The 70,997-nt window shown below is 39.1% G+C and overlaps 6 protein-coding genes across 8 annotated transcripts in view; 4 read left to right on the plus strand and 2 right to left on the minus strand.

The window, feature by feature from the left end:
* The first annotated feature begins 7,048 nt into the window (after positions 1-7,048).
* LOC131365860 (uncharacterized) lies at positions 7,049-37,806 on the plus strand. Its single transcript, XM_058409749.1, has 30 exons — positions 7,049-7,125; positions 7,823-7,963; positions 15,092-15,210; positions 15,324-15,515; positions 15,607-15,843; positions 15,925-16,043; positions 17,045-17,152; positions 17,408-17,585; positions 17,848-17,986; positions 18,473-18,665; positions 19,318-19,471; positions 19,574-19,858; positions 19,984-20,144; positions 20,464-20,600; positions 20,792-20,934; positions 26,739-26,829; positions 28,265-28,303; positions 28,717-28,967; positions 29,066-29,257; positions 30,808-31,059; positions 31,166-31,284; positions 32,265-32,372; positions 33,230-33,407; positions 33,554-33,692; positions 34,159-34,351; positions 34,680-34,833; positions 35,000-35,284; positions 35,402-35,562; positions 36,353-36,489; positions 36,645-37,806. Exons 1-30 carry the CDS (start codon positions 7,049-7,051, stop codon positions 36,787-36,789), a joined length of 4,827 nt encoding a protein of 1,608 aa, XP_058265732.1. The 3' UTR covers positions 36,790-37,806.
* Positions 37,807-37,986: 180 nt separating this feature from the next.
* LOC131365841 ((Lyso)-N-acylphosphatidylethanolamine lipase-like) lies at positions 37,987-41,722 on the minus strand. Of its 2 annotated transcripts, XM_058409725.1 has the most exons (8): positions 41,510-41,720; positions 41,280-41,362; positions 40,652-40,756; positions 40,011-40,299; positions 38,945-39,099; positions 38,743-38,854; positions 38,382-38,568; positions 37,991-38,187 (listed from the first exon to the last, which is right to left on the minus strand). In XM_058409725.1, exons 1-8 carry the CDS (start codon positions 41,536-41,538, stop codon positions 38,098-38,100), a joined length of 1,050 nt encoding a protein of 349 aa, XP_058265708.1. In that variant the 5' UTR covers positions 41,539-41,720; the 3' UTR covers positions 37,991-38,097. The 2 variants fall into 2 exon arrangements, with proteins under 2 accessions (XP_058265709.1, XP_058265708.1); XM_058409726.1 differs by lacking the exon at positions 41,280-41,362 and having other exon boundaries at positions 37,987-38,187; positions 41,510-41,722.
* A 443-nt stretch (positions 41,723-42,165) lies between these two features.
* On the plus strand, positions 42,166-44,572 carry LOC131365842 (dolichyl-diphosphooligosaccharide--protein glycosyltransferase subunit DAD1-like). The gene is made up of 3 exons (XM_058409727.1): positions 42,166-42,466; positions 43,810-43,970; positions 44,275-44,572. The coding sequence occupies exons 1-2, from the start codon at positions 42,256-42,258 to the stop codon at positions 43,938-43,940; spliced, it is 342 nt and encodes a 113-aa protein (XP_058265710.1). The 5' UTR covers positions 42,166-42,255; the 3' UTR covers positions 43,941-43,970; positions 44,275-44,572.
* Positions 44,573-45,254: 682 nt separating this feature from the next.
* On the plus strand, positions 45,255-52,816 carry gmeb2 (glucocorticoid modulatory element binding protein 2). Its single transcript, XM_058410904.1, has 10 exons — positions 45,255-45,346; positions 45,868-46,067; positions 46,373-46,446; positions 47,591-47,715; positions 49,015-49,118; positions 50,127-50,281; positions 50,562-50,633; positions 51,115-51,252; positions 51,505-51,627; positions 51,841-52,816. The coding sequence occupies exons 2-10, from the start codon at positions 45,934-45,936 to the stop codon at positions 52,422-52,424; spliced, it is 1,509 nt and encodes a 502-aa protein (XP_058266887.1). The 5' UTR covers positions 45,255-45,346; positions 45,868-45,933; the 3' UTR covers positions 52,425-52,816.
* Positions 52,817-55,630: 2,814 nt separating this feature from the next.
* pdyn (prodynorphin) lies at positions 55,631-59,318 on the minus strand. 2 transcript variants are annotated; one of them, XM_058409351.1, is made up of 4 exons: positions 59,166-59,318; positions 58,812-58,857; positions 57,831-57,966; positions 55,631-56,468 (listed from the first exon to the last, which is right to left on the minus strand). In XM_058409351.1, the coding sequence occupies exons 3-4, from the start codon at positions 57,945-57,947 to the stop codon at positions 55,887-55,889; spliced, it is 699 nt and encodes a 232-aa protein (XP_058265334.1). In that variant the 5' UTR covers positions 57,948-57,966; positions 58,812-58,857; positions 59,166-59,318; the 3' UTR covers positions 55,631-55,886. The 2 variants fall into 2 exon arrangements, with proteins under 2 accessions (XP_058265334.1, XP_058265333.1); XM_058409350.1 differs by lacking the exon at positions 59,166-59,318 and having other exon boundaries at positions 58,812-58,968.
* An 11,256-nt stretch (positions 59,319-70,574) lies between these two features.
* stk35 (serine/threonine kinase 35) overlaps positions 70,575-70,997 on the plus strand; it is an 8,453-nt gene continuing 8,030 nt past the window's right edge. The window contains exon 1 of the mRNA XM_058410140.1: positions 70,575-70,997. This exon is cut by the window's right edge and continues 265 nt beyond it. Coding sequence (XP_058266123.1) covers positions 70,752-70,997 — 246 coding nt within the window. The 5' untranslated portion in view covers positions 70,575-70,751.

Raw genomic sequence — 70,997 nt, forward strand, 5'->3', positions numbered from 1 at the left:
AGCTATGGATGAACAGTGCCCCAAAGAGAGTGTGACACAAATGTATAAGAACTTCTTGACAACAACATTCCTGATGTATTATGGTTCTGTTGCAACCAGCACATTCACTGACCACCTAACAGAACATTTTCCAGTAAATCATTCCAAGGAAGCCCCCTTCAGTCAGTAATTATTGAGGTTTGTGGAGAGTGTACTGAGAGTCACCGGGAATAGAAATATCGATTTGGATTAGTGCACAAGAACTCCACTGGAGCAAATTAAAGCTTTAACCCTTAATGGGGTATCCAGTTTTTCCAACAAAAGCATGATTGTTAATTATTACCTATTCAAGTTAAATCTGGGATGTAATGTTTAAAACTGCTATTTGTAAACATTTTCATTTTCTTTGTATCAGAAGTGAAATACTGTGAAATTCCTCGGTCCTATACTGGAACCCTCCTCCTTCTTTTACTTGTGTATCCTCACAGCATGCAAGACAAAAACAATAAAACTTGTTACAGCAAAGCTTTGCTAAAACCCCACCAAAGTATGTGCACCCAAGTTGTCTGCTGACATGTACAAAATAGTCCCCGTTAACTAATTAGCTAATTTCTTCACATACAGCCCATCTTGTTCAAGATGTTCAATATATGAAAGCAATGGATCAAGAATCTTACCATATTTATGTCTTTACATCACTGCTGTAACACAAACAGGCTAGATTCATTGATGTTAAAGATGATCAATATCTTAAAGCAAGTTTGCTACAAACTGTGTTATTTGTGAGATGTGCCTGTTGGATTGCACAACTCAAAATCATCAATGTACAGTTGAAGAGCCAGGCAAAGATCAGAGGAAACAAGCTTGTTTTGCCTAAAATAGAATCAGTCTCTGTATGTTTTAATCAGGACCAATTGTCTTCTAGTTTCAGTCAATCTGTCTCTAGTACCTTTTCTAATATACTATTCAATATATACAAAATTTTTCTTGCAAGATGTGTCAAGAATATACTCCACAGGTTCAGTTGCAGATAAATTCTGCCTATAAAAACTAATTCTTCTGTGGTTAGTAGCAAGTCTATCATGCTCCCATATGGATGAAAGAGGATTTGTCTTCTTTACAATATCTTATTTCATGGAAATGAAAGAATCATCCAAAGTGCAGCTGTGTTGCAAGAGAACCTCCTTGATACATATCCTAATGTATCCTAGTCATCTTGGAAACATGTAAAACAGAGTGCATCTGAAGGAAGAGGGATGCAAGTTTGTGCTGCAGTAAATATTACCAGGCTCCTCAACTCCCAGAACTGAACTTTACCGAACACACACACACAAACACACACACACACACACACACACACAATCATCTTCAGTCGTGCCTCCCCCTCTTCACCACCAGAGGGAAAACTCACCCGAATATTGACACTTCTGGGTCACTGAAGCCAGTTCCTGTGTTTTAGCCATTTAAGCCATGCTTAGGCTAAGCTAGGTGCGAAGTATCATCAGTTCTCCTGTGTTAACAAGCCTTGATTCATTGTTCGTGTTTGCTTTTCATGTTATGACCTAGTTTTCTGTTTTCCAGTTTTGCATGTTTGGATTTCTGTAATCTATCTAATCTATTTAATCTCTCTTCCTTTCATTTTCTTCCTCTCTCGGTCTCAGTGTGATCACATGGACCCTAAAAGGAAGCACCAGGTTTAGTCCCAAGCCTGAAAATGATATCTACCTGCTGTTTAACCCCTGGTGTAAAGGTAAGCCTGGGCAGAAATATAATAGGATCATGAGATTCCACATTTCTGATGTAACAACCCTGTCTGTTATCTTCAGATCACTCTGTGTTCATAGATAAAGAGAATGAGAGGAACGAGTATGTTCTGAATGATGTGGGAATGATTTACTATGGAAATGACAGTCAGATTGGAGTCAGGAACTGGAACTTTGGACAGGTATTACATCTTTCATCATCCCAGTGAATAACTTCTTATTCTCAACTCACCTTCAGAGTTATGTATTTATGGACAGGAAATTGTGCTGTGATGTCATCCCATTATCAAATTTAATACTAAGGTATGTTTTTTTTGACTGTGTCATGACTGTGTGCCATGGTATGTGCATGCAGTTTGCTGATGGGATTCTCGCAGCATGTCTGTCAGGGGTGGCAGGTGAGGACCCAAATGCAGAACACAGTCCGAGTTCAAAACTTAGAGTCTTTATTAAGAACGGCACAAAAATGGCAGAGTTCTCAAAAGAAACTGAAAAAACCAGGATACAGCAGGCTGGTAGAATCAGTAAAGGAAACAACCACCTACAGTCCAATAATCCAGAGAACAGGTTAAACGTAGGACAGGCAGAGTCATTAACAGCATACAGTCCACTAATCCAAATCCAGAGAACCAGCGAACAGGCTCGGACAGGCTTGAGTCTGGAGACATGGAACGTAGGGTGGATGCGAAGGGCCCGGGGAAGCTTGAGTCGGACGGATACTGGATTGAGCACTTTAGAGATTGGGAACGGACCAACAAAGCGAGGAGCGAGCTTCCGACAGGCGACTTTCAGGGGCAGATCCCGAGTGGACAGCCAAACCCGTTGGCCAACATGGTAAGGGGGTGCCGGGTGGCGCTTACGATTGGCCCATTGAGCATAGCTTTTGGATGAGCGGAGAAGCACTAAGCGGGTCCTCCTCCAGACCCGTCGACACCGTTTAACCAGAGCGAGGGCAGAGGGAACCGAGGCCTCTAATTCTTGGGAAGAGAACAGAGGTGGTTGATAGCCGTAAGCGGCCTGGAAAGGGGAGAGGCCTGTGGCTGCCGAGGGAAGAGAGTTGTGGGCATATTCGACCCAAATGAGGTTGGATGACCAGGATGTAGGGTCTTCAGAACAGAGGATTCTGAGCCCAGTCTCCAACTCTTGGTTTAAACGCTCCGTCTGGCCGTTGGTCTGCGGGTGGAAGCCAGATGAAAGGCTAATGGAGGTACCCAGGAGGTGACAGAACTCCTTCCAGAATCTCGAGGTGAACTGTGGCCCCCGGTCAGACACAATATTGCGAGGCAACCCATGTAAGCGGAAGACATGTAATAGTAGCATCTGGGCAGTCTCCTTGGTGGAGGGAAGCTTGGCCAAGGGCACGAAATGGACCATTTTCGAGAATCGGTCCACCACTGTAAGGATGGTAGTGTGGCTGGCAGAAGGCGGTAGTCCGTTGACAAAGTCCAGGGAGATATGGGACCAAGGTCGTCTGGGGGTCGGAAGGGGGCACAGGAGCCCGGCTTGTGGGGTCCTGGACGATTTCTGCTGAGCACAGGTGGGGCAGGCTGCCACAAATCTCTGGATATTGTGCTTGAGTGATGGCCACCAGAAACGCTGTTGGAGAGAAGATAAGGTACGGGAAACCCCGGGATGACAAAAGAGGTGGCTGCTGTGGCACCACTGGATGACCTGAGACCTAAGGTGATCAGGGACAAAGAGTCTGTTCCTGGGGCAGTTGCCTGGAATCTGTATCCCTGCGATGGCCTGCTGCACTCTCCTTTCGATCCCCAGATGAAGAGCACGGATGGTTACCGACGAAGGGAGGATGTGTTCGGGAGCTGGGTCATCCTCATCGGGGGTGAATAGTCGTGAAAGGGTGTCCGGTTTACCATTCTTAGAACCAGGGCGGAATGAGAGGGTGAAGTTAAAACGCCCAAAGAACAGCCCCCAACGAGCCTGTCGAGGATTGAGTCGTTTGGCTGTCTGAAGGTATTCAAGATTTCTGTGGTCAGTCCATACAATGAAAGGCTGCTCAGTGCCCTCCAACCAGTGGCGCCACTCCTCCAGGGCCAGTTTCACGGCCAGAAGCTCCCGTTCACCGATGGCATACTTCTGTTCAGCTGGGGAAAGGCGGTGAGAGAAAAAGGCACAGGGGTGGAGACGATTGTCCTTAGAAGCCCTTTGAGACAGGACGGCCCCCACCCCATAGTCAGATGCATCCACCTCCACCACAAATTGGCCGGATGGGTCCGGAAGAATCAGGACAGGAGCAGTAGTGAAGAGCTTCTTAAGTTGGGCAAAGGCTAGCTCAGCCTCTGGAGTCCATGAAAAGGGGTGTAGCGAGGAAGTGAGTCAGTGCAGGGGTGCCGCAACAGCACTGTAACCTCTGATGAACTTCCGGTAGAAATTAGCGAACCCCAGGAAACGCTGGAGCTGCTTACGGCTTTCAGGGCACTGCCAGTCCCTCACAGCCTCCACCCGCCTGGGATCCATCTGTATGCTACCGGCTGAGAGTACAAAACCCAAAAACGTGGTGCTGGAGGTGTGGAATTCACACTTCTCGGCTTTCACATACAGACGGTTCTGAAGCAGGCGAAGGAGCACCGACCGGACATGGTGAACATGCTCCTCTAGGGAGTGGGAGAAGATGAGGATGTCATCCAAGTACACAAAGACATCTGGTTTAGGAAGTCCCGGAGGATGTCGTTGACCAGGGCTTGAAATACAGCAGGGGCATTAGTGAGCCCGAACGGCATTACCAGATATTCATAATGGCCTGTTGGGGTGTTAAATGCAGTCTTCCATTCATCACCTTCTCGAATACGCACCAGATGATAGGCGTTGCGGAGATCGAGTTTGGTGAAGACAGTGGCTCCCTGGAGGAGTTCGAAAGCGGTAGACATGAGGGGTAATGGATAACGGTTCTTGGTAGTAATGGCATTAAGCCCACGGTAGTCGATGCATGGACGCAAGGACCCATCCTTCTTCCCTACAAAGAAGAACCCAGCCCCAGCAGGTGAGGAAGATGGACGAATGATCCCGGCCGCAAGGGAATCTTGAATATATTGGGTCATAGCCTCTCTTTCGGGTCCCGAAAGCTGGTAGAGCCGACCCCGAGGAGGGGTAGTGCCAGGCAGGAGGTCAATAGCACAGTCATATGGGCGATGAGGGGGTAAAGAGGAGGCTCTGACCTTGCTGAATGCCATCCCCAGGTCATGATAATCGGAGGGTACTGAGCTGAGGTCAGGGGGTGGTTCGTCCATGTCAGACACCTTGGTAGGAGGTACAGATCCTAGGCAATGGGCTAGGCAGTAGGTCCCCCAATCCAGAATACGGCCGCTGGTCCAGTCCATGTGAGGATTGTGCTTCCGGAGCCATGGAAAGCCCAACATAACAGGGGCAAATGGTGAAGGGATCAGAAGAAAAGACAACCACTCTTGGTGATGTTCAGAGATGGTGACAAGCAAGGGTTTAGTGCGTTGGGAGGCATGATGGAGGACGTGGCCGTCCAAGGCCCGAACTTGGAGGGGCGAGAACAGAGGCACCGTCTCAAGGCCTAGTTGTTTAGCCAGGTCTTGATCCATAAATTCGGCTCCGGAGTCCACAAAGGCAGATAGGTCGTAGCCCCGCTGGTCAACTGAGATGTGGATCTTGAGCAGTGGCTTGGAAGGGACTGATGGTCGTAGACTCGCCGCTGGCCCCTCTTTCAGCGACGAGCCCGGCCTTTTACTGGACAGGAAGCGGCAAAATGTCCAGCCTCTCCACAGTACAGGCATAGTCCTGAGGCCCGACGCCTGTCCTTCTCAGCAGAGGATAAGTGACGACGACCGATCTCCATGGCATGGGAGAGAGGAAGGCTCCTGGATGCAGAGACAGGGAGGGTAGGAGAAGGCGGGGGGCGAGAGACAGTGGGTCGGTAGTTGGGTTGTCCAAGACGTCGGGCTGACCTTTCAGTTTGGTGTTCCCGAATGCGTTGATCGATGCGTGTAGCCAGGGCGATCAGGTCATCGAAGTTGGCTGGTAGCTCCCGGGCAGCGAGCTCATCCTTAATCTCAGAAGCCAGCCCGCGATAGAAGGCATCGTAGAGTGCGGTGGCATTCCACCCGCTGTCGATGGCAAATGTGCGGAAATCCACCGCATATTCCACCACGGTTAGGCTCACTTGTGAGGCTTCAAAGAGGGAGCGTGCCGCATCCTGCTGAGGAGCTGAGGTGTCAAAGACCTTGCGGAGTTCATTGGAAAAAGACTCAAAGGAGGAGCAGAGTACAGACTGACGTTCCCACTTGGCGGTTGCCCAGAGCTTGGCCTTGCCTGACAACAGGGAGATGACATAGGCTACCTTGGAGCGGTCTGATGGGAAGGAAGAGGGTTGAAGTTCAAAGATCACTGAGCATTGCATCAGAAATGCACGGCATAGTCCTGGTTCACCGGAGAAGCGCTCGAGGTAAGGCAGGTGTGGCTCCCGAAGATGACCTGGTGAGCTCGTGGGTGTCGTTGTCGCCGAGGGAGCTGAAGAGGGTGGAGTGACTGAAAGCTGATTCATGCGACGGATCAGTTCGTGTGTAGCCGAGGCGAGATCCTGGAGATGACGTTCGTGAGAGGTGGAGGTCTCAGATAAGGAGCTTAGAAGGGCTTGCATGTTCTGTGGCTCTGCTGGGTCCATGTTGGCCAGATGGTACCGTCAGGGGTGGCAGGTGAGGACCCAAATGCAGAACACAGTCCGAGTTCAAAACTTAGAGTCTTTATTAAGAACGGCACAAAAATGGCAGAGTTCTCAAAAGAAACTGAAAAAACCAGGATACAGCAGGCTGGTAGAATCAGTAAAGGAAACAACCACCTACAGTCCAATAATCCACAATCCAGAGAACAGGTTAAACGTAGGACAGGCAGAGTCATTAACAGCATACAGTCCACTAATCCAAATCCAGATAACAGGTTAAAACGTAGGACAGGCAGAGTCATTAACAGCATACAGTCCACTAATCCAAATCCAGAGAACAGGTTAAAACGTAGGACAGGCAGAGTCATTAACAGCATACAGTCCACTAATCCAAATCCAGAGAACAGGTTAAAACGTAGGACAGGCAGAGTCATTAACAGCATACAATCCAATAATCCAAATTCCAGAAAGCAGGTTAAACGTAGGATAGGCAGAGTCATTGATTGAAGGAAGGCAGAGACAAACCAGGCAGACAGGAACTGAAGAAAAGGGCAGGATGCCGTCTCAGAAGCTCAAGGCTGACTGAAGAGACCATCTGGCATGGAGCATGGACTGCTCGCTAGCTTATATAGGACAGAGGAGCATAAAATGGTGGAAACCGGAAATGGGATCGCAAAACCGGAAGTTGCGTCCCGGAACCGGAAGTAGCAACATGGAACCCGGAAATGCATGCCTGACAATGTCTGTTCATTCTGGAGAAGAGTCAAGCACTCACTTCAGGTTTGGAAGACCGAGTTTGAAACAGAGTTGTTTCAACCATGGTGAGTGTCTTTACAGTCATAATTAAGAAAAAAAAACCTGGAGCCTATATTAGTGGACATTGGAGACTCCTTCCACAAACATTTTCTTACAGAAAACATCACCATATCAACAGTTGCAATTGTTAGATGATATTAGTACAAAATGAATTGAGTGCTTTCATATCTAACCAAATCTACTGTTTATACTTATGTTAAAGAAAATCAGTCAAGACCTCAAGAATTCACTAGAGCAGTGTTATATGCTGGAAATAGTTTCCTTATAATAATAACTTATAATAATGTTACACTAAACCTGGTCAAAAGGACAAAGCCTAATGCTTTACTAGCATTTTTGCTTTCCAGACTGTAGGAGATGCTGTAGTGGGGAAAGAAATTGTGGCTAAAATGACTTTTACCGCGCGTCTTGAAGAGCGTCAAGATCTGCATTGAGGGCTTGGGCTTGCTGAAAGCAAAAAACATTGTCTTTGGTAAACCAAGCTGAGCATTAACTTCATCTAGAACTCATATCCAGTTACAGTAATTTCAGTAGGCTCTAAATTTTGTTTTATTTGAAAAAAAAACAACAAAACCAAACAGATTTGCCTTTGACCTTGTGACTATCTTTCTTTCTCACTCAGTGATGTGGCCAGTCTGGTGACTATCACACACACGGTGAAGTTCACTCCCACTTTATCTTGTCAGAGGAAGCTTCGAGCCTCTCTGGACTGTCAGCAGCTCACACAGGTTCACGGTGCTGCCGACATTGTCATCAAGGAGAAGTGAAATGTCACAGGAGAGCATCAGCTCGATCCCAAACACACTGCTTGCTGTCTGATATATGGGTCTAGAATATGCAGATGACATGGTGCAAGTGATTATTTTACTTTCTTAAAGCTTTGAAACATTTAGAATAGTTTTTGACCCCGAGTTCCAATTTGACACATCATCCTGTAAACATCTGAGTGTTTTCTCTCTGTTGCTTCAGTAACATAACTGGCTGATGACACTCTTATTAGTGACTGTAGAACTCACTGAAGAACATTAATGCCATTTAAACATTTAGTCATTTTTCATTGTGTTTATTAGAGTATTGTGGTTAAATAGTATTATGCTTGTATGCTCTGCTCTGGTTTTCTTTCTCCGCACTGCTATTTGCACTAAATCTGTTTGGTAATACCAACCAAACCAGCTTAAGAAAAGGAATGCCTAATGTTTGTCCTAATTTTATGAACATGTGTTTAATGCTAACTGTGTGATATCTGGGCTAGTTTCCAAACAAAGCACTTCAGTAATTGCTCACATTAAAAAAAAACTGTCACTTAAAAATGGTCTTTCACTTTAATCTATGATCTTTATGCTTAGAAAAGGTGTGTCCGGTTCTTATTGGGGAATTAAAGTTCATAGGTCTGATTTGACCTTCTGTTAATTCTACATTCATCATGTTTAAGATGCATGACTGGAAGGTCAAAAGTGAGTTTATATATATGTATATATATATATATATATATATATATATATATATATATATATATATATATATATATATATATATATATATATACACTATATTGCCAAAAGTATTCACTCACCCATCCAAATAATCAGAATCAGGTGTTCCAATCACTTCCATGGCCACAGGTGTATAAAATCAAGCACCTAGGCATGCAGACTGTTTTTACAAACATTTGTGAAAGAACGGGTCGCTCTCAGGAGCTCAATGAATTCCAGCGTGGAACTGTGATAGGATGCCACCTGTGCAACAAATCCAGTCGTGAAATTTCCTCGCTCCTAAATATTCCACAGTCAACTGTCAGCTGTATTATAAGAACGTGGAAGTGTTTGGGAACGACAGCAACTCAGCCACGAAGTGGTAGGCCACGTAAACTGACGGAGTGGGGTCAGCGGATGCTGAGGCGCATAGTGCGAAGAGGTCGCCAACTTTCTGCAGAGTCAATCGCTACAGACCTCCAAACTTCATGTGGCCTTCAGATTAGCTCAAGAACAGTGCGTAGAGAGCTTCATGGAATGGGTTTCCATGGCCGAGCAGCTGCATCCAAGCCATACATCACCAAGTGCAATGCAAAGCGTCGGATGCAGTGGTGTAAAGCACGCTGCCACTGGACTCTAGAGCAGTGGAGACGCGTTCTCTGGAGTGACGAATCGCGCTTCTCCATCTGGCAATCTGATGGACGAGTCTGGATTTGGTGGTTGCCAGGTGAATGGTACTTGTCTGACTGCATTGTGCCAAGTGTAAAGTTTGGTGGAGGGGGGATTATGGTGTGGGGTTGTTTTTCAGGAGCTGGGCTTGACCCCTTAGTTCCAGTGAAAGGAACTCTGAATGCTTCAGCATACCAAGACATTTTGGACAATTCCATGCTCCCAACTTTGTGGGAACAGTTTGGAGCTGGCCCCTTCCTCTTCCAACATGACTGTGCACCAGTGCACAAAGCAAGGTCCATAAAGACATGGATGACAGAGTCTGGTGTGGATGAACTTGACTGGCCTGCACAGAGTCCTGACCTCAACCCGATAGAACACCTTTGGGATGAATTAGAGCGGAGACTGAGGGCCAGGCCTTCTCATCCAACATCAGTGTGTGACCTCACAAATGCGCTTCTGGAAGAATGGTCAAAAATTCCCATAAACACACTCCTAAACCTTGTGGACAGACTTCCCAGAAGAGTTGAAGCTGTTATAGCTGCAAAGGGTGGACCGACGTCATATTGAACCCTATGGATTAGGAATGGGATGTCACTTAAGTTCATATGCGAGTCAAGGCAGGTGAGCGAATACTTTTGGCAGTATAGTGTATATATATATATATATATATATATATATATATATATATATATATATATACACACTACCAGTAAAAAGTTTGGACACACCTTTAAATTCAATGTTTTTTGTTTTTTGTTTACATTCTAGAACAATACTGGAGATTTCAAAACTATGAAATAACACACATGAACTTAAGTAATCCATATGTAATGACAACAAAAAACAGTCAGTTGTTATTTTAAAACACGAAGGTCAGGTGTTCTGGAATAGTTCTTGTAAGAACAGTATTGTCAAGTGATGAAACTGGCTCACATGAAGACCATCCCAGTAAAGCAAGACCAAAACTTACCTCTGTCCTTTGAAAATCATACAAAAAATAAAAACAGCCTTTTTCCACCTTAGAAATATTGCCAAGCTTAGAAACATTTTATCTGTATCTGATGCAGAAAAGCTAGTTCATGCATTCATGACCTCCAGACTGAACTATTGTAATGCATTATTAGGTGGTTGTCCTGCATCCTCAATAAACAAGCTACAGTTAGTCAGTATGCAGCAGCCAGAGTTCTTACCAGGTCAAAAAATATGATCATATAACCCCAATATTATCATCTCTGCACTGGCTACCTGTTAAGTTTAGAATTGATTACAAACTAGCACTGCTTACATACAAGGCTCTAAATGGTTTAGCTTCCATGTATCTAGCCAGTCTTCTAACATGCTACAATCCACAGTCTCAAAACTCCAGACTTCTGGTAGTTCCCAGAATATCAAAGTCTACAAAAGGGGGTAGAGCATTTTGGTATTTAGCTCCTACACTTTGGAATAGCCTTCCTGACAGTGGACCAGCTCCAGCTGGATTCTGCTTCGTGAGGATTTGGGTATTCGAAGCAACAATGCCAACCATGTGTGGACTTTGAGGATGACAACAACCTCCTAATTAATACACACACAAACATTCTTCATATGCTGTATCTGCATCACACAACTGACTATAAATACCTGCAGAAAGGACATTGTTCATATCACACTCTCCAGTGTTTAGAATAATTTATAATCTCACTCTCCGGTGTCACCCAAATGAGGATGAGGTTCCCTTTTGAGTCTCGTTCCTCTCAAGGTTTCTTCCTCATACCATCTAAGAGAGCTTTTCCTTGCCACAGTCGCTTCAGGCTTGCTCACTAGGAATGATTTTGTCTAACACCTAGGGCTTTTTGTTTTTTTGTTTCTTATGTTCTGTAAAGCTGCTTTGAGACAATGTTCATTGTTAAAAGTGCTATATAAATAAAACTGAATTGAATTGAATTCTTTTAAACTGCTACTATATTAAATAAAAAGTTGTTCTATCAGCATTTGCATCCTCCTCCGTGTTTAAACCCCAGCGTGGTACCACGATGCTGCATAATAGTTATTATTGGAGTATACATAGCACACATAGTGATTTACTGATATTTTATTTAAAATGATCAAGTCAGTAATTATATAGCAGATGCAGTACACAGTGAAATGAAACACAGAGCTACATATTTTTATTCTGTTTAATTCTTTTTATGCTATTTTAAATTATTCTTTTTTTTTTGTCATTTGACTTTTATGACACCAACAAGCGAAAAGCATTTCAACACATATCATACTGTGTTTGTGTTATGTGACAAATAAAATTAAAAAAACAATCAGCACTGAGAGTTTCTGTGGAAATGATTTCACACTTAAATGGTTCCCTGGTTTTAATGATTTGCACAAGCCCTGTTGTGTCATGGGTTTTACTGTAAGTCTCACATAAATCATCTGGTATTGCTTTACACAATTAGACAAGGTAAGATAAGATTTCTATCAGATACTCCTTTCTATCAGAACCACTGCTAACTTCTTTAGCAATTTGAGCAACAGTAGCTTTTGGATCGGATCACACAGGCCAGCCTTCGTTCCCCATGTACTTCAATGAGCCTTGGCCACCCATGACCCTGTCACTGAGTTACCACTGTTGTACCACTGGCAGCACTCATTGTGAAAAGCATTTAGAGATTTGTTAGAAATTACACGTTAAAACGTTACTCAATAAAACGGATGATGAACTAAACTACTAGGCAGTGAGTAGCTTTAGGATGTGTCAGATTAATTTTTTGGTGTTGTGATGCATTTTCTAATTTATTATGTGCAAATGGCAGCGCTCATTGTGAAATGCATTTACAGATTTGTTAGAAATGTCTCACATGTACAATTACATAATAGTTCACCTGCACAATACAATACATATTATACAGTAGTGTGTGTGTGTGTGACCAGTGATAACACTCGCACACTTACACTATTTTCTAGACTGAAGACTCACAAGGCTCTTCATATTTATTATCTACTGCCAGTTTGCACATGTGTACTGTACTGTACTGTAAATACTGATGTAAATATGGTTTCAAATCTGCACTGCTACCTTTAATTTAACTTATTGTTTTCTATATTTAAGGTTTTTCTTCTTTTTCTACTTAGTGAAAAATAACATTAGGCATAACATTATGACCATCTGCCTAATATCGTGTTGGTCCCCCTTTTGCTGCCAAAACAACCCTGACCTGTCATGCACTGAGTATTCTGACACCTTTCTATTAGAACCAGCATTAACTTCTTCAGCAATTTGAGTAGTAGCTCGTCTGTTGGATCGGATCACACAGGCCAGCCTTCATTCCCATGTGCATCAATGAGCTTTGGCTGCCCATGACCCTGTCGCTGGTTCACCACTGTTCCTTTCTTGGACCACTTTTGATAGATACTGACCACTGCAGACTGGGAACACCCCACAAGAGCTGCAGTTTTGGAGATGCCTCACCACTGTTATGTTTTTACATGATCGTGAATCTTCTCAGCAAGAAGTGTTTTCATTTTTTAAACTCATTACCTAATTCTTTTTCATTCAAAGCTAAATAAGGGCACAGCCCTGATTTGGGTGCAGCTGATATTGGCACATCTGTTGACACAATTTGCTCTGAGGCTTTACATCAGCATGAGACACAGCCAAGTCTTTGTTTGTTTTTTGGGTTTTTTGTTTTTTTTTTAAGTGAAATGCAATTCTGGAGAAACTGTGATTATTTCTCACGAAATCCAACTGTACATAATAAACAGGATGACAATCATTTATTTTGACATGTCTTTGGATGACATCGCTGTGCTAGGTGTTTCATAAGTGCCATTATTCAGCTCTTATAATAAGCATGAAATTAAATTCATTAAGTGATAACAGTTTTACACCTCAATGTGTTCCCGGCTACAACTGTCTGAATACCTGAGTGACTTTGAAGTTTGGGTTTACATGATACCTGATCAACAGATCACAGGCGAGATTTCAACCATTTTTTTGATGAATTCTGATTTCTAATCAGTCTGAATATGTAATCTGCAAACAGATATTATACAAGGGGGTATGATTTAAACAGTAATATAAAAACTGGTATTTTATTTATTATTTTTTGTACATTTTTCCCCTATTAATTTCACCCTAACTAATATCACATTAATCTGAATTATTTAAAAAAAATAACTTTATTTATTGAGAATTAAATTTATTTTATTGAGAAATGACTCTATGATTATTTGAGAAGACGTCGTGAACAAGTTAAAATGAAATAAGTCCTATATAATTCAGAAGTAGACATTTTTCTTGCATCTTGTATGGAAAAAATGACAAAGATCCATTTTATATGCCAGAAAGTCAGATTGATAGTCTGTCCTCAAAGTTGATGCGTTAGAAGCACGAAAAATGAACAAGCGTAAGGTTTTGAGCTTTGAGTTTGACGAAGGACCAAATTGTCATGGCTAGACAACTGGATCAGAGCATCTCCAAAACTGCAGCTCTTGTGGGGTGTTCCCGGTCTGCAGTGGTCAGTATCTATCAAAAGTGGTCCAAGAAAGGAACAGTGGTGAACCAGCGACAGGGTCATGACATTTGTCATGACAGGGTCAGCGACAGGGACATTAGACATTTCGGTAAATTTAATAGAGTTATATTTTAGAAATTTCATTAAATTCATAGAGACTTATTTTAGACATTTCTTTAAATTTAATAGAGTTTTTATTTTAGACATTTCATTACATATAGTAACGGCTAGCACAGAAAAGATTAAACTTTTATTTTTGTTATTGAGAAGTTATTTTTAGCTGCATTACATGTGAAACAATATTGAACACATGTTTTAAACGTTAAATCATGAAACAGGAAAAAAAAAGAAGAGAAAAACCCACAATCATATGAGACGTGTCTGGGTGATGATCACCAACCACGGGATGCTGTTTTGACCGAAATGTTCTCTCAGAGCAGCATGCTAAAAAAAAGCCATATTAATTAAATGTCATATTAATACATGCAGAATTAATGCCATTCAAATTAATTCATTTTTTATGGGTTTGGAAAAATATTTCCTTAATGAAAAAATATAAACATTAAGAAATAAGCAATGCAGATAATTCCATGATTTTAATCATTATATAAGACAATGTTTTGTTCTTATTAAATAAATAAATAAATAAATAAATAAATAAATTCCCAGTAGTTTGAGACATGTAAACTAGGAGGGACAAAACAAATAAGGATTTAAGGGGCGTGTCTATAAACATAAGTGTATATATATGCAGGTATCATCAGCAGTGAAAGGTATCTTCTACTCTACTGCAGTATTTTCTGCAAAAAAAACGAGCCGATATCCAGTCAGACTACAAACCCCAAGACTACAATCAGGTAAGATTGTCTCTTTACTCAAGCAACATGATTTGTGATCATTTTTAAGTTTTAAGTTTTTAAGTTTAAGTTAAAGGTAAGTACATGATGAGAAAAAAAAAACTTGAGAAATCTCTATTTCTCACTTTCCTTAGGGATTTTTTTATCTTTTATCTCTGAATCGCACATCATGGATCAATTTAAAACATTTAAAGTGTCTGTACAATATATAAATATATATATATAATATACAAATACAAATGAAGTGAATTAATGATGGACTGTTATACTCTTCTGCTTCATTAGTAGTTCTGAATGTGTTTCTGTCAAATTAATAAATGTAAATCATTTAATAATTAGATCAAACAAATGTTTTTGGTGCCTACAAAGTGCACCTATGAATTCTTTTCTTATTTTTTTCTAGCATGTGCAGCATTTATTCAAGACGTTATGATTCCTCGGCTGGCCGCTTCCCAGTAAGGCCCATCGACATGGGAGAGATAATCTGTCACAGGCCAGCGGCAGTGTTTCTGGGGGCAGACGGTAAGGCAGAAATAACTGCTGTGAATGCAGGGCATGATGGGAGAACACTTGTTAAACTTATGCTTATATTCTAAGTAAGCTTTCTCTTCATTATCTCTTTCACTGTGTCTTAGATGGTCAGTTATTAGTGCGCTCCATTGACCTCTTTAATTCCAAAACGGGACAAAATCGCCTGGAGCATCACACAGACCGTTATCAAAGTGATAACCTGATCGTCCGTCGAGGGCAGAGCTTCCAGATGTGGATAGAGCTCTCACGAGATTTTAAACCCGGAAGTGACCAACTGAACCTCGTCCTCAAACTAGGTCAGTTTTATTAGAGGCTCAGTTTTTATGACTTGAGCTCATTATGTGTATTAGAGTATACAGTCATATTGTGTGTGTGTGTGTGTTACAGGCTCGTTGCACCTGGCAAAAAGCCCCTTAGTGACTGTTCCTCTAGTTAAGGAGTTCCAGGGCAACCAATGGGAGGCTAAGATTATCGAACAGAGGAGCAATAAGATAAAACTCTCCGTCTTCTCTCCTCCAAACGCTCCTGTTGGTCGTTATGAGCTCAGTGTGGTAACAAGAGACACCACTTTCATTCCCAGACCTGAAAACGACATCTACCTGCTGTTTAACCCTTGGTGTAAAGGTAAAGAAATCTGAGCAGAAATATGACAATGTGAGAATTTAGCAGCAGTCACATCAATTTCTCCCTGATTGTTACTTTTAGATGATACAGTGTTTATGGATAACGAGAACGAGAGGAATGAATACGTTCTGAATGATGTGGGAAAGTTGTATTACGGTACTGCGTCTCAGATTGGAGGAAGGACCTGGAACTTTGGGCAGGTAATTATCCATTTTTCTTCACATGCTATAATGCTTTCTGCGTCCTTATTAACGTTAAACACGTCTTTTGGATGTCCTTACCTCCTAAATTGCACACCACAGTTTCTTTGGTATGTTGTTTTGACATTTATACCACAGCAGGAGGGCAAAGCAAACGTGAACACTAACACAATGTGCAGCTCCAATATCTATTCCCTCAGCCTCGGTTTCTCTCTTGACAAAATCAACAATTAATTAATTCTCTCTTCAGTTATGGAAACTTGAAACACAGCCTGTTGTGAAGACTGTCAGAAAACTTACGTATAATTTACTTTACATGTGGCTGCAAAATAACGTCTGTTTAGACTAAAATGCATGAATTCGAAAAACAATATTATTCTGTAAAACCGTGATTTGCCTTGGAGCCAGAACTAGTTTGAGCTCCAACAGTAATTGAATCAGCATCAGGACTGATTTCAGCAGAATTCAACATTAATAAAAGTGGGATAAAATATTACATTATTTTCACCACTGTTATATGGTATTTATATGCAGTTTAACAAATATGAAATAATGGCATGAAAAAGTCCTTATTGTCTGCTAACTTAAAGGACGTTTTTCCTTTAATGCCAGCAATTTCCTAACTAGATAGATAGATAGATAGATAGATAGATAGATAGATAGATAGATAGATAGATAGATAGATAGATAGATAGATATATGAGGGTACAATATATATATATATATATATATATATTGTACCCTTAAATTATAGAATATATGTATATATACATATATGTGTAAAAACAAGAATTTAAAGGTACAAGAGATAATAAGGTGATGTGCAAAAACCAGGTATATGCAAAAACTGTGTGTTTACAAGAAGTCTGTCTGGATATACTATACACTACAGCTATATACTATCATACATTTTCTCCCGTATTTTTGTACGTGCCTGTTTCAGAGTGTAACTAATTATAACTAATATATTACTACATATTCTGTAATTATCCTGTGTTCAGTTTGCTGAAGGGATTCTGGCAGCGTGTCTGTTCATACTGGAGAAGAGTAAAGTCCCTGCTTCAGGTTGGGGAGACCCCATTACTATCTCCAGAGTTGTGTCAGCTATGGTGAGAGCCTTTCACTGTTTTTTTTTTTATTAGATAAACTTTAATATTAATTTACAATAATGCATAACAAGCTTCTTTTCTGTGACCCAGTGATGATAAAAACTGTGTACCGAGAAATCTCTTTATTATTGTCTGCTGATTCTTGGTCTGAAGCCAAAAACAGAGTTCTGGATCAGTCCTGAAGTGTATGTGATGGAACAGACAGCAATGATGCTTAATTCCTCATTGCTAATTTCTCTGACTTCTCACTGCCAGGTCAACTCTCCTGACGATGAAGGTGTGCTAGTGGGAAACTGGTCAGACAAATACGTGGGCGGGACTCCCCCTACAGCATGGAGCGGCAGCGTGGACATCCTGAAGCAGTACCACAAAAGCAGAGGCATGCCTGTAAAATATGGCCAGTGCTGGGTCTTCTCAGGGGTCACCACTACAGGTAAGGCTTCACTTTAATGTTTTCAGTATTGAAAATTGTAAAGTTACATGTAAGAACTGACATGACACTCGATAAGATCTCAAATCTACCGTAGATTTTTGTGATTCTGAACCATAAAATATAAATCATTTCTCAAACCGTTTTTTTGTAGGTTGTATCATGCAGAGTCTTTTTTTCAGTGTAATGGCATTTGTCTCTCCTCCATCACTGTCTCACTCTTTCTCTCTCACTGTCTGTCTCTCTGTACACTTCCTCGGCCCAGTTCTCCGGTGTTTGGGCATTCCCACTCGCAGTGTGACAAACTTCAGCTCCGCCCATGACACGGACGTTTCCTTAACCACTGATGTGTATGTCGATGAGAGGATGAGGCCGATTGAGAGTCTTAACAGGGATTCTATCTGGTATAAACATTTAAACACACACCTTTCCAACATCTCCAACATTTCAGAGCATGTAGAAGAGTTTGTTCATGTTTTTTTTCTTCTGTAGAAGACAGCTGAGTGACCGATGGAGAGATTCTCTCTCTCTCTCTCTCTCTCTCTCACATACACACACACACATACACCCTTCTCTCTCTCTCTCTCTCTCTCTCTCACACACACACACACACCTCTCTCTCACTCTCTCTGTCTCTCACACACACACCTCTCTCTCTCTCTCTCTCTCTCTCTCTCTCTCTCACACACACATACACACACACACACACCCTTCTCTCTCTCTGTCTCTCTCACACACGCACACACACCTCTCTCTCTCTCTCTCTCTCTCTCTCTCACCTCTCTCTCACACACACACACACACACACACCCATCTCTCTCTCCCTCTCACACACACACACACACATCTCTCTCTCACACTCACTCATCTATCTGTCTTTCTTTCTGCAGGAATTTTCATGTGTGGAATGACTGCTGGATGGCTCGTCCTGATCTCCCAGACGGCCTGGGCGGCTGGCAGGCCGTGGATGCCACGCCTCAAGAGACGAGTCAGGGCTTGTACTGCTGTGGCCCTGCCCCCGTGGCAGCCATCCGTGATGGACTGGTCTATTTCAAATACGATGCAGCCTTTGTCTTTGCTGAGGTGAGGACATGTCATTTAATTGTATGTTTAGATTTTTCTTGAAACGTTCTATTGCTGTAGAATCCAGTGCTGGGTCTTCTCAGGGGTCACCACTACAGGTAAGGCTTCACTCTAATGTTTTCGGTATTGAAAATTGTAAAGTTACATGTAAGAACTGACATTACACTCGATAAGATCTCAAATCTACAGTAGATTTTTGTGAAATAAAATGTTGTCAGATCCCCATCAGGTTTCCAAGTGGAACTCTTTCTCAAATATCAAAAAAATCATTAAAAGTACTCCTTTTTTCTAATTAATTGGGTTAAAAATCTTAAAGTTATTGGTAAATACTGGTGTAACAAATATAAAGACAGCGACATGTTAGCTTGCTGGAATGTTGGTGATAAGATAAAAAATAATTACAATCATTTTGAGTTTGTACCACATACACACATCCTTTATAGTCATGTACACGTCTAGGATTTTCTATATTATTATATCCATCTATATTTAATGAAGCATCTTAGCTTCCAAAAAGAGTTCTCTCTATACAGTAAAACATTCTTGATGAATGTTTCCTCCCTACAATCCTAGTTCCTCTAAGCCCTTAAGTCTTCTAAATTTTCTGAAAACAGCTTTAACAGTTGAATGTATTTGTGTGTTTGTACTGTAGGTTAACAGCGACAGGATCTACTGGCAGAGACAAGCTAACGGCTCCTTCACTCCGATCTCCTGCGAGAAGTCCGTGGTTGGTCAATGCATCAGCACCAAGGCGGTCGGCTCTGACCGCAGAGAGGACATAACACACCTCTACAAACACCCGGAAGGTGAAAAAAACTCAACACACACCATCTCCTGATGCTTTTATTTATTAATTTTTATTTTCTTTCCAAAAGTACAAATCTTTTCTTATTGTATTTCATCATTAGGATCTGAAGAGGAGCGACTCGCAGTGGAATGTGCTTGCCGCTATGGCTCCAAACCTAACACCTATAGCTCTGCTCTGGCCAATGATGTCACTGTAAAGGTAGCCCTGAAAGGGGAGGAGCCTCAAATAGGCCAGGATGCTCATCTGTCCATCACTGTGAAGAACAGCAGCTCTGAGGTGCGCAGTATTGACCTCTACCTCCAGGTGGCGGTCATATACTACACTGGAGTGCTAAAAGACACAATCAAGAGTGATGACATATCGGTGAATCTCAAATCACAGGAAGGTATCAATACTTTTCTTACATGCGTCACCTTTTTTAAAGGAAAAAACTATTTAATGTGCTTTATTATGAACAGCTTGACTGTGCCTTAGCTTAATTGACCTTTTTCTTAAACTCACCTGTTATAGTCAAGACACTAGATTGGACACTGCCTTATAAGCTGTATAAGGACCAGCTAGTGGAACAAGCAGCACTGATGCTCACCTTGGCTGGAAAAGTCAGTGAGACCAAGCAGATTCTGGCAACCAGGTTCAACTTCCGCCTGCACATGCCCAACATCACCATCACCGTAAGTCCTCAAGTGACTCCCATGACTCCCAATTCCTAAGCATGACTTCACAATGACTATGATGAAATTCTTGTGAAACACAGACTTCTGACCAAAATTAAGAATTTAAATAATAATATCATACAAAAATGGAAGTTACTCCAGGACACTGGTCCTAGCAGTGCTCCTCACATCAATCCTTCTTCACATTCTGGTTTACATACAGGATTGTAATGTGAACGTGTAGTGTGAACTCTTTGCTCTTGCTTTGCTTTTTCAAAAGCAATTATCAGCCCCACACGTTGATGAACACTTTTGTGTATGCAATTCTGTTTTCCAGCCTGTAGGAGATGCTGTGGTGGGGAGAGAAATGGCAGCTAAAATCGTATTTGAGAATCCTTTAGAGTGCACCCTGAAAAGAGCCACTTTGCGCATCGAGGGCTTGGGCTTGCAGGCGACAAAAGTGCTCTCCTTCGGGTAAACCCTGCACATGTTCAGCATTTTCATTTCAGTGAACCAACCTCTTCCCTGATCCACACGGTTCAGAGCTTAACATCTTTAGAGCTAAGCTTAAAAAAACGGTCTTTTTTGATGTCATTATATCAATTTCACCATTTTATTTCTCATTTTTGCTTCTGGTGTTGATGCAATCTTTCCTTCACCCTCAGGGACATTGATGGTCTGGCACCGGTCACCATGACAGTGAAGTTCACCCCCACTTTATCTGGTCAGAGGAAACTTCTTGCCTCTCTGGACAGTCAGCAGCTCACGCAGGTTTATGGCGTTGCCGACATCCTCGTCAAGGAGAAGTGAAAACACACGGGAGCTTAAATTCAAAGACGCTGTGCATTCGTATAGCTGGTGCTGTGCTTAAGTGAGAAAGGATTATTATAATAATTATGGTATTTGGGTTCTGATTAATAATCACTGCTTATTGCTTATTTTTTCAACAAATCTTAAAGAAAGTACAAAGGAAAAGAACAATTAATTTTTTTCTTTATGATTTGGTTGTTTTTATGGGAATGGATAGGATAAACACACACACACACACACACTGTATTCTCATGGTAATGGGACGGGATGGGAAATCTGCTTGATTCCAATTTTTTTTTTTAATTGTTTTAAATTGTTTACCTTTGAGACTTTTGTGGATTTTGTTTTCTATATAGTGTGTCTATATACATATACAGTATATTTACACTGATCAGACATAACATTGTGAGCAGTGAGAGGTGAAGTGAATAACACTGATGATCTCCTCATCATGGAACCTGTTAGTGGGTGGGATACTAGGCAGCAAGTGAACATTTGATCCTCAAAGTTGATGTGTTAGAAGCAGGAAAAATGGGCAAGATTCGAGCTTTGAGTTTGTGGGGTGTTCCCGGTCTGCAGTGGTCAGTATCTATCAAAAGTGGTCAAAGGAAGAAACAGTGGTGAACCGGCAACAGGGTCATGGGCAGCCAAGGCTCATTGATGGGCGTGGGGAGCGAAGGCTGGACCATGTGATCCAATCCAACAGATGAGCTACTGTTGTTCAAATTGCTGAAGAAGTTAATGCTGGTTCTGATATAAAGGATAGAAATACTTCTAAAACACTACAATTTCTTAAAGTCCTGAGTGTCTACTTTCATATGAGCTTCATATTAACCTCCACTGTGGTGTGGAACATGACAGACACTCAATTATCTACATGGACACAATAAAAACAAGAGGAAACTTCATTTTCTGGCCCTATAAATGAATGAAATAGACTCCTAGTAGTAACCTCCTTATTCTTTCCATCTATCTGTTTTTCCTCTAGTAATGTACTTTCCACACCCACCACCACCACCCATCATCTACTCTCTAGTAATAATACAGTCTTTAGTGGGTGTGGCACATAGCAGAACCCACCCAGGCCTCCAGGGCATGTTCTCAGTCCCATAATCATTCATACCCCTTCAAATAATGTTGTTTACTTGGACTACATGCTGGTACTCGCACATTTTAAGATACTTTATTCAGTGTTACTTTACCATTATCTCTCCTCTGCATAAGCTTTGATAAGCTTTTTACATTCTTTAAAAACAAAACCTCTTTAAATTCTACTCTATTTGATCTTATGAGATTTTATCCAGTTTGTAATATTTTTTGGTTGAAAAACTGTGTGGTGAAGTCATTCCTGCTGTAATTGTTTCATAATAGTTAATAGTTTCATAGAAGACAAAACTCACACTAGCTTGTTCCTTCTCAGACGTTATGACATGCTTCTTGCGTGTCTCTGCAACATTCATCTCTTCATTTTTTCCGTCATCACTGCTGAAGTCAGTAAAATGGTAAATAATCACATTGTGATTATCATTCAAGCTTTGTTTCTATGACAACCGGCTGTTAGGCTTATTACAACACTGTCTAAGAACATTTCATTCATGACTTTGTTCGCTTGGCACTGGCATTTCATTCCAACTGCACCCACACCTTTTATTCCTATTACACTTTTTATTACACCTAGTAAATACATTATACATACGTATATACATATATATATATATATATATATATATATATATATATAGTAGCTATACACTGATCAACCATAACTTTATGACCGTCTGTCTAATTTTGTGTTGGTGCCTCTTTTGTGAATGTATCCATGATATACACGGTAATTAAAAAAGACACGTTTAATTTACCCTTACACTTCACTTAATAGATCTTTTCAGAACTTATATCTTTATAGAACTGTGTGCTAATTAGTGTTAAAAGTCCTGGAAAGCAAACCTGGAAGTGCGTAAATCCCTTAGACGCTACATACGGTGTCCAATTTATTCATTTTGATTTCTATAACTTTGTGAAAAGTGATTGATTAAACAAAGCTTCTCCACCGACGCTGTTTGCTGAAGAATATTTAAGTGACACGTGAACAAGTCTGCGCAGTGTATCAGCTCTTTACTTCAGTTTATTTTGTCATTCAGCTCTTTATTTTGCTTTATCCCTCGGTTTGAGTAATCTGTTTGGAAGTAATGCATCATCACCGAGTTTTGCTCCACCGTACCTGTACCTGTATCCGAGTGTCGTCATTCGCTTACGACAGCAAGTGCTTTCACAATTTTCACGATTTCTTCCATGAGATCAGAGTCTCTGAGTCATGATGAGGTTTTACTGAGGATTGACCACATTTTGGCTTCTGATTTATTCACAAAAATCTGAATGTGAGCTATGTGTCCAAAGGGTAAATAAATAAATAAATAACTAGAGCTTTAATACTGCAAATGCCATACCATGTTTACTTTCTAGTGCGATTATCAGTGTATTCGACTCTGAGTCGGATCTTTGAGTTGACTCTTTGACGTGTATTTGAAAAAAAATCCTTTGAGATGTGGAAGAAATAAAGAAATCTAGAAAGTTTGAAATTTGTTTATAGGTTGTTGAATCTGCTGAAGTTTAAACACAACTGCATCACCGGTTCTGACAAAATAAAGTATTCTTGTTTTTAAGAACGATTTCTTATGAAGCAACACCTGAAAACTTTACAAGGATGACCAAATACACATACAAGTGACTTGTATATAAAGTCTATTTTTAAAGCCCCCCCACACCCCTCGCATCATTATCTTTATATTTAGCAGCGTCCATGCCATCCTCCCTCTAGAAATGACAATTTTGTTGTTGTTTTTTATAAGCTTTAATTAGACTCACTGCTTTCAAATAACTAGTGCAGTGTTCCTTAATTAACCTCGCAGGGTGAACCTTCATTACACATAAAGTCTTACTAGAGTTTTGCTGAAACATGCAAGCGGAGATTCGGTGTATTTATTTATTTATTTATTTATTTATTTATTTACTTACTTACTTACTTACTTACTTACTTACTTACTTATTCTTACTATTTATTTAAGGAGGTTCGAAAAGCAGAATAGGATCATATAACTATGATATGATTATATGACGTAGTCATAAACAAAAAAGAAACATGCAATTATGACCCAAAATGGAACAGTAATCAAGAACAGGAAGCTGTGACCAAATATGGAAAGCAAAGATAAGAATGAAGAGCAAAAATAAGCGCAAATGGAAAGACCAACGGACAGACGTGTTTATTTATTTTTCTACATTTGACGTGTTGTTCTATCCAGTGGTGGTGCCAGTATTCCATTATTTGCATGTTTAAATAAATATTATGAATGTTCATGAATCAATAAAACTCTATAACATCTGTAGAAATCAAGATATTAGATCTGATGTCCTTCCTAAAGATGCTAAACTGCTGAACAAGGCAATAAACACCCAAATGAGGATGAGGTTCCCTTCTGAGCCTGGTTCCTCTCAAGGTTTCTTCCTCTTCCTCATTTCTTTATCATCACAATGAGTTTTTCCTCACCACCTTTGTCTCAGGCTTGCTCATTAGGGATAAAATATGGATAAAATAGATATATATATATATATATAACTTTTTTTTCCTTTTCTCTATGTTTCTGTACTTCTGTTAAACTTCTTTGAGACAATGTCCATTGTTAAAGGCGCTATACAAATAAATCAACTGAATTGAATTGAATTGAATTATCGATGAATGCTGTAGTCCTTCCAGCCTCAGGATTCCAGAGCAGTGTGAAGTGACTCCTTGCTTGATATGTAAAGGAGAAATTAAACTAATACAATACCCAGGGACTCAAAATGACCATAAAATGTCCAATTAAATAATGTAGTAAAGATATCTTCATCTGTTGTTCACATGATGTCTAAATTTTACACACCCTTTATTCAACAAGTTGTTGTTGAGTTGGTTCAGAATGTAGAAGAGAGAGTTGTTGTGGTTATGCACAATAATAATAATAATAATAATAATAATAATAATAATAATAATAATGCACTAAGAGAAAATATGAGTAGAGATATGAGCATAGGAAGATTTAAAAAGTAAATACAAAAACAAATAAAAATAAGATGTATATTTAAAAATCAAATCAAATCAAACCTTCTAGCAAATAAATGGCAAAAGAGAGAAAGCACAGGTAAATAAAAAAGTAAATAAATAAATAGTTTGTATTATTGTAATATTGCTAAATCAATGAATTTAAAATGAAATATTTTATTAATAAATAATATTAAATTTATTTATGTTTCTGTGTTACTGCTGTCACAGGTTCGCCAACTTCAACTGCACCCCCGCGCTCCCTAACCCTAACCCTAGACTTTTAATCATCACCACCTGCATCCTCGGTGGAGATCGTCAAGAGCACCAAATTCCTTGGTGTCCATCTGGCGGAGAACTTCACCTAGTCACTCAACACCAGCTCCATCACCAAGAAAGCCCAGCAGCGCCTCTACTTCCTGAGGAGGCTGAGGAAAGCCCATCTCCCTCCCCTCATTCTGATTGTGTTCTACAGAGGGACCATCGAGAGCATCCTGAGCAGCTGCATCACTGCCTGGTTTGGGAACTGCACCGTCTCAGATCACAAGACCCTTCAGCGGATAGTGAGGACAGCTGAAAAGATCATCAGAGTCTCTCTCCCCTGTATCACGGACATTTACACCGCACGCTGCATCCGCAAAGCCAACAGCATTGTGGACGACCCCACACACCCCTCACACACACTCTTCACCCTTCTGCCATCTGGAAAGAGGTACCGGAGCATTTGGGCCCTCACAACCAGACTGTGTAACAGTTTCTTTCCTCAAGCCATCAGGCTCCTCAACATCCTGGACTGAACTGTTCTACACTCTCTCACACACACACACACACACACACACTCTCACTCAGGACTGAACTGTATATCAACTCTCTGTCTCTCTCACACACAGATACACACACACTCTCTCTTGACTGTGTAGACACGCACACACACACGCACACACATAATTTATATTGTTCATTACTTATTGCACTACCTCTACCTGTCATCTGCTGCTATAGTCATATTTATGTTTATTTCTCTTTGCACTACCTCAACCGCTGCTGTGTATTTTTGCACAATTTTTTGCACAATTACTTTTTTTTTTACATCATTTCACTTTATCTTATCTTATTTCACTTACATTCCAGTACACATGTTCTTTTCTTTCTTTTCGGCACTAAGTGTCCTGTGTTCTTTTGTGTTGCCTTTCTTGTATTTATTGTCTTTTGCCCTGTCTTGTCTATGCTCTGTTTGCACCTAGCTGCACACTGTGCACTTTACGTGGCTAAGACAATCTTCTGTCCTAGCTCTGTGGTGTTGTTTTTGTGTTGAACTCTTTGTTGTTGTATGTTTATGTAGCACCAGGTCCTGGAGAAACGTTGTTTCATTTCACTATGTACTGCGCCAGCTATATGTGGTTGGAATGACAATAAAGCTTCTTGAATCTTGAATCTTGAATCATTCAGTCTAAAGCGCTCACTCGCCGAGGACAGTGGCGAGTATTAAGACTGTTTATGTGTATGTGCCGTAAGTGCATGTTCTGTTTATCAGCTTGCCTGCCTTTCCTGAGTTTATTAAAGTACGTTTGGATTCTCTCTCTGCCTCCTGAGTTTCCCAGTTACAACTGCTTTTTTTTCTTTCTTTCTTTTCTTTTTTTAAAGAAAAGATCACACCCATTATGAAATGACTGTGAATGGGCGTGTGTGTGTGTGCGTGAGTGAGTGAATATAAATATTTCCAGGTGTGTTAGTGACAGCACAAGAAAAGCCTGCAGCGAGGGTGAGAAAGACACCAAATACAATCAGACTTCAAGAGTGCAGATTGACACACAGGTAAGAGCTCGCATTTCCTTCTGCTTTAGGATCCCAGCATCAACTTCTGTTAAAAAGAACTGGAGTGAAGTGTGTGTGTGTGTGTGTGTGTCTCTCTACAATAAATGTGAAAATCTGTATGCAGGCATGCCAGCAAAAATCAAGCCGATCCTATGAGCTATGTAAAAACAATCTTGTTAAATAGGATCGTGACTAAATAAAGTTCTTTTTTTTGCTACTAATAATAAATCACTGCTAAGAAAAACTGTACAGTTTGTTTGTCTAGATTATTCGATTATCTTTCAGATCTAGAGCACATGCACATGCAGTCTCGGTGCTTTAGGATTAGATTAGATTAGAAGCACACATATATATTATATTATAGAGTATTATAAGAATAACACACTCCATGGCATGCGCTTATAGAAAAATAATAACTGGTAGGGTGATGGGATAAGTTACAGTCGATTTTCCTTTAACAGCACATCAGAAAGTGTTTTCTTATGTTACCTCATGTTAACTAATGCCCAGAAAACAAGTTAGATCTCTCAATAGTATCTCATTTCTCCTTTAAGTTAACAAAACTCCTCTGTCCTCAATTTAAGAATTTACATATTTAAGTGGCAGCAATGAGTAAATCCTGGGAATACTGCACAAGAGACAGGAATACGCCATTCCATCACTATGTATACATCTGTAAAATAAATACAGAGATAAAGCCATGATTTGCAGCAATGAGATCGGGATCATGAGAGTAAATCCCGGTAATACTGCACAAGAGACTGGAATACAACATTCCATCATTATGTATATATCTGTAGAATAAATCTAGAGATAAAGCCGTGATTTGCAGCAATGAGATCGGGATCATGGGAGTAAACCCATGCACAGAATACTGCACAGGACATGGGAATACACCATTCCATCACTGTGTATACACTACACATTAGTGAAAATAATTTTAGTAAATTATATAATACATTGTAAGCTTAGAAATCTCTGAGACTCATATAAGCCAAAACTTTTTTTTTTCTTTTCCAGACCTGCCTCAGCTCTCATGTACATAATCCAAGGATTAGCTACTAAAGACGCTAGCTACAGTAACTGTGACATTCTTTCGGTTGTTCTGCAATATAAAAAGGTGTAGCTATTTTGAATACTTTAGAAATGACTCTGAGCTCATTGACACAAAGCCTGAATTCATCACAAAATGTTCCAGCAAATTATATACAAAGGTAGTAGGCGTGAAGAACAGTGAAATCATTTCAAAACGAATGTGCTGGATCCTGCTGCTTAAAAAAAGTAATAAAATAAAATGTAAGCAGTAATAAAATGTTTGGCATTTCAAAGATATGTTATTGAGAATAATGAGCTCCTGTGTTTGAGTACTTGAGTATCTCTAAAAAGATAAGAAATCTAGTTTAACATTGCTGAACTTTCGTCTTCTTGCCTTCAGGCTCTTCACAGTCACAAAGATCAGCATTCCGGAGACCAAGTATGAACATGTGACAAATCCTGAATACAATTTTTATTAGACTTGCAAACCTCTTTCTTTCAACATCATGTCTTTCGTTCCTCTAACATGAAATACACACATCTGCCTCTGGAAAAATCAGGCTCCACAAAGTGACAGTGATGTTTGGCGTTACTGATAAGAAACCTGGTCATACCTTCCAGTCACCATTTAAACATGAGGAGTGTTGTGCTTGGATTTGAAATGTTGCTTATCTCTCATAGTATCTTGACATAGTTATTTGACTGATGTGACCTAACAGCTTCATTCCAGTGAGCAGAAAAATTCCAATCTTCACACACATTCACTGTCAGAAATTCACTTCCTGGATGTGTCTCATTCATTTTTCTCTCTCTCTCTCTCTCTCTCTCTCTCTTATATTTTCTTTGTCTCAGTATGCCTGCCGAAACTAACAGCACTCGGGTCGGTCGTTACCCAAATGTCACTCTATGGGATGAGGGATCGGAGAAGGAGGAAGATCCGGTGCTTGAGAACAAGACGGAGAAAAAGGAAGATGTGTATCGAAGGTGGATTCGCAAAATATGTCCGTGCTGCTTGCGTCCATCCAGCAGCGAATCTATTGAGCTCACTGACAAGCCGGAGAATTACATAGACAAGCAGCCAGAGGAAACTCCTGAGATATATGGTAAGGTGCTGAATGCAGTAAGATGCACTTTATTTCACTTCTCAGTGATCTCAGATACAAATGTCTCTCTCTCTCTTTCTCTTTTCTCTCTCTTTCAGAAAATTTCTTATCAGTGCGCTCCATAGATCTCATCAAATCCAAAAAAGGTGACAACCGCATAGATCATCACACGGAGCAATACCAATGCGACAACCTCGTCATCCGGAGAGGGCAGACGTTTCAGATGTGGATAGAGCTCTCACGACCATTCAACCCCAACACAGACAAACTGCACCTCGAGCTCAGACTGGGTGAGTTTTATATCAGTCAACATTCAGCCATTAATCAGTCGCCGCTATATACTCAGTGTGGGAAAGTTGATTAGTGGTGATTTTAAAACTAAGCTAGTCCTCCAGCTGTAACACCAATGATCGGAAATGTGACATCACAATAATTTTCCAACAATCTGATATCATCATAACAGCTGGATTAAAGTACATCTAAAGATTACATTCAATTGTATAGAATCAATACATTTTATTAATCATTGACTTGAATGTAAATACATTCTTTATTTAATTTTTAATCCATTTATCATACATATATTAAGTTAAGTAGCCTTTATGTGTCACATATACATAACTGCACAGTGAAATTCTTTCTTTGCATATCCCATCCTTGAGGGTTAGGGTCAGCACGCAGGGTCAGTCATGTTGCAGCACCCCTGGAGCAGGGTGGTTTAGGAGCCTTGCTCAAGAGCCAAACAGTAGCAGCTTGGCGGTGCTAAAGCTTGAATCCCAATCTTCCGGTCAACGGCTCAGAGTCAGAATCGGAGTCGACTCAGAATTTCTTCTTATTATAATATATTCTGTGCTTAAATATATTCCAACGACAAACAGACAGTATATTTCACCCAAACTATGTTTGTTTATTACATTTTATTTATTAAATGAATTTATTATTTAGGTTTATTTATTAAAGACATTTATGATGTATTTTTGAAGAATATTACAAAGTGGATCAAATTTGATGCTCTATATTTTGTGAAGATTTGGAGATGCAAGGCTTACATTTATCTATTTATACATCTGAGCAATTGCAGATTAAGAGCCTTGCTCAAGGGCCCAACAGTGGCAGCTTGGTGGACCTGGGATCCAAACTCATAGCATTTCTATTATTTTAAGGCATCTTTATTCAATTTTCTAAGCTATCTTTATGTAACGATTGTGTTATGTAATGTTTATCAAACGACGGGGTGAAGAGAATGTCACACTTTGATCAGGTTATTGGATTGATGCATGCTGTAGTGATATGGACATAATGGAGGATGATCGATCCATTGATACTCATACATCATCTTGTTGACAATAGAAGGTCATCAAAAGGACTGTGTGTGTGTGTGTGTATGATAAGAGTCTTGGCAGACAGATAATCTAAGGAGGGTATCGATATAGACTGCAGGAGTGTTAGTGTGTAATTTTCCTCTCAATCCTCATAGTTCCACCTTCTTATTGTGTATTGTATATCTAGGTGTGCTGTGTGTGACATAGAAAAAACAAAAAGGAGCGGAGTTCACAGGGGTGGGAGATGAATATGAGAATTAGACATGGGTGATGTTTGTATTCTCAACATGAGTGATGTTTGTGTTCTTAAGCACTCCTTGTTGAGACAGGATGGGAGGGCGTGTTATCACTGGTCTCACAGTTGTGTGATATATCTTGATCATCTAGTTTTCTACTCCAAGATCTCTTTTATTTGTGTTATTGAGGAAAAACAAACTGATACTAGTTCCTGTGCAATCTTGGTAAATTTTTCTGTGTGTGCATGTGTGTGTGTGTGTGTGTGTGTGTGTGTGATCCAGGTCCTAACCCAATAGTATCAAAGGGCACTCTAGTGACCGTTCCTCTAGTTGATGATTTGAAGGACAATTGCTGGGAAGCCAAGATTGTTGAGAAGAAAGGCAACAAAATCAAACTGTCCGTCAACTCCGTGCCCACTTCTTGCATTGGTCAATACAAGCTCACCGTGGCAACTCAGACGCCCGATGGGAATAGCACTTCTACGTATAAACCTGAAAATGACATCATCATGCTTTTTAACCCCTGGTGTGAAGGTAAGCACTGAGAGAGAAACATCTGAAAGGTCCCATTCAAATGTTTTGTTAATATCAGAAATTCAAGACATATTGGATTACATCTCTCTCTCTCTCTTTCTCTCAGATGACTCGGTGTATATGGATGATGAAGAGGAGAGGAAAGAGTTTGTTCTGAACGATGTGGGGAGGATCTACTATGGTACAGAGTCTCAGATTGGAGAAAGAACCTGGAACTTTGGACAGGTATTACCACCATCATTCCCTACCTTCTCCTACCAGTTTAGGCAAGAGCTTCTGAAATGTTACCTGATTCCTTTTGGTAAAGGTCCAGAATATCAGAGGCTAAGGCGAGCATAAACAAAAACTTTGAATCAAGTGAAAAGCAAAGGGTGGAAAGAGAAGTGCATTGCAGTGGTGCTGTTTTGCACGGTCATGTCCATGGACTTGATCTAAAAGGTTTCAGGCTTTAAAAGGTTTTATTGATAGAAGACCAACAGAGTTTAAGTCCACATGTGGAAATCTCTTTCATGGCTATAATGTCTAGTCAGAATACCGCTAAGATCTTTTTTTTGGTATATGTGGTCACAGGCAAAAGGTCCAGTAACTTTTGGTGACATCCAAAGTGAATGCAAACTATAGTCTACCACAGGATCTCAGTGAGATCAAATCAGAAACAGTGATCGAGATCATGTAGTCATTACACATGTTTCCATCTGAAATCTGATGGAGCCCTGAGTCTATTTAAAGACCTCCAGAGATTTATCCAATCAGAAGAACAATAACAAGTGAGTTAGGTTACAGTTTACAGCTACTATCTAACTGATAAGTAGAATTATGCCAAAATCATAAGGTCCCATCTAATACTGGTGAGCAGTAAGGGATACCTTTCCTAGTGAAGTTCAGAGGTTGCAGACACACATCCACCAGCTTCACCAGCTGGGTAAATCTATGCTGGGTATTGATTTGATCCTTATCAGAGTGTCAAATTAGCCAGGTGCAAATTCAGGTGCAAAGGATTAGCGTCACAATGTTTAATTGTCAGGTTGTAGTTTCCATAATGTCAATTATCATCCATTTTATTTTGCAGCAATTTTTTCTACTGACTGAAAATTAGAATTCATTTTACTTGACTAACAATAATATGTTGTTACATGCTGTATGAAAATGGCGTACATCAGTGTTAGAGTGTGACTGTAAGTAAGTGTGTATTATCCTGTGTGCAGTTTGCTGATGGTGTTCTGGCAGCATGTCTGTTTGTACTGGAGAAGAGCCAAACCCCTGCATCTGGGTGGGGTGACCCTGTTAACGTTAGCAGACTTGTGTCAGCGATGGTGAGTATCTAAAAAAATTATAATCAATATTGGTAAATACACATTCAGCACTTACAAGTACATGACTTATAAAATGGTGCTGGTGAGTTTTCAAATCTGAAAAAAAGTCTCTCTGTTGCAAGTACTGATTTATTTTTTAATGTGTTTGTTCGAAATGTTGTCATTTACTTACACAGGGATAGATAGATTAGTAATAGATTATAATAGATTTGTAATCATTAATATGGTGCCATTTATTGTATAGAGATATTTCTTCTCTTTTTTTTTGAGTGTTAGCAAAGTATAATATTCAGAGATATTCGCTCTCTTTAGACTCTTTAGACTTTGCTGTTTCTCAATAAAATAACAATCTGCAATGTTTATCATATGATCTTTAAGAAACAATGCGAATAAAGAAGTAATTATTTATGTGTTGAAATGTAAGTGATATCACGACCTAATTTGTTTTGCAAACATTCCAATTGAAAATTGCTGTGGTGTAAGAATAAAATTATTTATTTAAAAACTGATGTTATTAGAAAACAGCTTGCAGTCAGTCATGTTTGGTTCCTTATGTTACATACTGTATTTGTTGGTAAAGCTTCATTTACATATACAGCGCTACATGCTTCGAAACAAGAGGTTTAACAGGAACTGAGTCATTTTTAAGTTATTTTTAAGTTATTTTTAAGCAGCAGGTTTAGCACACATGGCTGAACAACGGAAATAAACTCCGGAGAATTTCAGTTCCTGAAAACAAACAATGAGAGCAACAAATAATGAATTTAGCAAAATTCTAGACTCACTTATGGTCCAGTACACTCGTTGTGTATATGATAAGGTCTGGTTGTAATTTTTGACGATTTTCTTGGAATAAGGTCAACTCTCCTAATGACCAAGGCGTCCTGGAAGGCAACTGGTCTGGCATCTACACAGATGGGACTTCACCGGCGGCATGGAGCAGCAGCGTGGACATCCTAAAGAAGTACCACAGCAGTGGAGGCATGTCTGTCAAATACGGGCAGTGCTGGGTCTTCTCAGGGGTCACCACTACAGGTAAGGCTTCACCATGTGTTTGTGTGTTATTCATATTTGTTTGTATATGTGTTGGTTCCACTCCTTAAATTGCTGTTATTTTTATTATTATTATTTCCAAAAAAAAAAAGTATACCACCTCTGGTTTCAGCATCTCTCTTTCTCAGTTCTCAGGTGCTTAGGGATCCCCACCCGCAGTGTCACAAACTTCAACTCTGCCCATGACACGGACGTTTCCTTGACGAATGATGTGTATCTGGATGAGAACATGGAGCCAATTTTTGAGCTGAACAGCGATTCTGTCTGGTATTAAAAAGCACACACACACACACACACATACCATTCTGATTTTCCACAATCCACAGCAATTTCAGTTGATTAATCAATCATTGGGTTGTAAAAACTTTACCCATGAGTTCAGTGTTTCTATGGGAACTATAATCCCGGGATCATAATTTCTGGTCTGGAACTACATTCAGGCTAAAGTTCCTGGTGCTTTATTCATTTAGTGCTTTCAATCCTAAAGGCAGTATGGATTACAGGAATTAACAGTTAATAACAGTTATTAACAGTTATCAGATTTTATTTTATTTTCATCAAAATAATGAGTGGTGGGCAAAAGGTTGTTGTTCAATATTAGTACTAAACATTATTATGTAACCATAGCAACTACTACCACCTGCTGAAGTCAAACCTGTTGTGTTAGTGGAAAAGTGGAACATGCACAAATAAGCCCTGCTTTTACTCCCTTGCTATCCCTCTGTGTCTGCAGGAATTTTCATGTGTGGAACGAATGCTGGATGGTACGGGCTGATCTGCCAGTCGGCATGGGAGGCTGGCAGGTGGTGGATGCCACGCCTCAAGAGACGAGTCAGGGCTTGTACTGCTGTGGTCCTACTTCGGTGGCAGCTATCCGTGATGGACAGGTCTACCTGAAATATGATGCACCCTTCGTCTTTGCCGAGGTTAGGAAACACTTTAATTAAGGGCTGTTGTTAATGGGTGTGTTGTTTACAGGGCAAAGAAATGACGAAGGTGAGACAAGTAAAACTTATGATTGTTAGATTTTCCAGGCAGGGAGAAGCACTATCCTGCAGTAAATGTAGTCATAAGTGGCTTTCGTGATATTAGACGTGAGGGTTAATATATCAATAGCTTGACAATCAAACACACACACACACAGTCATTAAAAGTTAATATTCATAATTGTTGTATTTCCTCTTATTACCAAACACGTCAAAGAGATTCCCTTCAAAGCAAAAACCACTAAACCTAACTGTGTGTGTTTTGTAGGTAAACAGTGATAAGATCTACTGGCAGAGGAACTCTAATGGCACCTTCTCACAGATCTACTGTGAGAAGAATGCAGTGGGTCACTGCATCAGCACCAAGGCAGTTGGATCTGACAAGAGAGAAGACATTACACACCTCTACAAACACCCAGAAGGTAAAAACCCTGAAGACACTCACCCCAGCAAATCCTTCACCACTCACACACACATATACACACAAAAGATAAGCATAATTAAAAGCATCATCATTTGCTTAGTTTTCTTTTGCTTTTGCTTTGGTGTGTAAAATTTTTGGCACCCTCCTGCTATCATTTCCACTAGGTTCTGAAGAGGAGCGAATCGCAGTGGAAACTGCCACTCGCTACGGGTCAAAACCTAACATCTACCCAGCTTCTGTGGCCAAAGATGTCACATTAGAGGTCACTATGGAAGGAGAAGGGCCTCGGATGGGAGAAGACGCAAAGTTGTATATCAACTTGAAGAATGACAGTTCGAGCATGCGCAATACCATCCTCCATGGCCAGGTGGCAGTCATGTACTACACTGGAGTGCAAAAGGCTATGGTGAAAAAAGATGATACAGCGGTGGAGCTCAAACCCAATGAAGGTGAGAGGCTATTACAAACTCATCTGTTTGAACACTGGCATCTCAGAAGTAGCCCTTGTATCCATACAATCCTGCCTCTGAAAATATAAAAATATTTTTCTCTTTATGCTTCTACAGTCCAGACTCTGGAATGGATCCTTCCATATGACCTGTATAAGAATGAGCTAGTGGACCATGCAGCGCTGATGCTCACACTTTCTGGGCGAGTCAGTGAGACCAACCAGGTTGTGGCAACCCAGTTCAACTTCCGCCTTCGCACACCCGACATCATCATCACAGTGAGTCCACGAGGGTTTCCTACTGCATGCTGAAATCATTTAAGGTTTTCCAGACAGGACTAAACAAAGCAAAATGAGTTTTAATTATACACTGTGCAGTGCAATCCAAGAAAAAGTGAGGATTTTGATTTTTAAAAAAAATTATATATATATATATATATATATATATATATATATATATATATATATATATATATATATATATATATATATATATATACACTACCAGTCAAAAGTTTGGACACATCTTCTAATTCCATGGTCTTTCCTGATGTTTATTTCTTTCTACATTGTAAAACAATGCTGAAGGTGGCCGAAATACACAATAATCTCGTTTGAACAGTTGATATTGAGATATGTCTGCTACTGATGCTCTGTAAAGCCTTCATAACGGCTCTAATCTGAGGTGCTGTTAATTGGTGATTTCTGAGGCTGGTAACTCTAAATGAACTTCCCCTCTGCAGCAGAGGTCAGTTTTGGTCTTGCTTTACTGGGATGGTCTTCATGTGAGCCAGTTTCATCACTTGACAATACTGTTCTTACAAGAACTATTCCAGAACACCTGACCTTCGTGTCTTAAAATAACAATTGACTGTTTTTTGTTGTCATTACATATGGATTACTTAAGTCCATGTGTGTTATTTCATAGTTTTGAAATCTCCAGTATTGTTCTAGAATGTAGAAAATAAATCCCTAAACAAAAAACATTGAATTAAAAGGTGTGTCCAAAATTTTGACTGGTAGTGTATATATTTATTTATCGTACTGACACACTAATTTTGCTATACAGCCTGTAGGGGATGCTGTAGTTGGTAAAGAGATGGCAGCTAAAATCACCTTTAAAAACCCGCTACCACATGTCCTGAAAAAGGTGAAGTTCAGGATCGAAGGCTTGGGCTTGCAAAACATCAGAGAGATCTCCTACGGGTAAATTTAAGCTTTTGTCCTCATGATGTCTCTTTAAACCAATTTAATGTTCATGAGTTTGTTTTGAATGATTTCGCTGTTTTATTTCTAAATTTTGTTTCACAAATCATTCAGATTTGCATTTTGACATTAGCACAATCTTTTTTCTCACCTAGCAACGTGGACAGACTGGCGACCGTCACCCTGACAGAGAAGTTTATTCCAACCTTGGCTGGTCAGAGGAAGCTTCTTGCTTCACTGGACTGTCAGCAGCTCACACAGGTTCACGGCATTGCCGATATCTTGGTTAAGGAGAAGTGAAAACGTGTGCAAATTTAATCCACCGTGAACTCGCCTCTAAGAAAATGAAGAGAGGGTAAAGACAGAAACCGTACACTATAGCACTGTTTTCAAATTAGAAACTAAGAAGTATTGCTAGAAGCTTCACAGTTTATGGGATATTTCTTAAAATCTTGTTCAGATGCCTTATTACACTCTTTGGCATTGCAGTGAATGATTTCACTTCACCTCCTAGTGCTGAATGATGCTGATCTCTTAAAACTCTTAGCAAAAAAACCATAAATCTAGAATCTGGCTGGATATTTCAGACAGAATTCCAAGAGGAATCCTTGAGGAACCACATTTTCTAGGAGTGCACTTTAAATAGAAGACTTTTTAACATAACCTTTGTCTGAAATCCTTTGTATTATAGCTCATGTCTATCTCTAATCAAAAAAAATGTATATGTTATTTTAAAAACATCCTTAATTTTTACATTTTCCCCTGGTGGCTTCAGGGCCCAACCCTGTTTGCATCACCCATAGTGAATGACAAACCTTAACCTTACTATATGATGAATTTTTTTATAGAACCTTAATGCCATGTGAGTCTTTATATCGGTGGCTATAGCAGTCACTGTAATGGCTGATTTAATCTGCCTGCTTAATATAGTGCTGAGTTACAGACTGCTTAACAATATCCAAAACATGCTTAACACTAAAACACTTCAAAGATGCCTTCATTTCACGTATTTTTAGTATGCTCGTGTCTCGAGGTGCTGCATGTGAAAATCTGCCACAATGTGACATTTTACTTCTGCATTAGCTGTTGTTTATACTGTCTATTTATACCAATTTGCACATTTTATTTAACTTATTTTTCTTTTATGTATATAAAGAAATGGAGTAAATATACAAATGGAGGAATAAAAATGGTTTAGTTGAGTCCTTATTGCAGTGTGTATGTTTAAAAGCTGTACTGTATTCATACTATAATCACTTTTATACAATCAATACTACTGTTCTGAAACCAGTAAAATCCTTCGGAACATTCAGCAGATTTTTGTTTTTGACATTGATTTTTATTGACCATTTATTTTTTATTAATGGAGAATTATATATTTTTTATTTTTGTTGCTTTACTAAGCTAAAATACTCAACTGAAGTCACTACTTGGTTGTATGCAGGTCAAACTCATACACACACACACATACATATACACACACACACACAGAATTTCTATTCCAAGTCAAGGTTCAGTAAACTTATGTGATAAAGATTTATTTAAAAAGGAAAATGTGACATTGATCATTAAAGTAATAAACTGTACAAGTACACACACACACACAGCTTAATCCACAGTTTCACAAATGTTCTGCACCACATCATTGAATGCTTCAGGTTTATCAGCATATACATGATGAGGAGCTCCTTCAACAACCTGGAAAAACAGACAGACAGATAGACAGACAGGCGAAAAGAGAGATGATATTAAATATAAATAAACATTAACACTTATGTCAAAAAGCCATTTCTCAATATTCGAACTCTTGTGATGCATTCTTGGTAAAGAATGTCTGCCACTGTATATTGATATGTTTATTATTATTAGTATCACTTGCTCTTATGCCATACCACTGTGCGTGTGTAGCTATTGGGTCTGAGCCGGGCTACTCGCTCTCCGGTTGCACTGTCCATCCATGACTGGCCTCCGTATACCAGGGTCACTGGGAGGTCAGGGGGCAAGAGGTGAACACGGTCCAGCATGGGCCTCTTTGCCCAAAGCAAGGAGACAGACATGGCTCTGAACCCAACCTCCCCACTGGAAAGAAGAAAGAGAGAGAGAGAGAGAGAGAGATTGAATGTCTTTTGTGCTTTTACTCACTTATAAAGTGTTAAATCCTCAGATGCCCTTAAATATAAATCTAAAAAATGTAAAATATCGATCAGGGTTTGTCCGAGACAGCATGATAAATGTGTTCCTATTAAAGTGTACCTGGGAGTCTGAGCATTGCAGTGATAGATGTATTCCATAATGGTATCATCCTGAAAAAGCTCCTCAAAGTTCCTCTTGAAGTCTGGTCGAACTCGACTGATTAACTTTGGACCTATGAAATAAAACATGAAGATAAAAGAAGAAGTTTGTGCTTCCTGTTCACACCTTCGCCCATCATCTCTAACACCATATTGCCTCTTACCCCATGGCCCAGTGGCCCGGACCACAGCCAAAGGGTTGAAAAACGATGCCATGGATAAGATCATCTCAACCCAGCGTGGGAATCCCAGACTTGCCAGACCCTTGCGAGGCACAGGCTCAAAACCCCAGGGGTCCACCAGGATCAGGTGACAAACTCTGAGAGGGTGAAAGTGGTGGAGGTGAAGAGAAATACACATAAAAACATGGTATGATTGTTTCCGACTTGTGCTTCTTTGTTCATGTCAGTCCTAAGCAAAGGGGTGTGGCTACTATTCCTGTAAGTCTCCGTCAAGAGGGTGTGACCACCTAACTGTAACACAACAGCCAAAATATCAAAATCTTCTTTTATCCTAAGCCTAATATAAGATAGAATTAATGAATCAATGAGGATTTCACATAAAAATCATGTTTACCAAAATTAAAGTTACTGTTGTGTTTTTAAATATTTAAAGCTAAAATTCTGGAACTATAAAAGCACACTGCTCTTTGACCATTTCCAGGTGTTTGTTACAGTGAAAGTGTAATTTGAATTCTGTCACGGCGACTTCAGCTTTTTCCTTTCCTCTTTTGCTGTGGCTACAAACCACCAGACCACATGACCCTGCAGTATGCACACTCCAATAACACACTCCAGAAACACAAACATATACTATGGCTTGCATAAATATTCACCCTCCTTGAACATGGCAACATTTTATAGTGTTACAATTTGGAACTGAAACTGAGTTCATCGAGATTATATTTCATGAATCTATACAAATTAAGCCAAATTACTACAACTGACTGTGTAGGTATTTACCAGTGTTGCTGCGAAACCAGAAAATTTGTTTTAGTACCCTCAAAGGCCACATAATTAGTTAAATGGAGTCAATCAGGTGGGCAATTATTGCGTCGCATGAGGTAGAAAAACAAATCTGGAATGACATTCTAAAAAAAAAAAAAACATCCTTATCCACCACAATATTTCTCTGTAGGTTTTGTGTCAAGATAAAGGGTGTGATTATTTACGCAAGGCACTATATCTTGATTTCTTGTCAATTCTGTCTCACTGATATATATCCTCTTACCTCTCAGGATATTGTATGGCATAGGATGTTGCCAGGTAACCCCCTAAGCTGTGGCCTAATAGGATCATTTTCTCCAGGCCTAGTGCCCGCCTCCAGTGTTCTATAGAGCTGACGGACTGCTGCTCAGCCTGGACAGGGTCCAGCGAGAAGCGAGGGTGAGAGCTGCGTCCGAATCCCAGCAGGTCGAAGGCGAAGACAGGACGCGATCGACACAAAGGGTCCAGGTTCCTGATCCACAGACCAACGCCCCCTCCGAAGCCATGTACCATCACCAGCGGAGTCCGCGACCCTGCAATCAGAAAACCCTACATTTACACATGAAGCTAATATTTTTTGTCATGTGCTCTGAAGCCTTTTGGATGATCCTTTTATAAACTTTACAGCGAAATGAGTATCTCTTAAATACATACATGACCAGCCAAATGATCATAAACCATCTTTGTTTATACTATTTTTTAAATAATAATAACATTAATGCAATAAAAAACACATATCAAACTATGCTGTGACCAGGAAAAGTGTTTAACAAAATTACATTCATTTATATTTGTATGTTTAACAGTATTCCTGATAAAGCTTTCATTCATAAGGGGACAAAAATGATCTGTTAAGAGAAATGCAGAATCAAACTGCGAGCCTACGTGATTTTGGAGCATCTCTGTGACTTTTATGAGTAACTGTAAGAGTCCAGATTCTGTCCTGAGTCGGCAGAGAGACAAAACGAGCCCAAAGGTCATTCTGAACACCTAAGAGAAAAAAGAAATATGTATACAGTTAGAGTGAAGGGCAGTAGGGATGGGGGATATGTATTATTAATATTGTGATTACACTGACATTTATTATTGTTGTTGTTGTTGTTAACACAAACAGAAAATAAAAATGACGCAAATAAGAGTGAGTTAGTGGTGTGACGTTCGACACCGAGTCGGCTCTCTGAGCCGGATCTATTATGTCAACAGTAAGTTTGTTTATTTGTTTAAATATGTTCAAGAGAAACGGGGTAGATTTTTTTTTCGCTATGATTTTATCACTAATTAGCCACTCTTGTTTAAATAATGTTTATATCAAACACAATGTAATGCACAATGCAATGATAATTACAGTATAGAGATTGTTTTCATTGAATTCCAAACCACTGATCAAAAACTTCTATCTGATCCGTTTGGGATTCGACTCTTTTTGGTGAGCCGAGTCGAGCGCTCTGACTCACTGAAAAGACACCGAATGCTCATCTCTAATGTTAGTAATCTGGAAACTGCAATCACTTACGATCTAGAATTTTTGTTTCGGTGTTTTTCAGAAGGGAAAGTGAAGTTGGGCGCCAAGAAGACCACCAGGCATTGCGTGGTAATCTGTGTGTAATGTAAAAGATAGAGGTAAATAAGGCTGATTTTACTGATTTGGAGACAAATCAATTAACAAAACATCACAGATACAAGTTTGTAACGTCGTTATAACAGATCAATAGCAAAATAACTTCCTTACTTTCCCAAACTTACTTTTCATCGCTTTCGTTCTCGTCATGCATGGCGTTAAAGACAGGGAATAGATCTGAATTTTATATTCAGCATTAACTCGCCTGACGAGTTAAATTGATGACTGATCCCCAGACTGCCCTCTTAAATGCCCATGCTGTCAGTAGTGACTGGTTTTGTAAGCGCTCTCAGTCAGCTGACGGTTTAACACAGGAAGTTCGTGATCACACTGCAGATCACCAGGACACTAAAGGGTTAACCGTATCCTCATGCTTATAGTGTGAATCGCACTTTGTGGAGAGAAAACAAAAAAAGCGAATCCTTTTAGAACATTTTTAAAGCGAATGTTTTTAACAATTGTCTACATAATAAAATAAATACTGTAAAACAAAAATGTTGAACTTGAAATTGTGTTTGTTTAAACTATTTTTCACATTTTTTGTAATATCCCCCCCTGACGATGGTACTGTTCACAAAACTTGCACGCACTGTTGTTTTCTGTTGTGTGGTACTTTTCTTTGATATAATAATAAAAGAAATATATATTTCTTTTATATAACATATGTGTATATATGTATATAGGCTTTCTTGTGCAGCTGGGCGGAACTATTTATCCGTTTTCATATCAGCGTAATCCAAGGGGGAGTCTAAAGTGGTGACACCCGTTACTTGAGTGCAAGTAGTGCGCATGCGCGTGGCTTAACGGGACACGTCAGGATCAGAGCTAGGTTAGGGTACAGCTGCACGAGCTGCTAGAATTCAACTGCAAAATGGCGAATTCTGTCATTTCCGTGATCTCCAAGTTTATAGAGGAGTACGCTAGTAGCACGTCGGCTAAATTAAAGCTAGTTGACGCGTATTTGCTGTACATCCTGCTCACAGGCGCGTTCCAGTTTCTTTATTGCCTGCTGGTTGGTACATTTCCGTTCAACAGCTTCCTGTCCGGCTTCATCTCCTGCGTCGGATCCTTCATTCTTGCGGGTGAGAGTTGGGATCGACCTGGGTTTCAAATCACAATATTTTTATTTATAGATTAAACCATTTTTTCTTTTTTTTGCAAGTCTCTCATTCAGTTTCAGCACTGACATGATAGTGTGTGCTGCTCTAAAACGAGTGTATATGATGAACATGGTCGTACAATGCTGAGCTTTTTTTAAACGCTTCATTCCCACTGCTGTATTAAACATCTGGGGTCAAAAACTGATGCTGATGAAGGATAGAGGAAGTTTAGCACACACACACACACACACACATACATACATAGGGCCAGACATAACACATAACTGGTTAATATCGTTTGTACCTGAAATGTGGGATTCCTGAAGATCCTGTCATTTTGGGGAACAAAAACGTTTGTAACCTACTTGTCTCCCTCAGTGTGTAAATTTCCACTTTAAATCATATTCTCGCATGGATTACTGCACTTTTATATGTGGAATATACTGAATTCAACAAAAACGTATTAAACTGCTTATTTGTATTATGTTTACAGTGTTTAGCAGAAGGCTTTATCCAGAACGACCGATAGAAGAGCACTTTGATCAAAAACACATCCTCATTCTAGTTGGTTTACTTGGTCAGGGACGAAGAGCTCCATCGAGAACATTTTATGAAAAGCAGAGCTGTGTTGTAAACGAAACTACACAATTACATTATGTACTATGTACTCTACAGTCTATTGTACGAATGACAGAAGTCTCAAATGATGAACTGGATAATTAAGCCGTTTCTCAGTCAATGACGATTGACACCCAAATGTGTGTAACACGACACCGCTTTAGCAGAATACGCTGAATTTTTAAAATGTAGAAAAATAAAGTAAGCCATATAATGTGGCTGCATTTGTAAGACGTCTTGCTCACCGGAGTGTGTCAGAAATCTCGAAAAATGTTTTCTCATCTACCTGGCATCCCCTCTTTCGCTATGTAAGCAAAGCTGTGAGTGTTGTGAGCTGTGAGTGCATGAAGTGTCCAATATTCCACACTTTTCTGGATTTTTCTGTTGAATAAGTGCATCGCCTGGATACTTGAAGTGCACTTGTTCTTGTTTGTTTCTTGAATGTTACTCACACTGTTTACACTATCATACTATTTAAATTATTGCCATTAATTTAATAAAGTGAGCCAACAGAACCCATAAATGAAGAAAAATAAAACTAATCATTCTTTTGTCTATAAACAGAGGATGGTTGAGTCTGTCTTAAATGGTAAACAACGCAAACATTTCCACACAAGTTATGCAGTGTTCCAGGTTTAACTCCATGCAGCCTTCATGTGTGTATCTACAGAAGCTCATCATTTCCACCTTGTTTTGCTGTCTTTCAGTTTGCCTGCGTATCCAGATCAATCCTCAGAACAAAGCAGAGTTCTTATACACCTCGCCGGAAAGAGCCTTCGCCGACTTCCTGTTCGCTCACACCGTGCTCCACCTGGTGGTTATCAATTTCGTCGGCTGAGGGAACGCCATCGTTAACGTGATTTACATGGTAAGGTCTGGACCGGCTTGAAAGGTTTGTCATATGTCGACATCAAGATGAGAAAATGTTGGCTTGGTGAAGGAACAACTGTTTCTAGCTGCTGTAACGTGACAGGAGCTAGCACATTCCACAACATTGAATTAAACTGAATGGTTTTAAAAAGTCATAAGTCATTGTTTATTAACTACAGCAAATGGAAATTGCTGTGGCTAATGTCACTTAGCAAAAACATGTAGATTACAGAAAATGTAATGAATACAAAAATGAAGTGTTTCTTTCATGGGTTAATGATTTCCTCTTTCTTTTTTTCCAGATTGACTGAAGAGAAGTGACCAAAACCTGCAGTCACCTTTTACCTCCGATGAACTATAATGAAGAATGAAACACAACACATTATCTCTGCTCTCTTTATATGATTGTAAACATTTCAAAATCACCCAGAGCTGTAATACCTCCCTAAACAGATCATTCAGAAAAACCTAAACTTGTTTTAGTCATTTCTTAGTGGAATGTTTAAAGGTGTGCTCTCAGCATTTAGTAACCAATACTCTGTCAAAAAAAAAACTTTTTTACTTGATCTTTACAAATAAATGCTATGAAACAAAATATTGCTCATGTGTTTGATTTGTGTGAATAGATGCAAACATGCATTCTAAATGTTTGTATATAAATGTAAAATAAAGTACAACGACGCTTTGCAAGCACATTGTGCTAGATGATGCCTTCAAGTGCCATCACCAATTCATGTTCCGGTCATGAATGTAAATTCAATTCTTAATTAGTCTGGGTTTTTTTTCCTTTTTAATATATTTATTCTTGTTGTTCTGCCATGGTTTATTAATAGACACGTGTCTAATATCCTTTCTGTCTGTTTATTCCTTCCATTTGTATTTTGTATTATTTTTCCCCAAACTATTAGCAGTGGCTAGAAAAGTCTATACGTATGTGTGTGTACTGATCAATCAATTGATAGAGATATATAAAAATTTGTATCAGACATTACTGGGACTCTAGTTTAAAGACATTTCTGTCTCGTTATTCATGAAATAACCTGTGCCCTTTCGTCATGGCGGCGGGAAATTGGTTTCATCAACTCATTTTCTTACAAATGCAGCCTTCTACAATCTGCAGACTCTTTAATAACCGATAGATGTTAAGAAAATACCAAAATACACCAGACTACACAAATACCTAATATTCTCCGTGGATATAAAAGGAAACACTTTCCCCATGCATCCCACACTGAGAAACAGTACTAATCTGTGCTGCTCTTGAACGACACATGGTTTACGAAGAACACAGCATACGTCACTCAGCCTCTATTACTGCGCATGCGCATTGTTCTCCTTCGGCTAATTCACTTCCTAAACACAAAACTGTGGAAGGTAAAGTCTTCAATGTTTATGTACATACAGTATCGTTTTCGGGAGCTTATTATTATTATTATTATTATTATTATTATTATTATTATTATTATTACGTTGCTTTATTGTTAGTTGCGTTATATAGCTGTTAGCATGAGAGGGGTCTAGAGTAGATGTTTACGTTACAGACTAAGGCTAGATCTGTAAAGGCTTTTATTATCGCATCTGAAGTTAATTTAATCTGAAAAACAAATTGTCACTGATAACCTGTTTTTTGTTTTATATGGGAAAATAATCAGCAATGAGCTGATGAAAGAGAGTTGTGACACCAGCCTAAAGATAAACGGCTTTAAGGCTTTAATTTATTGATGTGATTTGTAGCTATATTGGAGTTATAAAATCAGAGGTCAGAGGTTCTGTTATAGAAAATAAATCAACACCTTCTGGCCAGTCAGAATCCAGAAGTGCTCTTATGCTCCGGCTTGGTTCTACACACATATATGCATGTTTTTTTCAGCTCTGTATCTTTACATCTCTTTCAGCTTGGTCCTTAGAACAATAGAGGGACTGTTTTTTAGAAGAAGACCTTGGGATTGGTCTTCTCCATCATGGCGTCCACCTCTGAGGAGAACGTCCATGTAGAGGAGGTGGTGGTGGTGACGACACCGGACGGCTCAGCTCAGAGTCCCTCAGTGGAGGACATGAAGAACATGCTGGAGAACGCAGACCTGCAACAGTCTGAGTGAGAGAAATGTGCAGCTTGTTTTTCAGCAGTCATGGAATATTTCTAACCTGTTATTATAAGGTTCTCGATATAGTCAGTATGGCATCTGGTTAATAATTAAAAAAAATAATGTCTGTTATATATATATTGTTAATGAAGATACTACTTTGAGGATGAAATTTCAGACTTGTTGCAGACTTAATGTCTCATAGTGCTGTGATTGTAGAAAAGAGTTCTTTATTATTTTAAATACAATGAAAGCAAATTAATAAAGTCCTTAATCGTGTTTAAAACTTGTCACACGCTTGGCTTTTCTTTTCCAGGGTGGAGAATATGGAGCAGAGCTTAGAGTCTGAATCCAGTCCTGCCATCTCTCTGCCTAAAGAAGCAGTGCTCGGTATAATACGATCACACACCACCGTATTATAGTTGCAGGGTTGGGAAAAAAAGACGGCAGGAGATTCTAATGAGATACAGGAGATACTAATGATACTAATAGTGCTGTAATGTGGAAATTTCCCCACTGTGGGAAGAATAAAGGTTTATCTTATCGTATAAATAAATAAAATGAAGGGACAATAAATATTTAAAGTTACAACAGGTATAATTTAATGTGAATTTTTTTTTTTTTATTATTGCGAATAAAAAGAAGAGTTGCAGTGATCTTTAGATCTTTCCAGAGTTTTTGAATGCACACAGGACACGTCAGCTCAGATACATACTCATCACATCTGATAGTTGTACAGCCATAGACTTGCCTCCATATATCTGGTTCCCTCCTATTTAGTGTGTAGGGTTAATTTTTATATGCAGCATTTTGTAGAATATCTCAGTGAAGGCAAATTACCTGCTTTTTCCAACCATATTTAAACTGGAAATAATAATAATTAGAATAATAAGAATAATAATGCCATTGTAATATATACTTATTAATGGAATTTAAAGTTTTTGAACTCTTATAGTTTCTTATTTTGTGATTATTATTATTTTATTTATTTATTTTTTGTATAGCCTCAGACCAAACAAAAATAGGATGAAATGAAATTTACTAAGAAAAGCTTCATCTCTGTGGAACTGCTAGCTATCAAATTCTTATGTGAATAAGACAAATGCTTTACTAACTGCAGACGCAGTTGAAAGATAAAGCCGTTTAGCCTATTTAGATATAAAGGCTCATAGAAAAATACCGCACTACTGTTCACTGTAACATCAATAATATAAGTGTCTAATTAAAGTGATAAAGTTTTGGACTTATTTGATCAGATTCGGATCTCCCTATTCAGTCGTTTGCTGTGAAATAAAGTCGTTTCTAAAATTTTACATATCATTATTAGATGTTTACAAATACAGGATGATTAACTAAAAATGATTAATATAGCTTACATTGTGTTCAGAAACAGTTGCCTGGTGGAGTTTATTTAGTTTTTGGCGTTTCTTGCTTTGTGGTCTTCCACTATAAAGCAGATTGCTTGACAGCAGCAGGTGATGTATAGAGGGAGGCAGTGTGTATTTATTAATCCTGCGTCATTTCCCTCACACAGTGAAGCTTTCAGCAGATGTGGACGTGGAGACTGACATCCTTTATCAAATAACCTGCGGAGACAGCAAGGCCGACTTGGTGTGGAAAAAATTCGTTTGCCCCGGCATCAACGTCAAGTGTGTGCAGGTGAATGAGTCACGCACTCACGTCAGAACACAACGTCAATCTGATGAGGTTTCAGGAGGCTTTATGAGTGCCTGTAGATCATTTAGTGCCTTGAGCAACCATCCTGTCCACTGTAGCAACCACGGCTGTGTATCATATCAACACAACACTGAATTCTCAGTAATTCTGAGTAATTTGCTAAAATAACATTAACTCTGTTTCCTGTCATGTAGCATCACAGCACTGCATCAGTGATTATTTTTCTACACAAAACCCTTAAGTGTTTATTTACCTGCAGGATAATAAAATAATAGTAATAAATAATAATAATAATAATAATAATAATAATAATGTTAATTAAACACTTCAGGATATTCTGCTATTGGAAATTAATCAACCTTGGGATGGTAATAATATGTCCTATTCATGTGATTGATCATTTTTTCCATAAGAGCACACCTTCAAGTGCTTTACTGTTTTATATATAGAATAAAAATAATAAGAAGAAACATGATTTATTCCTCTCATAGAACAAGTTACCATTTTTATTGTTAAAAAATTACAAACTGTAAAGCCGATCAAAATTTTCCCAAATTGTCTAGAGCTCATTTACATCAAAATTACGAATGAATAAATTTCAAACTAAAGTTTGAAGACTGTAGAACATGGAAAAAGATGCAAAGTAATTCATATTTTCAGTGTGGATTACAAAATCTCCAACAGTTCCATTATGGTACCTAATTTGTCTAATAAACCCATGCTGCCATCATAGGGTTAAAAAAATAAATAAATAAATAAATAAATAACACAATTGGGTTTTCCCATGGGGGAAAGTGGGTCCCCATGCGGGTCAGTATGCAAAAGTTTGTGCACCCCACCTTACATCTTTGAAAAACATTCCTTATTTTTTTTTAAAAATGTATTTATTTTTTGGCTTGCTTGTTGTGATAGGTATATGAAACTGAAATAAAGCAGAACTACATAAAAGAGAATTATGACATAAATCCCATCCTCAAACTAGATCCAGACCTTAGCAGGAGTTGATGTATGCGTTATTGTAGTGATTATAAAGTGATGATTTTTTTTGTTGTTGTTAAGCTCTGCATGTTTTTCTGTGTTGTGAGCTCTAAAGCCTTTTAGAGAAGAGCGTTTCGCTTTGCTGCTCGATTGCTCAGGATAAATAAGACATCTTTCTCAAGTACATGACAATTTGTGCTGGATCTTGACCGTGACCTTTGAAATTGCAATTTTGTGTCATGCTGCAGGACGGCACGAAGCTCATTATCTCTTCCCTTCTCCTCTAAATGCTTTATGTTCCAGTTCAACAATCACCTGATCAGTCCGAAGGAGTTTGTTTACTTGGCTGGAAAATCCACTCTGAAAGACTGGAAGAGAGCGATACGGCTCAACGGCACCATGTTAAGGTGTGTTACTGTGACGGTAAAGCTACCGAGTTGAGAAAATGGACTCGTTTTTCTCTATAGTGAGTGTGATATGGATGTCTTTGGTATGTTACTATGTTGAAAAATACTGCGGTCAGGTGATCGCTACTTTCAGGTCCTTTTCAGCTTCTACAGCAAAGAGACAGTTAATAAAGAACACATTATACTGCTTTTCATTATAAAAACCTATAAATTAAATGTATAGACATTCAAGATTTAATTTTTTATAGTATGTTTATTTTAAGGCTTATATGTATCATTAATGCACATGCATAAATTTAATTCAAAAGTTAAGTGCATTTTTCATTATTAATTTTTAATTAAAATTAATTTCTTCCCTAAAACAAGTTTTCTTTTCGAATTTTGATTTTTTTTTTATTATCACAGAACAAGAAAAATCTTCTTAGGCAAATGATTTAAAATTTATGTTTTATTTGTTTCTTAGTTACTGCAAAATTCCATATTTGTTATTTAATACGATAAGATTTCAGAAGAGTAAAAATTAAGGCCATGTATTGCCAGGGGTGCATTAAAAATGTAATACATTTTTTAAAATTCTGTTTATAGTTACATTTATTGTTGGGAATGTCCATGCGTTATAGTAGCAAAAGCAGTGTTTCTTTCACTCAAAATGAATGAGTTTTTCAAGAAATTGTTATTTATGTCACAAAATGTAAGACTCATCTCCTCACCATATCAACAGTTACACATTTTTCTGTGTTAATAACATGTTTGTGAGTTGTTAATGTAGCAATGATGACGTTTAACCTGTGATTTGTAGCTACACTACTGTAACCGCTGATATAGTAAACGCCTCAGTCAGATTCAGAACAGAAACGGTGAACGGTTTGAGGAAGAACAGATGCAATGTATGGTTCCTAGTTAATGAGGCACAGAAACTAAGCACTGAAATGTGTGTTTTCCATCCTAACAAATGATTTTATAACTCCTTCACTTCTGACTTGTGTTTTTTGCTTTTCTGTCCTGTAGGAAAATCATGGACTCTGGCGAGCTGGACTTCTACCAGCACTCGAAGCTGTGCTCCAACACGTGCCGCAGCACCAAGATCGACCTGGTGGGGACGCGAGCGTCTCTCAGCAGCCAGGCTTCCACCGAGACCACACCGACTCCATCTTCTGCTGACGGTACCGTCGCGTTGTACACATATCTAAGTTTCAGGAGACAAACCTATGCAAAAAACTATATAATAGCATATTTTATCCAGTTCTGTAAATATAGATTAGACTAGATTCAACTAAATATACATCACATGTAAAAGCATCTGCTGTCAAACACACTGTGTTACATCCTGTGAACAATATAGTGAGGCATTAACATTAAGATTATTTATGATAATTGCCTTCTACTGTGAATGACTGTGTTCGTTGAAGTATTGTTAATAGTGTGTGTTTAATGTTTAAACAGTAAATGGATCTACAGCCACATTTACAACAGAAACGTCAGAAGACAGCACTGAGTGGGTCACGGCTATAGGAGGTGAGTGAATGATAGACTGAATTTAGTCAGTAGGTTTTCCTCATGTGTTAAAGTTCTGTATGAACATGCACACGGTCTGCAGTATGTGCAAACTCCTACTATTCAGATCATATTAGATTTCCAGTGAAATGTTGCCTGTGGATTTACAATCTCTGTACAAATCACATTGTGCCTTTAGTGTGATTAATCCATAGTCATCTTGATGGAGGGATTATCATTAGCCTGATTATTTTTAATAGGTCACAGGACCATAACATGTCTGTAGGCTAGGAAACCAGTAACACCAGAAACCCAAAGAAAGCATCGCTTCTCTGATCTTTCCTTTTAAATGTTGTCTAGATTTCACTGTTCTGCATTTTAAACTTTCGATGGGAGCTAGTACAATAGAACAAGAAAAGAAAAGAACAAGTGCCTCCTGGAGTGTTTCAATACTTCAGGAAAACACTCCAAAAACCTGATCACAACTTCTGTTTGTACTCAGAGGACACCATGACATTCTGGAAAGGTCTGAAGGAAGCTGGACTGCTGGAGGACATTGTGGAGGACCTGCAGAAAGAGATCGAGGAGATCCTCAAAGGCCTGGAGGAACGCATCAATGAACCTCCACTGCAAGTCAAAGGTCAGTGGGGATATTTAATATTGGATACTGGGTATTGCACATTTCTGCTTTTTTTGTATAGTGGTGAGATACAGATATGGTTATAATAAGTTACATTTATGGTGTTGGAATATGTACACTGTTAAAATAGACATTATAAATGTCCTGTTCAGGTTGTTTTGCCAGATATCATGCAGTCACATCCTGCATGTTCTCCTCAGATCACTACACATTTATTTGTTAATATATAAGAGTCACGTTTCTCGCTTATAGATGCAGTACTGCTCAATAATATCGTTCAGAACTTTGGGATGCTGGACCTGGTGAAGAAAGTGTTGGCCAGCCACAAGAGTGAAATGGATCGCTGCAGGGAACAGTACACTCAGAGTTTAGCAGGTGAGTGCTGTGTGATTATAGCTCGTTTGTTACAGCCTGTCTGTGTGTGCTGCAGTTAAAACATTTAGCTGACATCCTCATGCAGTACAGCCAGAGCCAATCTGTAATTCTGAACCTCTGGCCCAAAATCTTCGAGGCTGGCAGGGGTGTCAAAATTTATGGTTTTGTGATTCCTTGATTTCTGATTACATTTTATTTGTGTGGCTACTGTAGCTCTGGAACGGCAGTGTGACGAACACCGTAAGCGTGCCAAGGAACTGAAGAGCAAATCCCAGCATCTCAACAACGTCCTCATGAACCTGACCCCTGTAGCCACGCCCCCAGCTCCCAAACGCCCCCGCCTCACCCGCGCCGTCTCTGGACCCGCCTCAGTAATGGCTCCACCTGCTCAGCCTGCTCAGTTTACCCTGCCCATCACCCAGCTCACAGGCATCCCATTGGACAAAATCTTGTCAGCTGTGGGAGGCTCTGCCCCTAGTCAGGCCCCCTTTATAGGGAGTTACACAGTCCTGACATCTCCAGGAGGAGCAGAACTGCAGCCCGAAACATCCAATCTCACCGTGCTGAGTTCAGATGTAGCAGGAGGCTCTGCTATTGTTAAAGTGCTCAGTCCCATTCAGCTGCTCACGCTGCCCACTCTGGGAACCGGAGCTACGCTGCAGAACCTGGCAGCACCAGCAGGGGGCAGCACCGTCGTGGCTGTGCCTGTTAGTAGTGCTGCGGTGGAGACACTGGGAGCTCAGCCAGAAGAGAACGCAGAGTGCAGCGCTGAACAGCAAATCAAAGACAAGCAATAGAAAGACATGGAAAAAAAAGTTTAATTAGAATATTTGTGTGTGTGTGTTATTTTTTGATACATTTTGTCTTCCACTGAAATCTTGCATTCCTTCAATCTCATGTTGAATTGCTAAAACTATTTTGTGTGAATGTATTTTCTGTATTTCGCAAGTCACATGATGGCTACCAGTGCAGAAGGCGAGGGCTAATATGGAGAGAGTAAAAATGCCATAGCTTTTCACACTGTCATGCAGTGTCATAAAAAACTTTGCAAAGTACTAAAGTGACATATCCAAACAATTGGCTTGAATAATTCCTCAGACCAAATCTCTGGTGTATGTGGTCCCATGTTTCTTCAGTTCCCCCTCACAACCTTAGTTCCTGAAACAAATGGAATAAAAACGAACAACAACCTTAAGTTTCATCTTATTCTGTTATATACAACCTCACCTTTTTTTTTTTTTACCAAGAAAAGCAATGTAATCACTGGTACCTCTTGAGTGTGGACCAAATGGTTAGCTTGCTTTGCTAATCTGAGAACAGAGTCAGAGTTTAGTATGAATGCAGGGTTACTCCTTTCTTCCCTCCACCTCACCTGAACAGTCTTTTACCCATCCATCTCTGAACTCGTTCCATCAGCACGCCTCTATCAACACGCTCTGAGGAGAGCGCTAATCACTGAAATACTAGCTCCCAGGCACAGAGTCCATAATTATTTCATTCTTGCTCTCTTTAAGGGACATTTCTAAATTTTAAGTTGTTAGATTATATGAGCAGGAAAAAATCCCCTGGGGCTGATTTGGTGTTTTTATGGTGTTCTTGTGTAAGTATATTGCTCGGTTGTTACAATGAGCGCTTTGTAGAGTTTTGTGTTATTTCATAGCTTTCCATAGATAAAAGGATTTCATGAGAACTGGTGGCGTGTGTATTTACGGGGACATGACTGCAGTTTGTGTGTTGTTCTTCGACTTCTGGCTAAAACTACCATCCTGATCACAGAGCAGAAATCGTGTGTGTGTGTGTGTGTGTGTGTTAAGAAGTAAAGGTAGTGTTCTAGGAAGAACGTCAAACCATAAGTGAAGGTGAGGAGTAAAAAAAAAAACAATAATAATATTACTTTTACTTTAGTTTTAGTTTAGTTTTTTGTTATTTAGATTGAAATTTAGCTAGTAGTTGTTCTGTCAGATTCAACAAAACATTTGCATTTTTGGTGCTGAGCAAATAATTTGTTCATACATACCCTGGCAACTTTAATAGGAATATGTTCACCTCTGCATGTTAATGCAGTTATCCAGCCAGTCAATCTTGGGGTCAGAGCAATGGGGATAATTGTGCAGATACAGGCCAATAGCTTTAGGTAATGAACACATCAAACCTCAGAATAGGGAAACAATATCTGGTGTCACTGTCTTTGACTGTGGAGCATCTAGTGGAATTTTCATGTACCACAGGCTTCAAAGCTTATACATGATGAATGATAAAAAAGCATGGAAATGCCTCGTTCATGAAAGAGGTCAGAGGAGAAATGCCAGACTAGTTTAAGCTGTCAGGAAGGCTACAGTGATTCAAATAACTACTCTTTATAACTACGGTGAACAGAAAAGAATCTCAGAACACTTTTATGTCTGTAAGCACAAACGTGTCTCGGATCGACTGCATCTTTCTGTGGCGTGTATTATTAGTGGTCCATGTTTCACTGAAGAGCTTTATGAGGTGTGTGTGTGTGTGTGGTGAGTTATAGCATTATTTCACCTAAAAGCCCAGTGGAAGATTTATTGCAGTCATAAGTGATAAAACATACAGTGCACAGGAGGAGAAAAGATTAGGAGGTGCTTTACACATCGCCAGGCACAGTCACTGTGTAGTATGAGTTCCTATAAATGCTGTATGCATATCCTGCATATATTTATTACATAACTATAATTCATATTAAGATGTGTACAAGAAGATCCAAATGCATGTTTGAGTGCACATTTCTCTTACACATGACTAGTACAGATTCTTTCAGGGTAATTTATGTGTGTACATGCTTTTATCTGTCTGTGTGCGGGTGCTCTTCTTGACATACACCCCTTTTAAGCATTATGATCCACTATCGATCATTTCCCACCTTCAGAAGAACACAGAAGCGAGATGTCTGAGCCAGAGCTTTATGAGCATCTCAGCAGGCACCTTCAAGAGCATCTCTGAATATGAATATGAATAAAAGGTCGGTGTGCAGGTTAATCAGATCTACAGCACACGAATTTGCAGGTATGCAAAACAGGAATCATCATTAGCTAACTGATTCCAATTCTGATGACCGTTTTTACATTCAGGGCATTAAATCCAAGCTGTCAGAAATGTTACTGCTAATGAAAGCACCCAGGAAAGTAACATGGTCAATATCTTGATGCTTAAAAAGTAAAAGGTTTAAATCTAGAGCTCTTAAGGGGTCTATGGTTGTCTGTAAGTGTTCTAAAAGCCAACAACTAAATGCTTACCTGTTATAATTTAGGAAGCTTTGAGCTCTTTAACCATCAAATCATCTCACTTAAAAAAACAGTTTACTAATCCATTCAAATTATATTGTAAGTAGAATTGTTTGTGCGTGTGTGTGTGTGTGTGTGTGTGTGTGTGTGTGTGTGCATGTTCCATGTTCATACAGTTTTCACTTGTTACATGTAGTTTTCTTTGTTCATCTAAAATCCCTACAACAAAATGGTTTCTTAACACAAACAATAGCGAGGATAAAAACAATTAGAAAGTGAAGAACTGTCTAAAAGGACCCTCAAAGAACCCTCTTCATCTGAGAACGTGTTAATCAGTTATGACTCTTCAGAATAGGCAGAGTTTCATTTATTACATCTAGAAGTGATTAGGAAGCAATGAATCTTTTACTATCCAAAGAACCCTTAGAAGAAGGATGCTTTTTTTTATTTGCTGAAAAAGAAGAGAAATAGGTGCCTTTTGGGGGAACTCTTAAGTATTTTATGTAGAACCCTACAACAAAAGTGTGCTTATACACTCAAATAAGTTTGTAATGATATTTTGAAATATATTTTAGACACAGTACTTTTACACGTTTTATAGTTCTGTTGTTCTGTTGTTAAACTGCAGGTGGCAACATTGAGCCACAAACTCATTTGCGCCGTTGTTTTTGCAGACGAAACATTTTTGTTTATTTATTTATTCACTTAAATTAAAAGTTGTAATCTTTTTCAACATTTTCTGAAGTGACACAAAATCTGGTATATCAAGGTTTCGTCCTTTATTGTAATTTCAAAACAAGCATTAAAATACAGCACGCATCGGATTTGTTTACATCTAGACAAGCAAAAATGGCGGACTCATTAATACATGAATACCGTAAAGAGCAGGTTGTACAGTGGATATGGGGTCCAAACGTTTAGCAGCATATTTTGTTGGCTAGTACAACTGAAAGTCATGACTTCATGAGCTTGTAATAAGTTCAGCTACTTTTTCATTCTTTACAAAACGCCCTAAAGGCCAAATTCGTCGAATGTCGAAGGCTCCTCATCGGAACGCACTGAAATTTTAAAATGGCGCCGTAAAAAGCCGCCATATCTCTTCTGGTTGTCCCAGTTTAATTTAGGACGGATTCTTCTCATGAAGCCTCCATATCTTTTCTGCAGCTCCTGCTGACCAGTTTCTTCTTCAGACTCGCTTCTTTTGGGGACGAATTTTCGCCTAAAGCCGCCATAACGTTTCACCTCGTTCAGAGGAAACGAACTGTCATAAAGTCCCATTTCATTCTCTGAGGTAACGTCTTCCCCTTCGACATCCTCAGTCAGCTCGGGCGCATTTCTCTCGATTATTTTTAACATGGCATCACTGTATTTCTTTGCTAGTGACCCTTTTTCTATAGCGTTCTCCCTCCAGGGCGAAGTAAGCAGGTTTTTTTTGTTTTTCTCGATCCTTTTTATGAATCCTCCGTAACGCTTGACTGGGTTCGACGCTACCGGCTCCTGCAGGTTCTCCTCAGGTCGTTCCCATAAGATCTTCTCGCACCGATCCAACTCACTGCTGGATGTAAGCGTCCCATCGCACTCTAAAGTACAGGTCTGATCAAGGGGAAAAGAAACATTGGAAAGGATAGAAATAAAACGTTAGAAATAAAACAGTCCCAAAGTTTATTCTTTTCCTATAACAACAGGAAACAATGTGTTTTATTCTTAAAAAAAGCAGATTGCCGTTACTGTGAAACCAGAACTTTTCTGTCCTAAAGACTTTCCCTTCCTGACAATTACAAAACACTGGAGACTCCTTCCACATGATGTCAAATTAATGTCCCCAATGATACATACAACTAAATAAAATACAACTTTTGACTTGGTGAATTTATTTATTTTGACCCTTTGGTTTTGTAGACTGCCTGCTGAACAAGTCCATACGAGTCCTTGTGAATGAGATGTTACTATAGAAACGCTATACTATAGAAATGTTACTATAGCACATTACAATGCATACATTAGAATAACCTTTGCTCAGAGATGCAGTTGAAGAAAATTAGCCACCAGAATTAGCTGACCAGAACTCCACAGCATTGTGTATAAATGGTATATGTCTCCGATTTGAATATTTCTTGCACTACTATTACAATTATAAATGAGCTGTAACACAAATACAGGATGATATGCTTTAAGTGCTTTAGCCCTTAAACTTCAGTGAGTGAAATCCCAGATCCTTCACTGTGTATCTTGTCTGTCTAAAGTGAATGTAACGTGATGATTGAATTGTACATGTCATTAGCTTTTATACAAATACTAGGCTACATGCACAATTCCAGGTAAGACATACAGATTAAAGCTTCAAAAGGTGTACTTTTAAGCAACAGAGCTTTTTTATTGTTTACTAGCCTTTTTTTCCCTGAGAGGGGATGAGTTTTATCCAAATGTTTTGCAGCACAAATCCAATCTAGACAATATCAGTGAACATGTAAAATCTTTCTAAGATGGATCTAAGAGAAAATTACTAAAGGAAAAATATAGATACTAAAGTATACCATTCCTGGTCACTTGCCTTACTCTTAAGACCGTTTTGTAGTATGTATGTAGTGTAACTATATTTATATAACTTATATACTAATTAAATATATAAATATATAATTCATTTCTGTTTTTATAACGTGTTTTTACTCATAAATATCACCTTTGACCAGCTTTTGCACTCATGCAAGAAAACTCTAGAACATTTTATTCTGTTGAATTGGTTTCCTGCTCCACGCGCTGTCCATGCTGCTGAAATTCCATTCATTAATCGACGAATCAATACGATTCATAAAAACATGTCTCGTTTTTTTCCCCTTTTTGTTTTTGTTCCCTTTTTAAATCCAAATCGTCCTCAATTTATTTCTCTCCCCCATTTAAAAGCTCTCAGCTTAGCAACAGGTGGTTTCCCGGTTTGACGCAGCAGAAGGATCTTACCAGCAGGTTGAGCGGTGAGTCGGAGATCTGCAAGGCGCATTTGAGACACTGTTCAGAGCAACCAGCCCAGGATAAAGAGGGCAAACTGAGCATCAGCACCAACACATACCACTGCATCTTAATTCTCCTGAAGATCCTGTGTAGAAGAACAGGAAATTTGGAAAAGAAATACGGTTAGTTAGAGTTCCTGTGCGTCAAAGTATAGGTCCCTGATTCTGGCCTGATCTCAGGATCATGGGCAATGTTTTGGTTTAAAAATCAAGAGGTTTAGTTTAGTGTTAATGGTTAATTAAGGTACAAAAATCTGGCAAAGTGTGCAATCAGTGTGCATATGTACCAAGCGTAGTGTGCGTCATTGTTAGATTTGGTGCCAAGAATATTTTAGTGCGTATCCTTTTTAACACAGAAAGGTGTATTAAAGTTACATTTAAAGCTTTACTTTAAAAAGAGAATAAGGTATATCCACATTTCCGGGTAAGGATAGAAGATGCGCCCTCTATGACAAGTAGCCTTTTCTAATAATGTGGCCAAATATTTACAAGCAAAGCGCCCTTTAGACGTCTAAATCTGAAGATTTAAGTACTTTAAGCACTGCGGAAAGTAATACAGTCTGATTGTAAGTAGTGGAAGTTTGAAGTTAAAAAAAACTGATTTGCGTTTTTATCTAAAAATCTAATACCCCAGGCTCTGACTAAAATGTTCAAAACTCTTGCAGTTTGTGGTTGCCGTTCTTACCCCAGTGCAGTTGAACATCTTCGGCACTGCTTTCTAGTTTCTTATATGATGATGATGATAATAATAGTAATAATAATAATAATAATAATAATAATAATAATAATAATAATAATAATAATAATAAACGCCCGAATGTTGGTCTAAAATGAAGTACGCGTCAGTATATTCTGTCATAATTAGCCTGGGGGGGGAAAAAACAATAATAAGCAATGGTATTGCAAGAAAGAAACAAATAAGAAGCATTACCTGGTTTGTTCACTCCCTTGTTTTTCTCCAAGTGCTGATGCAAATCCTAGGTAATGAAATGAAGCAGTTAGTAAGTAGTGCACCTCCCTCTGTAGACTCTCCTCTCCTGCGCTCTCCTCTTTATTCCTTCTTGTGCCCGCTGCCCACCTTCCCTTCACCCACTGGCATCGCAGTGCGCGCCTTCGTCTGACCAATCGCACAAGAACCTAGCGCCCACTAACACACACACACTCCCACCCACCCACACAGACACACACACACGCACACAACACCTCAAACACACCACACCATCCTGCGCGCTGTTTACGCACCCTCCTAACCATTCACTTCTTATAAACACACAAAAAAGCGAACCTTTCGCCCCTTAAAGACGTCTTGGCTTCAGAGCAAGCAGCAATTTCCTTCCTCCCTGCAGTGTAGAACTCTGTTTCTGTCAGAAATGAAAAAAAGAACGCCTACAGTGTTTAGTTAAAACATAGCAGTGTTACAAATAAACACCGCGCGCGCTTGGAGACTTCTCTTCATGACGCAAAGGTTTTAACTGGCTGCACCGCACACTTAGTGCTTAGTAATTATACTATAGCACCGCATCTACTATTAGAAATCAAGTCGATCTGTTTCGATTCACCGAGTCGACTCTCCCGAACCGATTCCATAGATTCATCTTTGGAATACGGAATGTAAAATCTTCAAATTGCACCAAATATCTGTAAATCTCCTACAGCAGGTGTGTCAGATTTATTTATAAAGCACCAGGTAAACAAACAGCAAATAAATAGCTTACTTGGATTCATAGTCCTTTCCTGGGAGCTTTTATGGGATTTGTTTAATAATATTCCAGAGAATCATTCCACGTGCAAGCTAAACAACACACAATACTTCAAGTGTGCTACAATTCTGCTGCGTAGTGTGTCTCTCCAGTACAAATAGATGCGATCCATATTTGTATAGCTCTAAAGAATAAACATGAAATATGACTGTGTGAAATATGACTGTGCTACATATACATTTGTTGTGATTTATGTAAGAAATTACATCAAACAACAGCTACCACAAAGTTGTTTATTTTCTTATAAATTATAAATTATTTTCTTATAAGTTATCAAGAAACCGGAAACTCTGACACTGGAGGCTCCTTCGATAAACACTTCTCCTTCAACATATCAACGGTTGCACAAAATTTTGATCATTTCATCTGGACTACTGACAGTACTGACAAACAGCTGGATATTTTTATTTGTTGATTGTTCTACTCGCATCAGCAACAGCGTTAAACTCTACAAGTATCTACGATAAAAAAAATGTGAATGTTGTTATTAAGCTGAGCCTCAATTTTTAAATTGAATACATTACAATATATTACAATATATATTATTGTTGTTTTTTTTCCTTAAATCTTTCTGTAAAGTAGCAAAAAGTCAACAATAAAGGTGAGAGATGCAGACCAGAGTGACATCAATACACATTTTGGCCGTGTAGCAGGAGCTCCGTTTGTAATGTTTGTTTTAAATGGCGTCCTGTTGGCCCGCTGGCGTTTTTAGAAAGTTCTATCTATTTTGCTAAAAAGAGTCTGAGATGAACAATTATTTTAGATAGTCATCACACCATGTTTTATTTATCCAAAATAACAAGGTGCATGATTACTGCCCTATTCTCTTAATAACCCACAACACTGATTCAATACGAATCTATAACGAGTTTCTAGGCAACCTCTCATGAGGACAGTGTGTCTATTAGAACTCTCGCTGATTGGAAAAACAAAAGTGTCTTCTCAGACATGACCGTAAACCTGCACTTTTCATAAAGGTTTTGATGACAGACTTCCTGTGAGAGATTAGCATTCCACAGTGAAACACAGCACGATTTCATTCTTTATAAGATTTCAAAGAAAAGAGGTTCTTCTGGAGTTTTTAGTGGCCTTAGCTTCCTGAACCATCATATTGCAGAAGAGTTTTAGATGAGAAACACTGTTCTCAGACCTAGTACATCTCCAAATCTGCACAAAACACCTCAGTGTAGTCCAAAAACCTCTAGCGTGGTGAACTCAAGTGATCCTCTCTTTAATCTGTCTTTCTCACTTTCATTGTTTACTGTATAACTTACAATAGTTCATAGACACAGTCACACTTACACTTTGGCTTTGTTTACAGAAATCCAAAATATTTCATTGTGAGTATTTGCTATAAAAGCAAATGATCAGGTAGCTGAGAATTTTGAACTAGACTTTTTTCCTGCCTCTGTACACAAACACACAAACACACACGCACACACATCTCCATCCCTCTCTCTGTCTCTCTCTCTCTGTCTCTTTCTCACACACACCCACATACACAAACATACTCTCTCTCTCTCTCTTTCTCTCTCTCTCTCTCAAGAAGAAAAAATAATCAGCCTCAGTATTGGACTGTTTTCACAATAATAAAACACATCCTATCAAACTGCAACATGTCTGTGACTCATATCATATTGAACTGTTGGCAGCTTTTGGTCACATATCGAGGCACACAGCATAGTTTCAGAATGAAAGAGACAGACACTAGTCACAGGACCCCTCACTCCTTGTCGTTATGCTGGGATCTGAAGTGTGAAGAAAACACACTGACTCATGCCAACTCCTTGGTAATGAAAATCTACAACACCTTTTATTTTGGGGCAATGAGAACAAGAGAGGAGAAGAATTGCATATGTTCTGTTTTATTTTTATATTTATATACACACAAACACACACACACACAGGTGTCTATATATCCGCCATCTTCTCAAAGTTCTCTCAGTCACGTTGAAATTATGGGATTAAGGGAGCCTTCACATGCCTCTCTAATTTTCTCAGTAGTATACAAATACTATTCAATGCAAAATAAAAACAAAACAAGAATGCATACTTCCACACATCAGCCCTAAAGCCCTCCTCTTCCTCCTCCACCTCCTCAGCTAAGCCATTAATCCCCAATCTTAAATCACTTTAAATCTTCTGATACCAAACATCTCTCCATGACTCTAGTCTTTATAACATAAAACATTCTCACAGCTCTCACAACTAAACGTGAAACTGACGATACTTTATACTTATATATTGCCTCTTGGTTATTTTAAGTTTAGACTTTGAACTCAGAAATTATGCTAGCCTGTTATTTCCTCAGGAGCTTTTGGTTGCACAATTCCATGTGACTAGCAGTTGAAGAAAGGACATTGTTTACATTTACATTGTTTACTGTCCAGTGTCACCAAATAAGGATGAGGTTCCCTTCTGAGCCTGGTTCCTCTCAAGGTTTCTTCCCTATATCATCTCAGAGAGTTTTTGAGGCTTGCTCATTAGGGATAAATGTTAGAGATAAATAGTAACTCAACTTTAAACTTTATCATTTATTCTATGTTTCTATACTTCTGTAAAGCTACTTTGAGACAATGTCCATTATTAAAAGTGCCATACAAATAAATTGAATTGAATTGAATTGAATAAGCAAGCGTTGTTTAGATGTTTCCAAATGTGGAAAAAGTTTAGAAGACAAAATAATGTGCTTGCAATTTCACCAAATTGAGTAGTTAAATAAATAAGTATATAAATAAATAAACAAATAAATAAAAAATTTTGCCCACAACACACCCGTTAAAAAATTAACTGAACAGTACAGTTGTGTAAAATATATTTGTAATGTTTTAATCTAAAATAAATACTATATATTTACAGCATGTTTGGAGTGTGATAGGAAAAGTGAAAGTGAGCTAGCATGACCTGTTATAGTTGTTGTTGTTGTTGTTATTATTGTTGTTGTTGTTTATAAAACCCCTCCCTGATTCATCCTTATGCTCTACATGTCTGACTCTTACCTCAACTCTGAATATATCTGTAACTTTCCCAAAGTCCTTCTTCAGTTAAAATAAATCTCACCTGTTTTGTGTGATCATGAAGACTGTCCTGATCTCATCCCAGGACACACAACACACACTGGAGTGCTTTCCTCTGCTACACTTGTACACTGCACTGATTTATATTCCCAGTCTCAGGAGAGCTTCTTTACAGTCTGGTTTCTCTCAAGGTTCCTCTTTCTTGGCAAAATCACAACTGAAAGGATCTGAAAGATCGTTTGTGGCATGGATTGGGATTTATCTTACAGGTCAGCAGGTAAATTGTATAAATAAAGCTAAATATGTGCTTAAAAAAGCTGATTGTTATTAGTGCACACTTAGCATCACTTATACTTCCTCATACTTGGAGTGAATGAGTGTTGCACAGGAAGTCTGGAATATACAGCAGAGACAGGACATGTGTGTGTGTGTGTGTGTGTGTGTGAAAGAAAAAACAAACAAGGAAACAGAAACATTCTTCCACGTGTTCAGGATGTGATGAGATTGGTGTGCAGCTCAGCTCAGAGTCCTCCTCTCTCTTTGGGGTCGTATAAATCATTAATCCCTTGTCTAAACATAATCCCAATTAAGGATGTGGTCACTTCTGCGAAGGCAGGAGGTTTATGTGGTCTGCTGCCCCACCGCTTGTGTTTACAATCCTCCGCCTCTTGGCTACGGGGGCATGTCTTTAACACATGCACTTTCACACAGCGCCACTGCTCCTGTGTTGCACTTCACCCTGCGCTCACATTCGTGCATCTTACACACATCCTCACTGAAACTCATCATCATGAAAGTGTTCATCATCCTGAGAACCATTTACACACCGAGTATGAGGAGCTTGCACATTCCAGTTGCATTCCAGTTGCATTCCAGTATAAGGTGTTATGTATACAAAGGATATGAAGGAAGCTGATGTTGCCATGTACATCACTGTGTATATATTGTATATCATTGTACCCAGTTATTGAGGCTGGAAAATCAACATCCTTTTCCTTTTCCAGGAAAGAAGAACAGTTCTTCTTTTTTTCACAGCCATTCAAGATCATCAACAGTACACACCTCCTCTCTTCTCTCCTCCTCCCAATCCCATTCAATTCTCCCATTCCTGATATGCCCAAAAATTCCCACTTCACCTGTGTTGCCAGATCTGAGATTTTACAGCGTAGATCATTGTGACCTCCAGCACATTTTTTGTCTCCAGAAGGGCTGTGGATTAGCTCAGAAGCTGGATTACGTTTGTCAGATTAGGTGTGGGTGAGAAAGAGTATTATCAATATTATTCATAAATATTCATTATGTATATCAATACAGTATAGTATACATGCTCTATATATATATATATATATATATATATATATATATATATATATCCTGTGTTTTTTATTTGTGTCCCTCTGTGGAGGTCTGATGTCATATGATTGTAATGTGAGGCACAGACACAAGATAACATCAACCCTACTATGTTATTTGGACTAAAGCCTTGGTTTTTAACATCAAGTATGTTGCACCATCACTCGAGTGTCTCTGCACCGGTACACTGCAGATATTTCTATTTCTTATTGCAGATTCTTCACTCTTTCTGACCTTGACTGGAAGGCAAAGCTGTTCAGTCGCATTCAGATGGTTGACTCACGCCTTCTTTGACGCTTAAATTTCTACCCTCATGGCCTCTGGAAGAATGGTTGTTGAGACTCCTACATATACTGTAGACCCTTCTGCTCAGTACATATGAGGGACCGTATCGTCTCTGTGGCCTGATAAGAGTACTTGAAGTGCATCTTCTCAAGAGATGCTGCTGATTTGAACCCTTCATTCAAAAAGGTTTCCATTTGTAGTCGACTCATCCGGCAGCGACTCCTTTCACGGAAAATCTACTATGATAACTTCCTTTTTTAATCCTCAGAAAAAAGACAACCTCACACAATGAAAAGTACAAATTTTGTTCGGAAATTCCCTGTCGGAAATTCAATCAAGACGGATGTTGCTCTGCGTAGTCTACGTAAAGGAACGTAACTGTATTTGATGTACGGAAATATATTTCTTTCCATACTTTCTCTTCAAAATTCTTTAAAATATATTTCTATCATTTATTATCTTCAGCACAGTCACAATTCCTGTACTTGTTTTTTTTTTTTTGTAGATGTCACTGAGGTTATTGTCATTTTCTGTGCTTTTTATGCAGATGGATTAAATTATACAACCTTAATGTATATATAGGTATACACGATGGGGTGTACTTACTTTTTCACACTGCTGTTTAAGCATTAGTAATCATTCTAAGTGAAAAATGATAGTCTAATGGGGATTGATGGAAATGGAAATGATTTCATTTATTTAGGAAATGTGTTTACATTTTGATGTAAAGCATGTCGTGACTTTGGTCGGATTTAGTTATTTATGTTTTGATGTTTTTATCTGATCAGTGACTCCATGACGTTGAGTGAGAGATACATTTAGCCTTCGAGCCGAGCACCTGAAGACTCCTGTGTACATGGTGCGAAGGTAACCATAGCAGCCGAGGAGATTCTGTTGTTGCCATAAATAATTGCGGTGGGTGTTGCAACTTTTACTTTCTCTTATTTTCCTTTCTCCTCCTCCTCGAGTCCTTCATATTAAGTCACCGCAGATCTTTGACTCTTTTTACCCCTTTACTGGAATGACACATGACATACAAGCAATGTGGTCATCTGGTGCTTTTTTCTTTCTTTAGATCTATTTTAGATCTCAGATTTTCGAAACTATTATTTTGTTCAGTGATATTTCTTAGCCCTTTAGACAAAATGCAGATGTTTGTTTATTGCTCATGTCTTCCGTGAATCATCCGGTTAGGTGATGGAGGAACGGGTCCTTGTCATTATGGTGACATCTGAATTGTGAGAAAAACATAATGACTCATGCCAACTGGCTTTAATGTAGCTGCCAGCACTTTTATTTCTGAGCCAGGTTGTGTAAGACATGTGTAAGCAAAACTTCTTTTCACACTGGAGAATCTTGAACAGATCCTGCCATAAAAAAATTTCTCTCATTCATTGAATTGTTGTTGTTTTTTTGTGAGATGTTGAGGAGCCTTGGTTATTAAGAGTTGTCACATGTCTCTTTTGTATCTTTGTATCAAGGTCGCTTTGATGTGGTATATTTTCTCCTGTGAATGAAGAGCTGCTGTTTAAACTCCTTCATTTCTCTTCTCTCTCACACTGCCAGTTCAGTCATTCAGTCGTCTTGAGAGGTTTTATGGCTTGTGGATTACCAGCGTGAAGGTAAAAGATGTGAGGATGTCTTTTGTTCAGAGCTGATATCTTTCTCTATGAGCTTATATGATATTCATAAAAAAAATCAACAATTAACATTAAAACTGAAATGAATCAGTGATTTACAGCTGTTTCAGTGTAATATGATACAATGCACAGAGATTTAATGTGGGGAAAAACAGGTACAAAAAAATACTAGGACAAACATGTATAGATGCCATGGCCCCTTTACTGAGACTAACATGTATAGAAGCCACGCCTCCTTTATTGAGAAAAAAGGAAAGAAAGAAAGAAAGAAAGAAAGAAAGAAAGAAAGAAAGAAAGAAAGAAAGAAAGAAAGAAAGATGAATTTTCTTTCTCTTCTTCATCTCCCATTTTGTCCCTTTTCTCCCTATTTCCACAAATTGCTCTGTTCTTCTTATGAACAGTAGGGGGCAGCAGTCATCCCACCTTTTGTTTTATTGGCTCAGCTTCAACATGATTTTACAGAACATTGTCCTCAACGTCACACTTGCACTTATCTTACAGATGCTCACCAGAATGAACCTCATAATCTCAGAATGCTTTTCACTCCATTGTTCACTGCAGCTGAAATCTGAATACAAATAAAGATAACGTGTGTAACAAAAAGAGCAAATCCCAGAACAGCCTTAGAGCGCTTGAGTGAGCCGTATGCTTGGGTTACTTTAGATAATGATAAAATCAAAATCAAATCCTTCTTCACTTTTTGCTGCCCTGGCCCATTAAGGCATGGACTCCACTAGATCCTTGAAGGTGTGCTGTGGTATCTGGCACCAAAATGCAGCAGATCCTTTAAGTCCTGTAAGTTGTCAGTTGGGGCCTCAATGGATCAGGCTTGTTTGTCCAGCACATCCCACAGATGCTCGATAGGACTGAGACTCAGACTCATTGTTTTGATCATCATACCATTCCTGAACCATTTTTGCTTTGTGGCACGGCGCATTATCCTGCTGGAAGAGGTCTGCATGTCAAAGTAACATCCACATGGATGGCAGGACCCAAGGTATCCCAGCAGAACATTGCCCAAAGCATGACACTGCCTCCGCCAGCTTGCCTTCTTCCCATAGTGCATCCTGGTGCCTTGTGTTCCCCAGGTAAGTGACACACATGCCCCCGGCCATCCACCTGATGTAAAAGAAAACGTGATTCATCAGACCAGGCCACCTTCTTCCATTGCTCCATAGTCCAGTTTTGATTCTCACGTGCCCATTGTTGGTGCTTTTGGTGGAGTACAGGGGTCAGTATGGGCACCCTGACTGGTCTGCAGCTATGCAGTCTAATGCACAACAAACTGCGATGCACTGTGTATTCTGACACCTTTCTATCAGAACCAGCATTAACTTCTTCAGCAATTTGAGCAACAGAAGCTCGTCTGTTGGATCGGATCACATGGGCCAGCCTTCGCTCCCCACGTGAATCAATGAGCCTTGGCCGCCCATGACCCTGTTGCCGGTTCACCATTGTTCCTTCCTTGGACCACTTTTGACAGATACTGACCACTGCAGACCGGGAACACCCCACAAGAGCTGCAGTTTTGGAGATGCTCTGATCCAGTGGTCTAGCCACCACAGTTGTCAAAGTCGCACAAATCCTTTCACTTGCCCATTTTTCCTGCTTCTAACACATCAACTTTGACGACAAAATGTTCACTTGCTGCCTAATATATCCCACCTACTAACAGGTGCCATGATGAGGAGATAATCAGTGTGATTCACAGTGCTCATAATGTTATGCCTGCTTGGTGTATAATGTATAGTTTATTATCATTTACTACTGCACAGTGGACATTTAATTGTATGACAACTGTTGTAAGCACTTTGGTTGCTAAAATCCAAACAATTCCACAGTTCAATTTTAGTTTTATCCTTTTTGCTGTTAATATACAGTCATTTCTTTTATCGACGCTTAAGTTCTGTTTTTTTTTTTTCTAGTTACGTTTATTTTCTAGTGAGCAAATATTTGCCCCTACATCCGTGTACATTTCTGAAAATGAAACCCCGATCCTGTGTGCGTAAAAAATGACCCCTCATCCTTGCTTGGTAAGGTATTATTTCATTTTAAATAATGAAAACATGACTGTATCTCCTCTCGAGCACCTCACGAGATAAAGGCACAAACATGCTATTATGAATTTGAACAGCGTGAATGCGGTGTCCTTCGGGTTACCGTGGTGACAGAAATGACATTCGGAATGAGGTAAAAGAGAGAAAAACAGAGGAAGAAAGTAGTCATGGCCCTGAAACGTATAATATTCTGCTTGCGTAGAGAGAGAGAGAAAGAAAGGGGGGGCGGGGAGTTTACAATATAAGAAGGTGATCAGATCAGACCATGCAGACAGACCATTTCATTAGAAAAAAAAGGCAGAAATCTATGTGAAATCTATGTAAGGCTGAGAAAGAAATTATTTTTTTGTTCCCCAAAGGCACCACATAATGACCTTGCACTCATCCATCCTGCATATCTATGAGTTTAGAGACGCTGATGCTCCAAGGTACTGAGTCAAACAGGAAGTAATACTTTTAACAAAGAACCTTTACTGATGTCCAGTACAGTAAATTCTCACTTCACTCTAACTGTTATCTAACTGTTAATACACATAGGATAAGAGATGGTGTGTGTTTTTTCACTATGACATTCTTATATATTGTAGCACTTTAGAAAGATGCTAAAAAAAGGAACTAGAATAGAATTACGCTTTAGTTTTGCCCCCAGCATTGATTGTTTTTCTTTTGTGTAGAAAACGTGCTCTTTCCCTCTTCGTTTTCTTCCTTATTTGTTCTTGCCAAATTTTCACCCACCATCCAGCTCCACCAATCATACAACATTTACCACCCGAGGAGGGTGAAGTGCTTCTTTTCAGACATATAAAGACAATCAGTGAAGCAGCTGCATCACTGGGTTCTATAATGTCCTCAGAGGAATACACTGTCTGCCCTCTTCCACATACCGGAGCTCACAGACATCCCTGATTGGCTAAAGTGTCTCTGTGATTGACAGGGGACACTGAGTAGTATTTAAATGTAATGAGATGAGATGTGACCCTTGCACAGTTGCAGGAAAGTAAAAACTATAGCTTGGCATAAAGTATATTGAGAAGATTTTTATATATGAACAAAATAATTCATAAAAGAAATTACTTTAGCAAAGTTTATGTACCGTATCTCCTTAAGAGATTGCTCTCATGGCTGGATTTTGATCCTGGAATAAATTTATTCAAAAGCATTCAAAGTTGAACATTGTTTATGTACGACAGCATATCATTTATCTGAGCTGAAGCTAATTTCTTTCAGTCATCATCAAGACTGTGCAGTAAAAAAGAAATGGCAGAACTTTCTGGCATTGCTTACACATTTTCAAAAATTATACCATTATTATTTTTGCTTAGTAGAATATACAGTAATGTTGTATGAGAAAGAATCAGCATTTTCCAGTAATGTCTGGTGAATCACTTTTTATTGCATAAAATGCAATTAAACATTATTTCCCCTGAGTGTATCATACCATACAGAGAAGATGGTTTATTACAGTTTCACAGATTGGTATATTAATAAATACATTATAAAAAGCATTTTAAATTTTAGTTTAGTGTAATATATGTGTAATTACTACAGACATAAACATGAGCATGTATATGCGCATTTAATGAAAGTGGTAACAGATTTTCAATAAGAATAAAAAGAATGGAACATTGTACATTTTATCTGTTTACGGTTACAAATAATATTCTGGAGCATTGACAAAACAATCTTATAGTGTTATAGTTTAATATGTTAAAGCTTTACTTTATATTGCTGTAGCACATCAAAGCTGCAATCTTCCACATTTCCACATTTATATGAAATCAAAACAGGATGAATGAATATTTAAAGCCTTTCTCCAATCATAAGTTTTATTATCAGAATTTTCAGCATTATTTTAATTGGTGTTTTTTTTGCACCATTACCTTCTAATTAATAAAGCAGCAAAAATCAGTTAATTTCTAAAATACAGTACAATGTCTAATAACCAGTGTTATAGAAAATATAGAAGTGAACAATTTTGCATGAACATCCGTTTCCTTCCAAACAAATGACTATTTTGTGAAATTTCACCATAACCATTTTCATCTACTTGGTATGTACACACAGGGGTAGGGCTTGCATGCTGTTCCGCACGTGCCCATCCCTCACGTGAACATCCATGTTGACGAAAAGATAGACCATTTTGTGTGTTCCCGTCTCGATTAAACATGTTACATATCACATTTAAACGAAAGCTCGTCTTTATACCGGTGTTAAATTATTTATAAAATTCAACTACACTACAATTTCGCGTGTCCAGCTTAAAAACTAGCCCTGGAATACATTTTTACATACTATATCCCCTCTGCGCCCCCTCCACAAAAAAAGATTGACCCTTCCTAATTGCAAATGGGCGACTGCGTCCATTTTTAGGTAGATACGACTTTATATATAAATCGCTTAAACTTTTAACATGTGTTCAAATAGTTTGTAAGGATTATTTATTTTATGTAGAATTTGCTTGTTTTAATAACATTAATCATGGATTCATATAAATTTTCCTATGCGCATAACAAGGGTGGAGTTTAAAGTTGGTATTTTCGTCTGTCCCCGTCTTGTGAAGAAATGGTACATCTCAGTGATGTCACGCCCACTTTGGTTGCTAACGCTATAGTTGAGAATGGCTCTATTATTGTTTACGTCCTGAGACTTGAACGGCGCAATGGCGAATGAAAGAGAAGGAAAAACTACTAAAATGGCAAGTAACTCCAAGTCATGAAAGTGATGAAAACTAGTACTGAAACATATATGTTCCGAAACTCATGGAGTTACGCAACGCGACACGGAGGCAATTAGTGTTAAGGAGCGGGGCGCGAAGCCGCAAAAGATCCGCCAGTATGAAGCGGGACGCGGTGAAAGTTTTGAGGTCGCTGCCGCTTCAGGGCAACGACCCAGGTGACACGACCATCGAAGAGGCCTGCTTTACCCTGGGCTTGTCCAAGCGGGCCAGCCTCGAGAGTGCTGGCGTGGTCATGGCACCGCGGTACAACCTACTCCGTGAAGTGGGT

The sequence above is a fragment of the Hemibagrus wyckioides genome, linkage group LG15 (genome assembly GCF_019097595.1).
Source record: "Hemibagrus wyckioides isolate EC202008001 linkage group LG15, SWU_Hwy_1.0, whole genome shotgun sequence".
In the NCBI taxonomy this organism is placed as follows: Eukaryota; Metazoa; Chordata; class Actinopteri; order Siluriformes; family Bagridae; genus Hemibagrus; species Hemibagrus wyckioides.

Excerpts from the sequence above, each read along its gene's own strand:
- LOC131365860 (XM_058409749.1), top strand. The coding sequence starts at position 7,049 with ATGGGATCGCAAAACCGGAAGTTGCGTCCCGGAACCGGAAGTAGCAAC. Across the intron at positions 17,987-18,472 it reads CTTAACAGGGATTCTATCTG|GAATTTTCATGTGTGGAATG; the intron begins GTATAAACATTT and ends TTCTTTCTGCAG. Across the intron at positions 19,472-19,573 it reads CCTCTACAAACACCCGGAAG|GATCTGAAGAGGAGCGACTC; the intron begins GTGAAAAAAACT and ends TTTCATCATTAG.
- LOC131365841 (XM_058409725.1), bottom strand. The coding sequence starts at position 41,538 with ATGCATGACGAGAACGAAAGCGATGAAAA. Across the intron at positions 41,363-41,509 it reads GAGAACGAAAGCGATGAAAA|ATTACCACGCAATGCCTGGT; the intron begins GTAAGTTTGGGA and ends CATTACACACAG. Across the intron at positions 40,300-40,651 it reads CAGAGATGCTCCAAAATCAC|GGTCGCGGACTCCGCTGGTG; the intron begins GTAGGCTCGCAG and ends TTCTGATTGCAG.
- LOC131365842 (XM_058409727.1), top strand. The coding sequence starts at position 42,256 with ATGGCGAATTCTGTCATTTCCGTGATCTCCAAGTTTATAGAGGAGTAC. Across the intron at positions 42,467-43,809 it reads CGGATCCTTCATTCTTGCGG|TTTGCCTGCGTATCCAGATC; the intron begins GTGAGAGTTGGG and ends GCTGTCTTTCAG.
- gmeb2 (XM_058410904.1), top strand. The coding sequence starts at position 45,934 with ATGGCGTCCACCTCTGAGGAGAACGTCCATGTAGAGGAGGTGGTGGTG. Across the intron at positions 46,068-46,372 it reads GCAGACCTGCAACAGTCTGA|GGTGGAGAATATGGAGCAGA; the intron begins GTGAGAGAAATG and ends TTTCTTTTCCAG. Across the intron at positions 51,253-51,504 it reads ACCTCCACTGCAAGTCAAAG|ATGCAGTACTGCTCAATAAT; the intron begins GTCAGTGGGGAT and ends TCTCGCTTATAG.
- pdyn (XM_058409351.1), bottom strand. The coding sequence starts at position 57,947 with ATGCAGTGGTATGTGTTGGTGCTGATGCTCAGTTTGCCCTCTTTATCC. Across the intron at positions 56,469-57,830 it reads ACTCACCGCTCAACCTGCTG|ACCTGTACTTTAGAGTGCGA; the intron begins GTAAGATCCTTC and ends CCCCTTGATCAG.